We start from the raw sequence: 64739 nt of genomic DNA, 5'->3' as shown, positions 1-64739 counted from the left end.
CCCATTGGTTGGGGTGGTGATTGTACAATCTTAGTCTTTCCTGATTGGCTGGTTTAAATGGCCACGCAAAAGGGAAAGGGAAAGATGGGGATATCATTAACGGGATGAGGGGATTAGGGAGTGGCTGAAAAAAACCAGATGACCAGATGAAGAGGGAGAGGGAATGGTTGAAGAAAAGAACATGAGGTAAGCATTTCCTTCAGTAGATATCCAGAAGAGGGGTTGATGGGTCATATAGTAATTCTATTAATATTTTGAGGAATCTCCATATTATTTTCCATAGTGGCTGTATGAGTTGACATTCCCACCAGCAGTGAGTGAGGGATCCTTTTTCTCCACAACTTCTCCAACTCTTGTTATTACCTGTCTTGATCAGTATCTACCTGGCAGAGTAAAAAGGGAGGCAGGAAAGGAAGGTATGACCTAGAATGTTCTAGCAGGGAAGGCTTTTTTTTTTGTGTGTGTGTAATTATTTTTATTATTTATCAATTACAGTTTACATTCTATACTATTTTGTATTAGTTTCAGGCATACAGCATAGTAATTAGAAAATAACACACTTTACAAAGTTTTTCCTCTGATATTTTCAGTCCGCACCTTGCACCATACATAGTTGTCACGATATTCTTGATTACATTCTGTATGCTGTACTTTACATAGCAGAAAAGACTTTTTAACTTGAGGTGAGTAAACCAAATGGAGAAGGGCAGGCACTGGTGTCAGAGCCATCACAGGACTCATGTGGCACAGGGACTGAGGAGCAAGGTAGGACTTTGACTTTACTGTGAGCAGAAACCATTGCCTCATTATTTTAGATAGCACATTTCTACTAGTGGAATTGACCCCCACTTCTAAGTCAGAATATGTGTGATTCATTCCTCAGCTCTGAGCCCAGATCTTATCTTAATCCCGACCTCTAACCCAATTCTACCTCTGTCCCATAATTTGACACATAATATACATTACTGTTGTCTGTCCAAGCATTCACTCCTTCTAACATTCTGTCAGAACCTTGATTTGGTTGGATATCCTTGAATCCTTATGTGACTACAGCTAAGGTTTCCTGCATCAAGCATGCAACCATATTCTGCAGTGCAGGGATTGGTTTAGGAATGAACATGTGACGCAGTTCTGACCAGTGAGGAATGAGAGGAAGATCACTGGGCTACTTCTGTGAACCACTGTCTTCTTTCCAAAGTGAGACAAGAGAAGAACTCTCCTTTACTCTGTCAAATGGTGTCCCTTCTGGATGTAAATTCTGGAAGCCAGGCAGCCTTCCTGGAGCCATGGAGGGGAGTGGCCAGTAGACAAAGCCATAGCAACACCGATGGCCACACAGACAGATGGAGATAGTGAGGGTCTTGCGAGGTCACTGAGCTGGTGTATTAATGCTCCATGGAACCCCCTCGTCTTATGTCATCATCAGGTTCTTATCTTGGTTTCAAGATTTTTTTTGGCTCCCACAGTTAAACTCGTCATTACTAATACCTCAGTGTTGAGTCCAAATCTTGTGTCAGATTCCAAATTCAATCTTAAACCATAACTGTAAAGGGTATTCAAACTAGAGTAGAATCTTCATGTGGTATCCAAAGTCATCAGCAAACACAACCTTATCTACTGTGGTATCTGTTTCTCCAGGATATTTCCAACACCTTCTCTCAGACCTAGTCCTTTACACACTATAAAATACGTACCGAGCACTAGCTGCACCAATGCTGAGGATACAGTGCAGCTCAAGCCTGGACATGCAGAGTCCCTTCCTCCAAGGAACTGACAGTCCACTGTTAGAGAGAAATTAATCAAGTCATTGATACACAAATGTAAAATTACTCTTATAGTGAATGTGCAGAGGATTGTGAAAGCACTACCAGCGGGTTTTAACCCCAAAAGTAACAGCTGAGAGTGGAAAGAAAAGTAAGCATGAACTAGAAAACCAGGTAAGGGGCCTGGAGGGTATCATGCAGAGGTCCTGAGATGGAAGGGGCATACGGATAGAGCTCAGAGAACAGAGGTTGCCTGGAGTCAGATGAAAAACCTTGCAGATCATGGTGATTTGAACTTTACCTTGTGAACAATGGTGAACCACTTGGATTTTATTCATAGGACAGACATAAATAATTTGTATTTTCAAAATATCAATCTGGCTGCTTTATGTAGGAGGAATTTAAAGGGGATGTGGAGACACGAGGAGGCTATTGCTGTTGTCCAAGTGAGAGATGCTGGTGACTTGGACAAGGCCATTTGGGAGGTGGAGATGGTAACAGTGGACACCTCCTCTGGATTCTATTACAAAGAGGAAAGGAGCCACACTTCTCTGAAGCCCTGCTATTTACTCACAAAGAAGCAGAACTTCTCTTCTGCTAAGTTTTGCCTATCTATCAGTGTTTCTAGTTATTTAATCTGAGTTTGTTGCTAAACATTTGTCTTCACAAGCAGAGGGAATGTCTCTGATATTTGTTGGTGTTTTCTGTAACACTCAGCCCAGACCAGGGAATATAGGAGATACTTAAGTAATATTAGTTTGCAAACCACTAGCATCCGCAGTTCTGACAACTTTAGACTCAGCCTTTCCTTGATCCCTCAGCTGCACAGCTGTGGAAGTGATAAAATTTGTTTCCCCAAGTCAGATCAATCCAGGTATGAATCGTAGGTAACTTAATTTTTCTGAGTTTCATTTTGTCTCCTGTTCTCTAAAATGGGGGAGAGCAAATCTGCTTCTTGAGGCAAATGGGAGGATTAAATAAAATGGTGAAAGAAAAATGGCTGGGCACTCACAAGCCCTGAATTAATATTACCTGCTTTATCGCATCACCCAGGGAATACAGTAGCTTCAATTTCTTCTTGTACCTTCTGTGTGATGTGCCACATGTCAGACCTTGTCACTATTCCTCACATAATTTCTAGTGAGAATTGTCTTCTTCATTTATATAGATGAGAAAACAGAGGTTTAAAAGAGATGAGGTCACTTCAGTAGCCATTCAATTCACAAATTCTAAGGGGCTGAATTCGCATGCTGGAGTCTGCTCATGGTCTGACCATTGCCCAAGCCCACACTCTGAAAAGGACATTTTCTGGGGACACCGTTATCTCCTCTGAGTTTCATATGGCTGAAAAATAATTCAGGACCCCCTCAGCCTATTAATGATGCCATCCCTCATGCTGACAAGAGTCCTAAATCCCAGTCCCAGACCAGTTCCTAAATCCCACCCACACACCCCAACGCACATCTTTACAGTGCGTAAAGCGCCCTCTCACCTAGCTCCTGAAGCTGTGCCTGTTGACTCATCCTCTAGCTCACAATCACACCTGAGAACTGGCATCTGCCCATCCTGCCAGCTGTGCCTTGCCCCAGGGACCCTGGACGCTGATCCTGGGACCTCTGGTTTAGCTCCTTTGTGTTCTGAAGGCCAATTGTTTCTGATTTTCTGGATTTACTTCCCCTTTCTTCAAGAACATCACTTGTTGGGAAGGTGTCTTCTCATATGCTTTTCATAAAACTACCAATTATACTTCTTTTTCTAACCCCAATCCTAACATTTTGACCTTTATCCCACCCTTATTCTCATGTCCAATCCAATTCCTACCTAAAAATCTTGCTCTTATTTTTGTCTCCAACTTTACTTTCCACCTTGTCATCAACTCTACATATTACCTTGACCCTTTGCTTAAGAAACCTCTAAAATAAAGTCTACCAACTTCCAGTCAAGATGCAAAGTAGAGCCTGACCAGGTGGTGATGCAGTGGATAATGCATCAAAATGGAACGCAGAGCCAGGTTTAAAACCCGAGGTTGCCAGCTTGAGTGTGGGCTTACCAGCTTGAGCACAGGGTCACTGGCTTGAGCATAGAATCATAGACATGAACCCATGGTTGCTGGTTTGAGTCCAGAGGTTATTTGCTTGAAGCCCAAGGTCGTTGGCTTGAGCCCAAGGTTGCTGGCTTGAGCAAGGGGTTACTTGCTCTGCTGTAGCCCCCGGTCAAGGCACATATGAGAAAGCAATCAATGAACAACTAAGGAGCTGAACACAGACTCCCTCATTCACAAACTCAGTTGCTTGATGCTTCAGTGCAGGGGAAGCAGCTCAAAAACTACCACAGATACATAGGAAAGAACTAAATTGATTAATCAGGGTGAAGGCTGGAGAGGTAAAAGACAGGGCAGCTCTTTCTAGAGGAAAAAGTACTTGCAAACACTGCTATTTATTTGTTGAACTCTCCTTCCAGTCAGCTACCTTGGTGCAGGCATGCATCAAATCTGACTTTGGCCTCACCAGAGAGGCTTTCAACAGGCTCAAGTCCCAACACGCCTAGTGGCTGGTTTCACACACCATCTGAGCACCACTCAGTGAGTTCCACAAATGATAATCCTGAAGGGTGGACTTGGCTGGCAGCAGAGCCTTGTCACAGTTACTTCTGCTCCATGCGATCAGCTTCATGTACTGTAGTCATGGCGAATCCTTATATCTAGCCAACCTGAAGGTCAAACTTACCAACTGATGTGCCAGAAGCAATAGAGTCCCAACTACCACTGGAGGACACACACAACCCATGGGGGCACTCCTGGAGCACTCAGCTCAAGTGACCAGAATATTGTGCCACTGGACCCCCCCAGGACACTTTCTATATAAGGCTACTCTGTCAAGACTGGGAGATATAGCCTGACCAGGCAGTGGTGCAGTAGGTAGAGTGTCAGACTGGGGCACGGAGGACCCAGGTTTGAAACCCTGGGGTCACTGGCTTGAGCGCAGGCTCATCTGACTTGAGCAAAGCTCACCAGCTTGAGCACAAAGTCAGTGGATTGAGCAAAGGGTCACTCGGTCTGCTGTAGCCCCTGGTCAAGGCATGTATGAGAAAGCAATCAATGAACAATGAAGATGCCACAATGAAGTATTGATGCTTCTCATCTCTCTCCCTTCCTGTCTGTCTGTCCCTATCTGTACCTCTTTCTGTCTTTCTCTCTCTCTGTCACACACACACACACACTCCCACATAAAAACAAAGACTGTGAGACATAGAAGATCCATCTAATACTTGGAAGCAAACACCACAGGGGGTCAGGTGAAATGGGGAGACAGAGAAACACATGCCAAATGAAGGAACTGGACAAAACTACAGAAAAAGAAGTAGATAAAATGGAGACATGCATTCTACCAGATACAGAATTAAAACACTGGTTATTAGGATGATATATGAACTTAAAGAAAAATGTATGAACTCAATGAGAACTAAACAAAGAGAGAGAAAACATAAAATGAAGCCAGCCAGAAGTGAAGAATACAATAATTGAAGTGAAGGATACACTAGAGGGAATCCACAGCAGATCAGATGAAGCAGAGGATCAAATCAGGAATCAAAATATATGAACAGAAAACACTTAATTAAAATAACAAAAAGGAAAAAAATAATTTAAGAGAAATGAGGATAGTTTAAGGGACCTCTGAGACAATATCAAGCTGACTTATATTCACATAATAGAGGTACTAGAAAGAGAAGAGGAGAGAGAGAGTGAGAGATAAAGAGACAGAAAGACAAAGGGATTGAAACCTTATTTTAAGAAAAAGTAACTGAAAACTTTCTTAATCTGTTGAAGAAAATAGACACACAAGTCCAGGAAATGCAGAGAATCTCAAACAAGATGAACTCAAAAAGGCCCACACCAAGACACATCATAATTAAATTGCTAAATGTTAAAGACAAAAAGAGAATACTAAGTGTAGCAAGAAAAAGCTCTGGCTGGATAGCTTGGTTGGTTGGTTAGAGTGTCAAACCAATAGGCAAAGGTTGCAGGTTTGATCCCAGGTCAGGGCACATACGGGAACAGGTAGATGTTTCTGTCTGTTTCTCTCCCCCTTCTCTCTCTGAAATCAAATAAAAATTTAAAAAATACCAAGAGAAGAACAGGTATGTACAGGGAGCTTTTATAATAATGTTAGCTGATCTATCAACAGAAACTTTGCAGGTCAGAAAGAAATGGTATGAAATATTCAGAGATGAAGGGCCAAGAACCACAAGCAAGAATATTCTGCCCAGAAAAGCTATCATTTAGAATCAAAGGGGCACTGGCTGGCTGGCTCAATAGTAGAGCATTGGTCTGGCATGTGGATGTCCCTGGGTTTAATTCCTGGTCAGGGATCACAGAAAAAGCACCCACCTGCTTCTCCACCCCTCCCCCTCTCACTTCTCTCTCTCTCTCTCTCTCTCTCTCTCTCTCTTTTTCTCTCTTTCTTCCTCTCCTGCAGCCATGACTCAATTGGAGTGAGGTGGCCCTGGTTTCTGAGGATGGCTCCATGACTTCTATCTCAGGTGCTAAGAAAAGGTCAGTTGCTGAGCAATGGATCAACACCTCAGATGGACAGAGCATCGCCCCCTAGTGGGCATGCCCAGTGGATCCCAGTAGGGGCTCATGTGGGAGTCTCTCTGCCTCCCTTCCTCTTACTGAAAGAAAAAAAAAAGCAAGGGGGAGATAAAGAAGTTCTCACACAAGAAAAAGATAAAAACATTCATTACCACTAAACCATTATTAAAAAAGTTATAGAGATTTTAGGTAGAAAAGAAAAGATCAGAACTATAAATAAGAATATACAGGAAAAAAATGCTCGCTGTCAAAGGCAAACACTTAATAAAAGCAGTAGATCAACCAACTATAAAGTAAGTACAAAGGTTAAAAGACAAAAATAGGAAGATCATATGTAATTATAACAAAAAATTAAAGAATACACGCAGAAGAAGTAAAAATAATTTAAAATCATAAACCTGCATGGGATGAGTGATAATTGTAGTAATCTTAGAATGTATTTGAACTTAAGCAGCTATCATCCTAAAATAGACTTCTATAAACACAACTTGGTATATATGAAGCACAAGGTAACCCCAGATAGAAAATCTATGAGATTTATAAAAATAATAAAGAGAATGCAAACCAAACATAACACTACAGAAAGCCATCAGCACATAAGAGAAGAGAGCAAGAGACTAATACAGTAACAGGAAGAACTACAAAGACGATCAGAAAACAGTTAATAAAATGGCAATAACTACATACCTATCAATAATTACTTTAAATTTAAATAGGCTAAATGCTCTAATCAAAATACACAGGGTGGCTGAATGGAAAAAAACTGAACACCCATACATATGCTGCCTACAACAGAGCCACTTAAGCAGGAAAGACACACACACAGACCAAAAATAAAGGGATAGAAAAGGTATTTCATATAAATGGAAACAAAAAAAAACAAAACAAAAAACTGGGATAGCAATACAGTACATATCAGTCAAAGTACCTTTTAAAACAAAAGCTGTAACAAGACACAATGAAGGGTGCCTGACCGGTCAGTGATGCAGTGGATGGAGCATTGTACTGGGACGCAGAGGACCCTGGTTTGAAACCCCAAGGTTGGCTGGCTTGAGTGTGGGATCATAGACATAACCCCATGGTTGCTAGCTTAAGCCCAAAGGTAGCTGGCTTGAAGCCCAAGATCACTGGCTTGAACAAGGGGTCACTTGCTCTGCTGAAGCCCCCCCCCGGTCAAGGCACATATGAGCAAGCAATCAATGAACAACTAGATGCTTCTCACTTCTCTCCATTCTTGTCTGTCTGTCCGTTTCTCTTTCTGTCTCTGTCACACACACACACAAAAAGACACAAAGGAAGGCATTTGATAATGATAAAGGGATCAATCCAATAAGAGGATAAAACTCTTGTAAATATCTGTGAACCTAATCTAAGAGCACTCCAATATATAAAGCAAATATTGACAGATATAAAGGGAGAGATTGGCATTAGTATGATAATAATAGAGGTCTTTTACACCCCATTGAGATAAATAGATAGGTCTTCCAGACAGAAAATGAACAAGGAAACAGTGGCTTTAAGGACACATTAGACCAGATGGAATTAATTGATATTTTTTAGAATATTTCACCTAAAAGCAGATACACATTTTTTCAAGTGCTTATGAAATATTTTATAAGATAGACATGTTAGGCCACAAAACAATTCTCAATAAATTTATGAAGATAGAAATTATGTCAAGCATCTCCAACCACAATAATATAAAACTAGATATCAATTATAAGAAGAAAACTAAAAAAATCACACAAGCCACTGGAGGTTATATAACAGTGCTACTAAATAATGAATGAGTTAACAATGAAATCAAGGAAGAAATCAAAAGACACCTTGAGACAAATGAAAATGGAAATGCAATAACCCCAAATCTATGGGACACAGTGAAAACAGTTCTAGGAGGAAAATTCGTAGCAATACAAGCCTATCTCAAGAAACAAGAAATGTTCAAATAAACACTATAAACTTACACCTAAAGGTACTAGAAAAATAAGAATAAACACAATCTTAAGTGAGTAGAAGAAAAGAAATAATAATGATCAGAGTGGAAAAGAAATGAAATAGTCTAAAAAAATGGGAAAGGTAAATAAAACCAAGAGCTGCTTTGTTTTGAAAAGGTAAACAACATTGATAAACCTTTAGTCAAATTCATAAAAAGGGTTAAAATTAAAATTTTGGAATACAATCAAAAGTCAAAGCAAAGTGACAGCCAACGCTACAGAAATAAAAGGACTATAATAAAGCAGTTAAGTTTTTAATTTTTTGAGGAACTCTTATTTTTTTTTTTCCAGAGACAGTCAGAGAGAGGGACATATAGACAGGAAGGGAGAGCGATGAGAAGCATCAATTCTTAGTTGCGGCACCTCAGGGTTTTAAACCTGGGTCCTCTATGTTCCAGCCTGATGCTCTATCCACTGCGCCACCACCTGGTCAGGCTTTTGAGGAACGCTTTATATGGTTTTCTACAGTGGCTGCACCAATCTGCATTCCCAGCAACAGTACAGGAGAGTTTCCATTACTTGCAATCACCAAGATATGGAAACAACTTATGTGCCCATCAGTACAAGTGCAGATAAAAAAGCCAAAGTACATATATACAAGGCAATACTACTTGACCATGGAGAAAGAATAAAATCTTACCTTTTGCAAAGGCATGGATGGACATAGAGGGTATTATGCTCAGTGAAATAAGTCAGTCAGCTAAAGACAAATGCCATATGATTTCACTTAATTGTGAAATCTAAAGAACAAGATAAATGAAAAAAATGAAACTGAAACACTCTCACAGACACAGAGTGGGCTCGTGGTTGAAAGAGGGGAGTGGTGCTGGGGAACTAGATAAAAAAGGTAAAGGCATTAGGACGTATTAATTGATAGTCACAAAATAGTCATGGGGATGTGAAGTACAGCACAGGGAATATGATCAATAATATTGAGCTAACTACGTGTGATGCCAGGTGGGTACTGGAAATACTGGGGAGAACACTTGAAACCAACACAAGATAATATTGAAAGTAAAGTATAATTAAAAATAAAAATAAGAAGATCAGACCTGACCGGATGGTGGCGCGGTGGATAGAGCATTAGACTGGGAGGCGGAAGACCCAGTTTCGAAACCCTGAGGTAGCTGGCTTGAGCGCATGCTCATCTGGCTTGAACACAGACTTACCAGCTTGAGCACGGGGTCGCTGGCTTGAATCCAAGGTCACTGGCTTGAGCAAAGGGTCACTGGCTCAGGTGTGACCTCCAGATCAAAGCATATTTGAGAAAGCAATCAATGAACAACTAAGGTGCCACAATGAAGAATTGATGCTTCTCATCTCTCTCCATGTCTGTCTGTCCCTCTCTCTGACTTTTTCTCTATCTCTGTCAAAAAAAAAAAAATCAAGAAGACAAGAATGTCTACTTCCACAAGTTTTATTCATTATAGTATCGGAAGTCCTAGCTACAGCATTGGAAAGGAAAAAGTTAAACTATAATTATTTTAAAATGACATGATATGCTATATAAAGAACCCTAATGATTCCACCAAACCTCCCCCCAAACCCATCAGAACTAATAAATGAATTCAGTAAAATACAAAATTAATATTCATAAATTAGTTGTATTGTTTGAGTCTCAAATTTATTCTCCCCCCTTTTTCTCCCGTACCCTCTCCCTCCTCCTCCCCCTTTTCCTCCTTCCCCTCCCTCTTCTTTTCCTCTAAATCAGTAAAACGTTTACATCATGATTTGAAATACATATTCATTGTAAAAGAATTTCATCTATTCAATTAAAGCATCCATCACCTTATATAAGATGTTCCTATATAAAACTATTCCTAACGGAGGGGGCTATTGTGGGAGTCACGTCCTGTGTCCTAAATGATAGGTAAACCTTCACCTTGAGCAAGCCCTGGCAACTTTTTTTGTGCAACTGGTGTAATAACTTGCTTCATATGTCAGAATGAATTCTTTTTCAGATCTCCAGGGACAAACAGAAGCAGATAACCCCAACATTCCTCATGCTTACTTTTTACCCGCACTCCTTGGTAAACTGTTCGTGTTAGATGTTAACTGTCCTGCATCCCCCTGTAAAGGAAACCTGTGTCTCCGTGTTACTTGGTATCCAGGCCTAGAGGTATCACCACTGTACCTTTCAAAAATCCAGCAAGAGCTCTGTATCAAGTCACTGCTAATAAATCCACCTCCAGACTCGTACAATGGAGCAGAGGAGTGACAGGGCCAGGCGCCTCCGGCCTGACTTGGTGCCATGGCCATGTTTTGTTACCTGTTAAAACTGTGGGTAATACATTGATTTAGGATGGCATGCTGGAGAGAGAAGCTGATGGAGCTTCATGATGGTGGGTGCCCCCAAGTCTAAGACATTCCTTCAACTTGTCACTTACCCAGAGGCAGGATGAGGCTGGAGATCTGTACTCCTGTGTGTGAGGAATGAGGGGGCTGTTGGCTTGAACTCTGAAATCTGAGTCAGAAGGGATCTGGGGCCCCCAAATCTTGAGATTCAGTGAAGAAAGGGCTGCAGGCCTTAACTCCTGGCTCCGAGGGAATAGGTGGTTGGGAGTCCAGATTGAACGGATTGAGGGAGGAGTGTCTTAGTATCTAGGCTGATGGGTCTTAGATTTGAAGGGGTTGAGGGCTTCAACTACTGGATCTAAGAAAGAAGGGGCTTGGGGTCTGGAATTCTGGCTCTGAAAGAGGAGGTGATGGGCAGGTAGACCCCTGGGTCAGAGGTAAGAGTATCTGGGGGCACAGACTCCTAAAACAGAGGCAGGAGGTGCTGGCGGCTAGACTCCAGTATTTTGAGGGGTCCTGTTTTCCTCTGAGCAGGGTTTTGGTGGTTGTAGAATTTCTGCAATATGGGAAAAAGTGGGGAGTGAAGTGCAAAAGAGACTCAATAGGAGGGTGAGATGAGGAGAGGAAGGATCTGGGAAATGTTGGGGGAAAGGGAATTCTGGAGGAAAAACTGGAAACACAGATGGAAGGAGTGAGGCTTAGGCTGGAGAGGTTCCCCGAGTCAGCAGAGTCTGCGGTGTGATTGCCCAGGGAGCCCAGGAACCAGGAGTGTGGGGACCCTGCCGGGTTCTGAGTCACTGGGGAGCCCTCCCTCTTCCCTCTTTCCTTCCACAGTCCCCTTTCCCAAATTCTTTGAGAACAGGAGCCCACCTACCCACGTTCCCACCCCATCTTTCTCTTTTATTCCAGACTCCGGTGCTCAGTTGTGTCAGGCCCTCCGTGAATCCCAGTGTCCTAAGTGCCGACACTATTTTTCTTGAAAATCACCTTCCTTTCTCCAAGTTTGTCACTGTGAAATGCTCAAAACAGCTTTCAAATACATTATTGCCATAATGAAGTTGGCATGCCTCTTCTCCCTCTCTTCCTCCTTCCCTCCCCTTCTTCCCCCTTCCCTCCCCTCCCCTCCCCTCCATCCCCAGTTGGGGTAGAGACAGAGTAAAGGCTCAGAATTAGATACATTTTCCTTTCCTGTGCGCCTCTGTTAAGATCTCCTCCCCTCCACAATCTTAGCTCTTCAGAGGTCCTACCTCTATGTTTCAGGCTATAAAAGTGCACAGGTTGCCCTGCCAGAAAACTGTTGGTTAAAGCATTGTCCAGAAGGGCAGAGGTTGGCAGTTTGATCCCTGGTCAGGGCACATACAGGAACAGATCGATATTCTTGTCTTTCTCTCCCATTCTCTGTCTCTAAAATCAATAAAGTGAACACTAAAGCAAAGTGCACAGACACATAAAGGAAACAGAAGGAAGGAGACACCCCATGACTACGTCCACATGCCGTTTGGTATGCACTATTTCAGATTTTTATTCCATGGATATTTCATTTTATACGGTGAGGATCTCATGCATATACATTTTTGTGTCTTCCTTTTTTTCATTTAACATTATATGACATACATGTACTTTCATCATTTCACACAATGACTCTGCATAATTATTATCCTGAACAGCCTCATTAATATCCTTGCCTTAAATAGATTAATTGTTTATACAAATAATCCACTAATTGGGACAAGTTCAGTGTTTCCATTTGTTGGGCAAATAAGTTTGTAAAATTTTAGTTATTTGATTTTGCTCACTTTTATTGTTAAAAATGGCTGCTGCTCACATGATGCTGCTGCCATGTGATATGGCTAATTACCCCTCTGCTTGGGAAAGGGCTTGGTTATGCTAACGTTTGGTAGAGGAGGGGTTGTTGCACTGAAAAGTTTTAAGAGAAGGAGACCATTTTTGAAAAGAGGCCACGTTTTTTGTAAGGAAGAGGCAGCCAAGATGGCGGGGTGCTGAAGGAGAAGCCAGTTTGTGCAGAGAGAAGGAGATGGGAACCAGAGGGGACTGAGCTGGTGGGGCCTTTGATTCTAGGAAAACTGGGAGAAAATCAGTGGCTTTGGGAGCCCTGAATGAAAAGGGATGTGTTTTCACGCTGTGTGTATTTACTCCCCAGCTGGTTGCAAGGCCAGAATAAAGGTAATGGCCCACCATTTCTTGGTTCCGTTGTATCTCTATCATCTATCCTAATCAAATGCAAACCTGCACCTGCCTGGCGGCTGCGACAACCATGACTACTGGCTATACACCACTGCTTTGTTATGACAGATAACGTGATGAATTCAAACCTTGCCTACATTTTGTGTTTCATTTTATTTTATTTTCTGAAATTAGAAGTAGGGACACAGACAGACTCCCTCATGCACCTGACCAGGATCTTCCCGGCATGCCCACTAGGGGGCGATGCTGTGTCCATCTGGGGCGTTGCTCTGGTGCGGCCAGAGCCATTCTAGAGCCTGAGGTTGAGGCCATGGAACCATCCTCAGTGCCTGGGCCAACATTGCTCCAATGGAGCCTTGGCTGCGGGAGGGGGAGAGAGAGACAGAGAGGAAGGAGAGGGGGAAGGGTGGAGAAGCAGAGGGGCACTTCTCCTATGTCCCTTGACTGGGAATCAAACTTGGGACTTCCACACTCCAGGCCAACGCTCTACCACTGAGCCATCTGACCAGAGCCAAACCTTGCCCACATTTTGGATTTGCTAGAATTACTGGATCAAAGTGCTAAATAAGGCTCTCGATTCACCTTGCTCAACCACCTGCCATTAAATGTACTCCAATTTTTCAGTTCCAGCGGTGGAAGCTGAAGGTCTCACTGCGTGTTTACCAGTGCTGAAGTTTTTTTGCTAATTTTATTTTATTTCTTTGGAATTTTATTGAGGTTTTAATATGACTTTTTAAAATAGTAATGCCAAATATGGCTAGAGGTCATGGGCACCTTTATTTCTGTGAATTTCCTGTTCAGGGCATAAGGATGGAGAGATGAGAGTATGGAGAGATTAGGAGTTGTTTTTCATAATCTCATTTATCCATTGATAGTACTTGCATACACGGGTGTAAACAATTGGGTTGAAAGGTAAATATCCCCTGGACACCAGGCCTTGCAGGGAGCCTTCGCACATCAGCGGTCCCCCTGAGTCACCCTGCAGGGGAGAGAGCAGATTAGCTTTGGCTTCAGAGCAACCAGCACTGAGTTCTCACAGTCTCCACAGTTACCAAGTCTTTGTCCAGCCAGACAATAGCCTGCCACCCTGGCCAATGGGAAGAGACATATTGTCTCTGTAGACCAATGGGAGAGCAGCTATTAATGTTATCATGCAGAGGGCAAGCCAGGTTTTCTGAAGGCATTGGCTTGCTCTCCAGACAATGAGACTAATCACATGGAAGGTACAGAGAGGGTTTCCAGAAAGTCAGCGCCTCATTTATGTTTCATTGTGAACCACTCTTTGCCAAGCAACTGGGAAAGGGAGCGTTATCTCCTGAAAATCGATACATTCCCTTACCCAGGGATGGAGGACAGGGTAGTCTTGGAAATGAGGTAGGACCAGTGCAAAGTGAAAGGTACAGTGCAAAGTGAAAATGTAACCCACCAGGTTCAAATATATAAATTTCAAGACAGCAGCAGAGGTGAGTTAACCGAGCATGGGACTGTTTCAAGTGTGGGGTTCTGTGTCCCTGCACAGCCTTGCACTTTAATGAATTATTCCTCAGTGTGGGACAAAGGGGGACCTCCCATTCTTTAGGACACACAGCCCTGTCCCATCACCCCTCTCTCTATTTGCTCTTTGTGCACTCTGAAAACTGAGAATGCAGAAAGAGCAAATAGAGTGAGGGTACAAAGAAGCAAGCAGACAGAGAGAGAGAGAAATCCTAACACAGAGCGACACAGAAGAAAACAGGAAAATGAAGTGAGGTGTAGAGAGGGGTGAGGGAAGATGATTCTCAGAGGCAGTGCAGGGTGGGGGAGTTACAGGTGAGGAAGGGGGACAAAAAGGAGGGGCCCCTCCTTTTTCCAGAACCAGGTACAAAGCTATATAAGGAGGGTATTAGCCCCAAGCACTTCTCAGTGACTGCAATGAGTATTTTAATAATGCAATACAGTAAAACTTAAATTTAATATAAAATGTTTCACCACAAACCTAGTATCCCAATTTTAGATAAACACAGGGTCAGTAGAGTGCTGTGCTGAACCATATAAGAGCCTAAGGCAAATAGAATGTGCAGTTAATACTTGCTCTTTGTTGAAAGCTCTGATATTTTGTTCACATGGATTTTTTTGCATGTATTATTATTTTTATTATTATTATTTTAGTGAGATAGGGACAGACAGGGACAGACAGACAGGAAGGGATAGAGATGAGAAGCATCTATTCTTCATTGTGATAGCTTAGTTGTTCATTGATTGCTTTCTCATATGTGCCTTGATGGGGGAGGGGTTACAGCAGAGCAAGTCACCTCTTACTCAAGCCAGTGACCTTGGGCTTCAAGCCAGTAACCTTTGGGCTCAAGCCAGCAACCATGGGTTCATGTCTATGATCCCATGCTCAAGGCAGTGATCCTGTCCTCAAGCCAGTGACCTTGGGGTTTCAAACCTGGTCCTCAGTGTCCCAGGCCAATGCTTTATCTACTGTGCCATCACCTGCTCAGGCTGCATAGATTATTTTTAAAATAATTCATTGGAATATGATTTGTCGTGGTCGCTGACCTTTTGGTGCCCCCTTAATGTTTGTGCTGGTAGCCAGTGCCTCACTCTCCTTCTCATGGTCCCAGCCCCATTTTCCCACCTCAAGTTTCTGTTCTTGAACTTTGTGCCCACCCCCAAGGCCACACTAGCTGCCCTTGGCTCCCATTCTGAGCTAGGCAGAGGACTGAGTTGAGAGCCAGGAAAGGGAACTGGGAAGGTTGGGGTGGGGCTCAGCACCGGGGTCAGGCGTGCAGACTGTGGGGGAGGGGAAGACAAGGCTCCGTGCCAGGAGGCAGCAGGGCCCAGGGCCTGGCTGGAGAGAAGGGGACTCACTTTGGAGGCATAAGAGAGTCTGTCGGGGGGAGCAGCACAGATGATGTAATCTTTCAATAGGATTTTGTGAAACTTCCTGCAGTCCTTGTAGGAGACGAAGGAAACATTCGAGCACATGAGCTCTGGTGGATTGGTCACTGTTGGAGAGGTTAGGGGTCAGCCAGAGTCTTGGGGCCGGTGGACCCCTGAGGGTTGAGGTAAAAGAATGGGGCCTGGATATTGAAGCAGGACGGGCGGGGTGACTCAATACTGCGGTTATGAGAAGGAGCTAATCTGGGACTCCTGGGTTTGAGTGAGGGAAGATCTTGGTCTGAACTCCTGGCACTGAGGGAGGAAGGTTCTGAGGTCCAGATTCTTGGGTCAGAGGGTGAAAGGTGAAGGGACCAAGGCTCTTCCTATCTGTGGAAGGAGGGGGTTAGGGGTCTGTAGGAAAAGTTCCTGGGGGCAAGTACTCTTGTGTCTAAGGGTTGGGTCCTGGATGCCTAGGTCTCTGGAAATGCATCTTGGGGACAGGAACTCTTTGTCTGAGTGAGGAGCAGGAGAGGGTTCTGGACTCCTGGGCCAAAAGAATGCAGGCCTTAGATTTAAGGGTTATGGATCTTGGGATGGAGGATCTAAAGGCTAGGAGTCCTGGATAGAGGCTGGAGAACCCGGGGGCTGGGACTCCCGGGTCTGGAAAAGGATAGTTTTGAGGATCTGGGCTACCAGGTTACAGTTGTAGCCTCACCTACATTGATGGCGATTCTGCCCCAGCCAGAAATGGTACACCTGGCCCCAGTGGGTTTGCAGTGGGAGGGCAGGTTGACCTTCCTCACAGTCGATGACAGATTGGCTGGGCTGCTAAGCTTCACCAGCATGATATCATGAATTTGTTTTAGCATCCTGAACTCAGGGTAGGGGAATGACTCTGTAGCTCTGATTCTCTGGGTTTTCCCACCAACCAGAAGGTCACTGCCCATCTGCACGGTGTACTCACTGGAAAAAATAAAAGGCAACGTTTGGAGAGAGACACTGTGATTGAGAGAGGGGGATAGAAGGGGACAAATCTCCTGAGATAAAGGGACAAAGATCCAGAGAGAGATCAACAGATACCCAGAGTGTGGAAGAGAGAGAGATACAGAGAGAGACAGAGCCCCCAGAGAGTGACAGGGAGGCAGAGAGGGGCAGGGACAGAGACCCAAAAGGAAAGCGAACCTCTGTGGCTCCCTGCACCTACTGTCGATAGCAGTGGGCGACGGTGAGCACCCACTGCTCATGGACCAGCACGCCGGCACACTCGAACTCACTGCCCTGAAACAGGGCCACCTGCCAGGGTTGGGAGCCTCTTGGACATGGAACTCCATTAACAATCCTTTCCCCTGTATCCTGGGCTGCATGGAGACACAGAGAAAACATGGGTGGCAGGCGGGCGTCAGGGGAAGACTGAGGTCCCCGCGGATGGATTCCCGGAGACAGTGATGGAGAGAGAGGCAGACAGACAGGGAGGCACGGAGAAGGGCAGAGGCAGAAACTGAGCCCAGCGCACAGAGAGCTGCAGACAGAGACGGAGAGAGACGGAGGGAGCCTGCCCAGAAGCCCAGGGGAGCGTCTGGTCTGCAGGCAGCCCTGGCTGGGCACTGGTGGGAGACACAGTGAGGGCAGGGGGCATCCTAGGGGGCACAGGGATCCCGGGGTCAAAAGGAAGCAGGAGGAAAGGGGACACAGCAGAAGAGTCTTGTCTCCAAGGGAGAAAGCTACTGCAGGGGGAGGGTCCTGACTCAGGGACTCCTTGGAGCGCGGGGCCCTGGGGAGGGGAGGCGGGGACGCTGTGAGGCCCAGGGGCAAGGTCAGGCCCCCCAGTCTGGCCCTCACCTCCTTGTCCAGCAGATCCCAGGGCCAAGGACAGCAGTACAACCAGCAGGGGTGAGAGACTAGGACCTGCCATGTGTCCTCTCTGAGCCTCTGTGAGCTGTCACGTGGAGGAAAGGCGTGTTCTGCAGAGGGCCAGAAAGACCAAAAGTTCCAAAAGCAAGGGTCTCGGTCCCTAGCTTGTTCTTTCTCATACCCAAGCTCTCAGTTCCCTAACCCCCTCCTTCCTCAGACTCAGAAGTCCATACCTGAGACACCCTTCTACTCAAGACCGCAGAATCTAGCTTTCCATATCTACCCATTTATAATTTCATATCCCAAGCTCTCTTTTTGGTAAAAGAAAAACACCCAAAACTTGTACCTCAAGGCCTTTCTCAGACCAGAGTGCAGGACTCTTTCTGTTTCCTCTTCAAGCAAGAGTCAGAGGTCCGTTCAGACTCCCCACCTCAGCCCAGTGAGACTGGGGCTGCTCGCAGCGGGTCTGACCTGGGCTCAGACGAGATTAAGTCAGCTGTGGAGAGCCCTGTGCAGAGTGTCCCTCTTATAGCTCACCCACCGCACTCCAGCCCACACCCAGAGTCCTGAGCGCAGGAGAAGTTGGCTCTGGGTGCCCCTACCTGCATCTGTTCTTATCTGAAACCCTTGAGGCAGCTAAAGCCACAGGCCCGCATTTTCTCTCCACTTTCAATCCCTAGGTGATGTGAGCGGTACCCAGCCAATTAGATCCCAGCTAGAGGTGTAAGGCAGTGGTCCCCAACCCCTGGGCCGCAGACCGGTACCGGTCCGTGGGCCATTTGGTACTGGTCCGCAGAGAAAGAATAAATAACTTACATTATTTCTGTTTTATTTATATTTAAGTCTGAACGATGTTTTATTTTTAAAAAATGACCAGATTCCCTTTGTTACAACCATCTAAGACTCACTCTTGACACTTGTCTCGGTCACATGTTACATTAATCCATCCCACCCTAAAGGCCGGTTTGTGAAAATATTTTCTGACATTAAACCGGTCCGTGGCCCAAAAAAGGTTGGGGACCACTGGTGTAGGGAACATAACTGGCGCCCGGGGCACAGCACTTTATTGGCGCCCCCTGCCCCCTAACTATGCTTCTACTTTGCTTTTCTTCTTTGTCTTGGAGACATCTGGTGCCCCTCTGTGAGTGGTGCCCAGGGCATGACAGACCCCTTGCCCTCCTCTCTACGCCACTGGCCCAGCACAGTCTAGCTCCACCATGTCTGGTGACAGCTGCCAATGGAGAGACTCGATGCTGGAGCTGAGGGGCAGCAGTAGGTTCCTGTTGGGCAAATAAGTTCTAAAATTTGTGTTATTTGGTTTTGCTCACTTTGATTGTTAAAAATGGCCACTGCTCACATGATGATGCTCTCACATGATACAATTAATTACCTTCTTGCTTGGGAAGGGGCTTGGTTATGCTAATGTATGCTGGGGGAGGGCTTTCACGCAAAAGGTTTTAAAAGGAGGAGCTAGGAAGACATTTAGAGAGAGAGAGAGAGAGAGAGGGAGACCATGTTGTTATACAGAGGAGGAGACCATGTTGTTTCAAGGGAGAGAGGCCACATGGTTGGAGGAGAGGAGGCAGTCAAGATGGCCGGGTGCTGAAGGAGAAGCAGTTTGTGCAGAGAAGTGAAGGGAGATGGGGAACCAGAGGGGATAAGACTGGTTTGCGCCTTTGATTCTAGGAAAACTCAGATGTATCAGTAGCTTTGTGAGCACTGAATGAGTGGGTTTTAGACCCCAGTGTGTTTGTGTTTACTCGTTTGCCGAGTGTGAGCTAGGAATAAAGGTAATGGCCCATCAGTTCTTGGCTCCACAGTTTTATTACTGTCTGCCCGAATTAAATGTTAATGTGCAAAGGCCAGTGGCTGTGATGGTGGCTGTGGCTACTGGCTTTACAGTTCCATTGACTTGTCCGGCTCAGGAATGGTCTGTGTCCTGGGTTGTCCTCTGTGGCCATTTTTTGTCTTGCCCTCACTCCCTCTCAGGGGTGGCCTAGATCCTACACGTCAACTCTGATAAGCCCGTGGGAACTTTTCCAGGCTGAATCACAGATGTATCTTTGAATCTGAGTGCAATGTCCACCCTAATATAAAGTTATGAATGAATAAGAGAAGGCCTTTCTAAGTCCATCCACTAAATGTTTACTGTTATCACTTAGCCCACATCTCATATTACACCTAGATTCCTTTTTTGTTTCTTTTTTTCTTTACTATTATTATTATTAAACTTTTTTTATGTTCAATGAGAGGAGAGGAAGCAGAGACAGACTCTCGCATGCACCCCGAGTGGGATCCACCTGGCAAGCCCACCAGAGGGCGATGCTCTGCCCATCTGGGACATTGCTCCATTGCTCAGCAACTGAGCCCTTCCTAGCACCCAAGGCGAAGGCCATGGAGCCATCCTCAGGGCCTGAGGCCAACTCACTCTAATCAAGCCATGGCTTCAGGAGAGGAACACAGAGAGAGAGAGAGAGAGAGAGAGAGAGAGAAGTGAGAGGAGGAAAGGTGGAGAAGCAGATGGGCGCTTCTGTGTGCCCTGACCAACGATCAAACCTAGGAATCCACATGCTGGACCAACGCTCTACCTCTGAGACAACCGGCCAGGGCCTTATACCTAGATTTCTAGACAAACTATGTATTTGTAACAAAAATATCTGTACTAAACATTACCTAATGTAACTTTTTATTTACTCTGTGAACGACCGGTACATTTAGGTATTTCTTCGTCTTTAATACTGTTGTATAGTTTTCCTAACTATATGTTTATTGTTATCGATGTGAGAGATAAAGATGGCAATAAGTGAATGGAGTCAAGACACTTTTAGGAGAGAAAATCAACATACCACAGAGATGGGTTGAATGGAACTTGTGGTGAGGGAGATGGAGTTGTTAGGGCTGCAAGTTCTCTGGTTTGATGATCAGTGGTACCATTCAACAGGAAGGCATGGTCAGATCTGATCGAGAGCTTGTAAGAGGATGAGAAAGACCTAAGTTAAATTTCAAGCATAATTCTAACTTTATTCTTTACTTTGAAAGAACTCTCAACTCCAATGGTTACAGGCTTGAGTTTTAACCTGCAACCTAATTTTTATTTAATCTTCATCCTCAGTAGTGCTTTAGCCTTGACAAAGTTCAACTGATACTTCAATGTGGTACCTACTTTCTGACCAAGCTCCTGAATCCAAATATCACCTCAAGTTACATCTCAAACCTCAACTCACCTCACCCTTGACTCTTGATTTGAACCCTGAAACCCTAACCATAAGCCAAACCTTACCTTGACCCAAACACTAGATGTCACCCTAGCCTCAATTCCAACCATGATCTCAGGTGTAACTCAAAACTTTAGTCTGCATCCCTGTCATTCTCCAGGAAGTCCACATTGACGTCTTCCCCATGAAATAATCTCTAATCCACATCTGACCCTGGTCATAACTCTCCGACCCAAATCCCAGCCCTGGTCTCATTTCAAAATCAATTTCTACCTGAAATCCCAACCTCACACCCATACTCAACTGTTTCCCCACCCTTTCCTCAAATCTACACACCATCTTTACTCTTCCTTTCACAAAAACGTTAGTAAGTTTACCAAGTAAAAACATTCTAATGTTGATTTCATAATGACTAAATATAACCAAGCTGTTTGCAAACCTACATTTAAGGCCGATGGGAGGACTAATTAAAACAATGGAAGAGAAATGGATGTGTATGTAGCAGGCACTGAACTGATATTAGCTGCCTTACCACATCACCCAGAGAATAAACAGCTTTGATTTCTTGTTGTATGTTCTATGTGATGTGTCAGGAACGTGTTGGACCTTGTCACTATTCCTCTCATAAGTCTGAGCGATGATTGACTTCCCCTGTTTTTATAGGTGAGCAATAAAGGTTTATTTATTTTTACTGTACTTGTGATTTTTATTGGCCAGTAAAGTAGTACATGTGATGAAGCAATATTGTATTTATGTAGAATATTTCAAATTTTCATTTTATCTTTATCATACTCCTAACTCTACAGATTCAGACACAATATGCCACAATCATCAATAAATAAAATAATAAGCCCTGGCCAGTTTCCTCAGCTGTAGAGCGTCCATCTGGTGTATGGATGTCCTAGGTTCGATTCCCAGTCAGGGAACAAAGAAGAAGCAACCATTTGCTTCTCCACCTGTCTCCTCCCCCCTCCTCTCTCTCTCTCCCTTTCTAAAATGAATCAATAAAAAAATAAAAAATAAGTTAAACAATAAAATAAACAGCATGGATATAAATAAAAAATAAAACAAAACTTTATCCAGTTATGTTACTATTTGGATGCGTTGGCAGTGAGAATGCCACCAGATGTCAGACCGGTGGAGTCAGACTGGGCCTTGGTTCAGCAACCTTGGTACTTGAGATCTGGCTAAGAAAGAATTTAGAGGCAAGGAAAATGGCACCTGGGTGAAGGGGGTGGGGAAAGGCATGGGCCTGCTTCATAGAGAGAGCTGCCCTGGGTCTTTGTCCTCAGGGTATCTATTTGGAGGTCTCAGGAGGATCCCAGTAGAATATTCATCAGCTTTCCAGGTGTGTTCTTTAGGGCCGTGGTCTCTACTGATTGGTGGGCACCTGGGCAGGAGGTGTTGAGTAGAGTAAGATTTAAAAGACATAAGGTCATGTGAGCAACGTCATTCAGCTCAGGAATCAGAAGAGGAAGAATTTGGAAATTCTGAGAACTGCTCCCAGTCTCACCAGATTTCCTGATGACACTGTCACACACTCTGAGTCTCATTTGACTGAAAACAAATTCAAGACCCCATGAGCCTGTTAATGATGCCACCCCATACATGGTGAAGACTTCCAAATCTCAGCCCTGCTGTGTCCTTCAGTTCAGGCTGAAAACTATTCAAAATCTCACCCGGGCACCCAGACTCATTCCACCCTTGCCATCTGACCTACCCTGAACCTTTGCTTGTTAGCTCATGATCACACCTGAGAACTGGCACCTGCCCTTCCTGCCAGCTGTGCCTTACCCCGGGGGACCCTGGACACTGATCCTGGAGCCTTCTGATTTCACACATTGGGATCTGAACGCTTATTTTTTTTTGACTTCCTGGATTCACTTCCCCTTTCTTCAAGAACATCTCCTCCCTTCTTAAAAACTGCTTCCTTAGTATTTTTGGTGAAACTGCCAATTGTTTTTGGTACTTCTACATGACCTCCCACCCATTGAACTAGATGCACGATTCAGGTTAAGTTAATAGAGTACTGTATCTATTATAGAAATAATGATTGGTCCATGGGAAAGGGCTCTGTTCAAGCTAGACCAGTCAGAGTTTCTTGATATTAAAATCAAGTTGCCAGGAGAAAGGAAGAGGTGGGTTTTTTTTTCTCTTTTTTTTTCTGGGTTTGCTTAACTGGGTCTGTCTGTAGCTGCTGTATATACTCCAGGTCTACAGGGTCTAGAATGATAAACACAAAAGAACAGAAACAAGCAGAGATGAGAAACAGCTAAGAAGAACATGGGAGAGAGAAACAGAGGCAGAGAGGAGGCAGAATGAGAGATTAGGAAATTGTCCCAGACAAACAGAAGAGAACTGATTGGCTTTAGTCATCATTTCGAGAACTTGAGAATGTGGTACCCGTGTAACTTCCTCAACATCATAAGCTATGCCTGCAGACTTCTTAGCTACCTAAGCTTAGCTATCTTAGCTACCCTCTTTTGCATAAGCCAGTTTGAACTAGGGCTCTGACACTTGTATCCAAATGTGCCCTAAGGCAGAATTGAGCTTTCTGTTTATGTGGGTCCTTCCACCTTTTGTCCACTCTTAGTTGCTCTGTTCCTCTGCCAGACCCCATAGTCCACTCTATTCCTGAATTTCTGGTTCACATTGGACAATCACTTCCGTTTTATGACATCAGCCACTCAATTTCTTGTTCTCATCCTCTTCTTCCTCCTCCTCCTCCTCCTCCTCCTCCTCCTCCTCCTCCTCCTCCTTCTCTTCTTCTTCTTCTTCTTGAGAGGAGGGGAGATAGTGAGACAAACTCCCGCATGCACCCCGACCAGGATCCATCTGGCAACACGGTCTGGGGCTGATACTGAAATCAACGTAGCTATCCTCAATGCCTGGACTGAGGCTCGAATCAATAGAGGCATTGGTCATGGGACAGGAAGAGAGAGAGAAGGGGGAGGTGGAGGGAAGAGAAGCAGATGGTTGCTTCTCATGTGTGCCTTGATCGGGATCTAACCCAGGGTGTCTGCATGCCAGGCTGACAGTCTATCCAGTGAGCCGGGGCCAGTTTTTGTGTTCTGATTGTCGGTTTCTGCCTATTGATTGTTTTACACACCTGGTATATTGTAATGTTTAATGTGACTTTGAAAAATGCTCAAGCCAAATATGATTTTAGATTATTGATGTTTTATTTCTTTGAATTTCCGGTTCAGGGCATAGTAATGAAGAGATGGGAGTATGGAGAGATTAAGAGTTTTCTCTCATGGTATCATATATCCATTTACGGTATTTGCATATTTGGGTGAAGACAACTGGGTTCAGGCGTCGGAATAAAGACAAAGGTTTCCGGGACACCAGGCCTCGCAGGGAGCCACTGCACATCAGTGGTCCCCCTGAGTCACCCTGGAAGGGAGAGAGCAGATTAGTTTTGGCTTCAGACTAACCAGCACTGCGAAGTCCTATACACCCCCACAGGTTATCAAGTCTTTGTCCTGCCAGACCACAGTCTTCTACCCTGGCCAATGGGAGGGGTTCATTGTCTCTCTGGACCAATAGCAGAGCAGAAATTAATGCTATCATGGAGAGGGCAAACCAGGTCTTTTCTGAAGACATTGGTTTGAACCCTAGCCAATGAGACCAATCACAGGGAGAGGGCGGGGTTTCCCGGAGGTTAGAGCTCCATTTATTTCCAATGGTGAAGGACTCTTTGCCAAACCAATGAGAGAAGAGAAATTACCTTTAGTGAACCCATACATTCCTTACCTGGGGATGGGAGACAGGGTAAGTCTCAGAAACCAGAGGCAGAACCAAAATCTAAGTCACAGGGTTCAGTGCACAATAAAAATGCTGACCCTCATATTCAAATACATGAATTTCAAGACAGCAATCGGAGTGCGTGAAACCAAATGTGGGACTGTCCCGAGTGTGGGGCTCTGTGTCCCTGCGCAGCATGCACGTTCATTTATAAATCAGCCCTCACGGTGGGACAAGGGGAAATGTCCCATTAGGACACTCAGCCTTGTCCCATCGTCCCTCTCCCTAATGCACACCATCCTGCTGTTCCTGAAAGCTAAGAGTGCAGACATGAGTAACGAGATTGGGGTTTCAAAAAAAAAAAAAAAAATCAAATCAAATCAAATGGAAACAGAGAGAGGCAGAGATGAGCATGAAGGGAATAAAGGGAAGGAAGGAAGGTACAGAGAAGCAGAAATATTGGATGGAAGAAACAAGAGTGACAGACACAGAATGAGAGAGAGAGAGAGAGAGGAGATCCCAGCACAGTGATCACAGATGAAAATAAGGAAATGAAATGATGTTTAAAGAAAGATGAAGGAAGATGATTCTCAGAGGCAGAGCAAGGGTTACAGATGGGGAAAGATGAACAAAGAGGAGGGACTCCCTCTCTGCTTAGGACTAGGACCAGTGCGAAGATATATAAGCAAGACATTATCTTGCGGGACCACTCAATGTTTGCCATGAGTATTTTAATGCAATCCCTTAAAAATTAAAATCTATGACAAACAGGTTATCCCAGTTTTGGATAAACACAGGTTCAGTTCCAAGCTTTTCTGAACCATATTAGAGCCCAAGGCAATAAAAAATCCAGTCAAAATGGATGCCTTTTTGTTGAAAATTCTAATATTTTATCACAGATTTTTTTTTTAAAAATTGCTTTAGAAGCCCTGGCCTGTTGGCCCAGCAGTAGAGCATTATTAGACTGGCGTGTGGAAGCCCCGGGTTTGATTCCCAGCCAGGGCACACAGGAGAAGCATCCATCTGCTTCTCCACCCCTCTCCCTCTCCTTCCTCTCTGTCTCTCTCTTCCCCTCCCGCAGTCAAGGCTCCACTACAGCAAAGTTGGCACAGGCGGGCGCTGAGGATGGCTCTGTGGCCTCCACTTCAGGCACTAGAGTGTCTCCAGTTGCAACAGAACAATGCAGAGCATCGCCCCCTGGTGGGCATACTGGGTGGATCCCTGTTGAGCATATATGCGGGAGTCTTTCTGCCTCCCCTTCTCATTTCAGAAATAAATAAATTAATTAATTAAAGTCTGTGACAAACAGGTTATCCCAATTTTGGATAAGCACAGGATCAATTCCAATCTTTTTTGAACCATATTAGAGCCCAAGACAATAGAAAATCCAGTCAAAATGGATTAATTTTTGTTAAATATTCTGATAGTATTTTTTAAAATCATAGATTAAAAAAATTGCATTAGAATATAATTTATGTTTGGTGTCCCTTTAAAGTTTGGGCCTATAGCCAGTGCTCACTGCCTTTCCCCGTGTCCCAGATCCTCGTTTTTCTACTCCGGTCCCTCCACTTCAACTTTGTGCTCCCCCCTCCGCCCACCACTATGGGCTCTCACTCTGACCTGGCAGAGGATTGAGCAGGGAGCCTGGAGAGCACGACTGGGAAGATGCGGGAAAAGCTCAGAAGCAGCGTCAGGCTTCCAGCCTGCGGTTGGGATGAGGGGACGATGGGGAGTTGGGTTGAGAGGAAGCAGGATCCAGGGGAGGCGAGGGAGCAGCTCTCACCTGATTGGCATTGGAGGTGCTGTCCTGGGTGCCGCCACAGACCATGCGATATTTCTCCACGTGCACGAAATACTTCAGACATTCCTCAGTGGAGATGGTGGTGACATTAGTGCACATAAGCTGGGATGGATACGTCTCTGGTGGGAAAGGGAGGGGCCAGTCAGAGGCCTGGGTCTGCAAACCCACGTATGTTAATGGGGGGGGGCTGAACTCGAAAGAGGGAGATCTGGTTGACTTAATACTATGGTCATGGAAAAGATCTAGCTCTTCGACCCTGAGTCTGAGATCGGAAGGGGCTTGCATCTGAACTCCTACATCTGAAGAAGAAGAGGGCTAGGGGTTCACTGTTCTGGGTCTGAGGGACGAGGATGTTGGGTGTCAGGGTCCTTGGTCTGAGGAACAAAGGTGGCTGGTGACCTGGACACTGAGGTGGCTGAAGGCCTGGATACCTGGGTCTGCAGGATGAGGACCTGGGGCCAGAACTCCCCTGTCTGAACCTGGACACCCCAGTCTCCAAAGCTGCATCTCAGGACAGAAACCTTTGACTGGAGTGAGGAGGTTGCTAAAGTTCTGGTCTCCTGGGCCTATGGGATGGAATCCTGGGAGATATGGTTTCTGGGCCTAGGAGAGGAGACTCCAGAAGAAAGGGTGGAGGGAGCTAGGGCTCCGGGCTCTGGGTTTGTGGAGAAATCGCAAGAGGCCTGGACTCCTGGGTCCTGATGGAGGAAGGAACTGGGCCCAGGGCTGCTGGGTAACAAAGGCAGCCTCACCTTCAGGGCTGGTGATGGTGCCCCAGCCGGAAACAGTACATGTGGTCCCCGGGCGAACGCACTGAGAGGGAATGTTGACTTTCCTTACAGTTGATGACAGCTTGGCCGGGCGGCTTAGCTTCACAAGCATGATATCATTAGACTGGAACTCCCAGGAGAAATAAGGGTAGACGAATGACTCTGTAGCCCTGATCTTCTGGGCATTAGGACCATTCAGCAGATCACTGCCCATGTGCACAGTGTACTCACTACAAGAGGAAAGCAACATTAGAGAGAAACACTGTGACACATAAAGGGTGACAGAGAGGGAGAAAGCGATAGGAAGACAGAGACACAGAGAGAACTAGAGAGGGACCTAAAGAGAACGAGAGACAGGGGCTCAGAAAGAGGCGGAGACACAGATGAAGAGAGAAGCCTGCACAGAGACCCAGAATGAGAAGTGGAATCGCTGTGGTCCCCCTGCACCTACTGTCTGTGGCAGTGGGCGACAGTGAGCACCCACTGCTGGTGGATCAGCACGCCCGAACAGTCCATCTCGTTGCCATTGAACAGGGCCACCTGCCAGGGATTGGAGCCTCTTGTACATGGAACTCCATTAACAATCCTTTCCCCTGTATCCTGGGCTGCATGGAGACATGGAGAAAACATGGGTGGCAGACAGGCATCAGGGGAGGACTGAGTCCCCGCGGATGGATTCCCGGAGACAGTGTTGGAGAGAGAGGCAGACAGACAGGGAGGCACGGAGAAGGGCAGAGGCAGAAACTGAGCTCAGCGCACAGAGAGCTGCAGACAGCCCCGGCCGGATGCTGGTGGGAGACACAGTGAGGGCAGGGGGCATCCTAGGGGGCACCCGGACCCCCCGGGTCAGAAGGAAGCAGGAGGAAAGGGGACACAGCAGAAGAGTCTTGTCTCCAAGGGAGAAAGATGCTGCAGGAGGAGGGTCCTGACTCAGGACTCCTTGGAGAGCGGGGCCCTGGGGAGGGGAGGCGGGGACGCTGTGAGGCCCAGGGGCAAGGTCAGGCCCCCCAGTCTGGTCCTCACCTCCTTGTCCAGCAGATCCCAGGGCTGGGCACAGCAGTAGGATTGGCAGGGACAGGAGAAGTGGACCTGCCATGTGGCCTGCTGGAGCCTATTTGGGCTGCTACATGGAGGAAGAGACACTTCTGTGGGGTCTGGAACGGCAAAGAGTTCAGGAAGCAAAGTCCTTGTCCTTAAACCTCTTTCTCCTTAGTCTCGGGATTTCTAGTCTGTACCCATCATCTCCCTCAGACCAGGAGCCCAGTGCCAAAGCTCATCTTTGGCCCCAGACACCCTTTCATTTGGAATCTAGGAATCAGGATTTTGATCCTTCCACATCAATGAGATTCAGTATCTCAAATTATTTTTAGGCAAAAGATAAAAAACTGCAGACCTGTAGCCCCTCATCTGTCAAAAACAGAAGTTTGGGACCCCCCTTCCCTGCAGGAGCCACAGTCATCTTCCCATCTGGACTCACCTGCTTCACTCCAAATGTGCCCCCTTCTCTCCTGCAGTAAGTCGGATCTGATCTGGGCCCCAGTCTACTCTGGGGGTTAGCCGTGCCCAGCTCTGTGCAGAGTGCCGTCTTATAGCTCACCTGCCCTCTCCAAAGCTGCAGGGTCCTGGAGTGCAGATACAATCACCTCTAGGACCTTCCTATCTTCATGTTCTTATCTAGCACCCCTCAGGCAGCTAAAATAAGAGGCCCGCATGCTACCCTCACCCTCACTACTGAGGATGGTTAAAGACAGGTCTAGAATTGGCCCCAGCACATTCCAGATCGACCATTGCTGGTGGCAGCTACTAAGGGAGTGACCAGGTGCTGGCGCTGAGGGGCAAAGACCCAAAGAGCTGAGAAATGGAATGTGTCCTGAGGCCTCCCCTGTGGTCGACTTTCTTGCTTTCACCATCTCTCAGGGGTGGCCTAACCCTACACCCTACCCCTGAGCAGCATGTGGCAAACTTTCCAGGCTGAATCCAGACATGTCTTTAAGCTGGAACCAAAAATCCAACCTTAACATAGTGGTATGAGTAAAAACTAGAAAACTTTCAGCCTTGGCTGGATAGCTTGGTTGGTTAGAGAATTGTCCTGAAGTGCAGAAGTTGCCGGTTTGATCCACGGTCAGGGCACATACAGGAACAGATTGATGTTGCTCTCTCTCTCTCTCTCTCTCTCTCTCTCTCCCTCTCTCTCCCTCTCTCCCTTCTTCTGTCTCTAAATGAATAAAATAAACATTTTAAAAAAGGAAAAGAAAGCTTTCCTAACTTTATGCACTAAATGTTTACTGATACCTTTTAGTCTATGTCTCATACTACACATAGATTTCTATACACTCTATGTATGTGTAACAAAAATGTGTGTGGTAATTACTATCTAATGCAAAATTTTATTTACTCAGCACAATATCCTGAACATTTGTTTCCCTTGCTACATTTGTATTATTTCTTTTATTTATATTATTGCATAATATTTCACACTACAGTATTATTCTCATTTATATGATCTTTTTCACATTTGTAATGCATTTGAATAGTTTTTATTATAATAAAAACTTCTTTGTATGATCACTTTTGCTCATTGTATTAATTCAAGAAGTATCCACTGAGCTTTTACTCTGTGCCAGAAGCTATGCTGGCTTCTGAGGACACAGCAACAACAAAAGAACAAATTCTTTCAAAGAAGCTCTTGTTCCAGTGGGTGGAGACCTCGAGTAGAAAAATAAAAACTTAAGTAGTTTGTTATGTGGCAGTACGTGCTGTGGAGAAAAATTAGATGAGAAGAAAGGATAGGGAATTACTGCTCTCTTCTCCCTCTCTGGAACTGCTGGAGTTACCATGTTAGGTAAGACCATGAGAAAGGCTCTGTGTATAGAGAGGACATTTGAATAAAACCTGGTAGGATGTGGTAGATGGATTCATGTAGCTACATGTGAGCTATGAGTCCTAGGCAGAGAAAATACTCAGCTGAGAAGGCAAGAGGAGACCTTGTTTTAGCAGGGAAGGTTTTTTGACTGGAGTTGAATGAACCAAAGGGAGAAAGGTGGGCAAGGTGTCAGAGGCATCGCAGGACTCAGTTGATACCAGGACTGAGGACCAATGTAAGACTCTGACTTTACTTTGCGCAAGAGGGAAACCATTGTCAAGCTATTACTAGACTGCATTTTTTTAATAATTTTTTTTAAATGAGAGAGACAGAGACAGAGGGACATAGAGAGGAACAGATAGGAAGAGACAGGAAGAGAGAGAGAGATGGTAAGTATCAATTCTTTGTTGTGGCATCTCAGTTATTCATTGATTGCTTTCTTATATGTGCCTTGACTGGGGTGGGGTGGGGCTACAGTCGATCCAGTGACCTCTTGCTCAAGCCAGTGACCTTTGGACTCAAGCCAGTGACCATGGAGTCATGTCTAGATCCCATGTTCATGCCGGCAACCCCATGCTCAAGCTGGTGACCTTGAGGTTTCAAACGTGGGTCCTCTGCATCCCAGACCAATGCTGTATCCACTGTGTCACTGCCTGGTCAGGCAACAGCATATTTCTAACAGTGGAACTGACCCTTACTTCTAACCCAGTCCCTGAAATATGATTTATTCTTCATCTGAATGCAAATCTTATCTCAGTCCTGAACCCTAACCCAATCCTATGTCTGTCCCAATTTGACCCAAAATAGACATTACTGTTGCCTTCCCAAGCACTAACTCTGACTTTGTCAAAACCATGATTTGTTTGAATAACCTTGAATCCTCATGTGATACAGCTAAGCTTTCCTGCACCAAGCATAGAGTCATATTGTGCTGTTTAGTAATTGGTTTAAGAATGAACATGTGATGCAGTTCTGACCAATGAGGAATGAGGGGAAGAACACTGGACCACTTCTGGGAATTGCTTTCTGCTTTCCAAAGCAAGACACAAGAAGAGCTTTTCCTTACTCTGTTAAATGGTGCCCCTTCTGGATGTAAATTCTGAAAGCAGGGCAGCCCTCCTGGAGCCATGGAGGGGAATGACCAGTAGACCAAGCCATAGCAACATCAATGACCACATAAGAAAGGTAGAGATAGTGAGGGTCTTTGATGAGGCCGCTGAGCTGGTGAATCAATGCCCCACAGAGCCTATTCTTCTCATGTCATCTTCAGGTTCCTGTCCTGGTTTGGAGGGTTTTTTAATCTGTTTGCGTTTTTGGTTCCTATAGCCAAACTCTTCCTTATTAAGACCTACATGTTGAGTCAAAATCTCATGTAAGATTCCAAATCCAATCCAAAACCATGAACCTAAATCTAATTCTAACTAGAATCTCCATGTGGAATCAAAATTAACCAACAAACCCAACCCTACCTCCAGTGGTAGCTCATTCTCCAGACCTCCTCCCACATTCTCTCTCAGGTCCAATCCTTCAAACATTTGCAAGACATGTATTGAGCATGAGCTATATACCAGGCTGGGCTGGGTGCTGAGGTTACAGTGGTGTTCAAACCGGGACACACAGAGCCCCTTCCTTCAAAATGCTGACAGCCAAGTGTAAAAAGAAAAATAATCAAATCATTGCACCTTTTGCAACTTTAACGCATGCTCTGAAGCAAAGGTGCAGAGGATTTTGGAAACACTTTCAGGGTGTTTTGAACCAGGAAGTAATGAAGATCTGAGAATGGGAAGAATGGTAAGCATAAACTAGAAAAAAAAAGTGTAAGGGGCCTGCAAGGTATCATGTGGAAGAAACAGCAGGTGCTGTGATTACACAGAGAGAGAGAGAGCTACCAAGGATCTCTATCACACGCAGTTTAATATGCTTTTATAGTAACTGATTTCCTCTAATATCACTCTGGGCTGCTCTGCCTGTGGGGCCTCTTGGATCCTCTCTACTTATGCGGAGCCCACCTGCTGGTCCTGCTCTGGTCTCTCTCATGACAAAGACATCCAAACAAATGACATTCTTTTGTGTTTTCATACAGATCAATTGACTCTCTCAAGTCAACACCCTAACCTGAACATTTATATTTGTTGTATTTGTTGTGACTTAGAGAGTAGCTAAACTTTTGCTTGAGTATAAACCAAATTTTAAGAGCATATTTAGAGTTCTCACTATTTTTTCTCTCTCTATATATATATCATTTGTCTCTTTTCAAAACTTTGTTTATGTTTATTTATTTATTATTATTATTATTGTTATTATTATTTTTTTTATTTTTCCAAAGTTAGAAGCATAGAGGCAGACAGACTCCTACATGCGCCCAACAGGGATCCACTGGCCTGCCCACGAGGGTGCGATGCTCTACCCATATGGGGCATTGCTCTGCTGCAACCCGAGCCATTCTAGCACCTGAGGCGGAGGCCATGGAGCCATCCTCAGTGCCCGGGCCAACTTTGCTCCAATAGAACCTTGGCTGCGGGCGGGGAAGAGAGAGACAGAGAGAAAGGGGTGGGGGAAGGGTGGAGAAGCAGATGGATGCTTCTCCTGTGTGACCTGGCCCGGAATCAAACCAGCAACTTCCACACGCTGGGCGATACTCTACTGCTGAGGCAACCGGCCTGGGCCTTTATTTACATTTAAAAAATTAAAGTTTACATGAAATGTTATTTGGTATTAGTTATAGGTGTCTTTTTGTTTTGAATCACAACCATGGTTATTTCAGGAATGAGAATGGCTGAGTTGAGGTGGTGGAAGAAGTCATGATATTTCTAAATTAAAAACAAAAGAGTTTATCACTCATGGCACAGCAGGCAGCATAAATATCCTAATTGTAAATTTTTCTTGCAACCCCCATCCCCATTTTCAATCAGAATGGTGCAGAAAGGGCCAGGTGAATGTTAACATGCAGTGAGTTTGCAGCACATGTGAGAAAGTCTGAATGTTGGGGACCAAAAAGCAAACAGAGTTTTTGCAGTTTAGATTTTGGGGGGGACAGAGGTGTGGGGAACTGGCTGTAAACTGACAGTCTGCCCAACCCCTCATCTCACTTGCCTGATTAAGTTGCAAAAAGCTAAGCCCTTCCCCACACCTCCATGTTAGTTGATACTCATCCTACCCCCCATGTCTCCCAGAAAGACTGAAGGCAAGTTTCTTCTATCCTGTTTTGTGTGAACTTAAGATGTTATATATGATGGGGGTTTTCTGCACTTGATAAAAATTCTTGGGTTGCCTTGGAAACATGATCAGAGATCTCATTGATTTGCTAATGACCCACTTTGTCCTACAAATAAAGCAAGATGTGGTTTTTGGTGCACCCTGTTTCTGCTGCCAGCTTTGCAGAGCCCTTCTGAACCCATTCTTTAGTTCTTTAAGCGTATTTTCTTAATTCCAAGCCGTTCCCACTCAGGACTTGGAATTACTAGCCGCGCTGGTTCGCAGCACCTGAATATAGAAACATTCAGTTTATAAAGGAGATTGATAGCAAACCTGCTTTACTCTTTAAAGACATCATCTTTATCTCCCTGTACAACAAATAAGCCTGTCTCCTGTTCTAGAGGGTAACACTGGCCTTTTCTTCCAATGTACTTTAGAAACACATACACGTCAATAAACACAGTCTTGAACAAAAGCTCTACATACCTCTGTCCATAAGGCATGCACACACATGAGGAACCCATAGAGAGTTGTTTTCTAATTATATCCAACATCCATTTCTTTTGTGTGTGTGTGTATGTATGACAGAGACAGAGAGAGACAGACAGACAGACAGACAGGGACAGACAGACAGGAAGGGAGAGAGATGAGAAGCATCAGTTCTTCATTGTGGCACTTTAGTTGTTCATTGATTGTTTTCTTATATGTGCCTTGACTGGGGGGCTACAGCAGACTGAGTGACCCCTTGCTCAAGCCAGTGACCTTTGGTTCAAGCTAGTGAGCTTTGCTCAAACCAGATGAGCCTGTGCTCAGGCTAACGACCTAGGGGTTTTGAACCAGGGCCCTCTGTGTCCCAGTCTGATGCTCTATCCACTGCACCACCACCTGATCAGGCCCAACACCCATTTCTAGAGTGTATTATTAGCTCCTTGCACAATTTCCCCATGACTACATCACTTATTCAAACACTGATTAATCTGACAAAGGGTTGGAAATAAATTCACTTAATTTACTTTAAGCAACATTAGATTAAGAATACTGTTATTGACAAGATACCATATATCAGGACAGGCTAAACTGCTTTACTCACCACCTTTATGCCCATGTGGTTCCTTCATTCAGCCACTGAAGAAATTTTAGTACCCATTAAGGTCTACCTTAGGAACACACGTGGCTTCTCCTTGTGTTGACTTTCTGAGGGGGATGGGTGAATAAACAACTGAATGTTGTGAAAGAACACAGAGTAAACAACTGAATGTTGTGAAAGAACACATAATACACATATTTCTGATAAGATAAGGCAATGTCGTATTCTTTATCCACACAAAGCAGAGCCTGGAGACACTGGAATCTCTGCTCATGAGAAGAAAGAGGCTGCCAGTTGAAAAACACACAGAATTTAGGGCAGCAGTGTTCACCACCCACCCAGAGAAATTATAAAAAAGAGCAGTACAGATGTTAAAGGTGGAAGAGAGGGTATAAAAAGACACAGGTACTCACCAGAACAAGGATACTCCAGGCAGCTCTGGACTCAGCAGAGGGTCTGGAGGAGACATTATTCTTGTGAATGTGTTGGACCCTCTGCTTGTGTCTGTACAGGATGTAAACGATGGAGACGATGGCACAGACTGTGAGCAGAGGCGGATTTAACAGTGGGAACATGGTGGGCGCACCCCAACTTTACACTTTTTTCTAATGACACCACGTTTGGCTTCATATGTGCAATTTTAACATTAACAGTACATAATATATTTTATTTATTTAAAAATATGGTTAAGCCTGACCAGGCAGTGGCGCAGTGGATAGAGCGTCGGACTGGGATGCGGAAGACCCAGGTTCGAGACCCCGAGGTCGCCAGCTTGAGCGCAGGCTCATCTGGTTTGAGCAAAGCTCACCAGCTTGGACCCAAGGTCGCTGGCCTGAGCAAGGGGTTACTCGGTCTGCTGAAGGCCCACAGTCAAGGCACATATGAGAAAGCAATCAATAAACAACTAAGGTGTTGCAACGAAAAACTGATGATTGATGCTTCTCATCTCTCTCTGTCTGTCCCTATCTATCCCTCTCTCTGACTCTCTCTCTGTCTCTGTAAAAAAAAAAAAAAAAAAAAAATATATATATGGTTAATATGTATTTTTATTCCCCCCCCCTCTTTTTGAAGAGGCCCAATATTTTCTTCTGCACCCGAGGCCTCAACCGACCTTAATCCGCCTCTGACTGTGAGCACAGAAAATGAAACTTCAGCGAATATTAACAATGCTGCATACAGTGAACCTGTGATTGTCTCATGACCAGAAGCAGAACAGTATCCAAAATCCCATTTCTTTGTGTTGTTTTCACTACTCCATTTTCCAGAAACATACAACACATATATAAGAAAAATAAAACTCACTATCGCGTCCGTGATTTGGCAGAAGGAAATGGAAAAGCCGGTGTACTTCGGAGGTTTTACCTTAAGATCCTGCCAACAGGAGAACATGGGTCTGATCATGATGGTCTGGGAGAGTTCTTTGTGCTGGAAACAATTTGTGTGTGTGTGCCTGGGGGGGTGGGAGCACAGAAGATGAAGGTGGGTTTCTTTAATGAGAACTAGGCCATAAATTTAATCTGTCATTTCATTTATATAGTTAATGCCTTTTGTGTTGATCATGAAATATTTTGTTAATCTAACACCACATAATTATATTTGATTTTCAAATACTTTATAATTTATTTTTAAGATTTAAATCAGTAACCCATTCAGAATTGACTTATTCTATGGTGTAGGTAGTGACTGAGGTTGTGACCTTTTCCAAATGTGAGCAACAAATTTCAGTTTTCTGAAAATGTTGTATTAAGCGCTGTTTCCATTTGCTGTCACTGTGACTGGCTCCTCCAGATTAGTGCTGACTTTTCCGTGAAATATACCGGTAATTTTCTGCATCTCATCCTGCATCTGAAGGTCTGTGGCCATCATACGAGAACACGCAGCCACAATTACTCTTGATGTCCTCACGCCACAAAGGAGACTCAGCGACTTGAGTCCCGGTCCCATTTACAGATGGGAAGAGGGCGGCGCTGTGTTCTCGGAGCTGGCACGAGTGCGGCCCTATGGCTGCACCTGGGGGGTCGGGGCTCTCCGAGCTGAGACGTCCAGAGGGAGAGGCGGTTTTCTCTGCCGCGCACCTTTGAAACTGTCTGTCTTCACATTCGTCCCCGCCCCAAAGGCCCAAATGCTCAGAGCCGTGTCCTCGCCTGACCCGCAGCTATTATTCGCTCAGAGCCGCTACTGAGTCTGCGCAGTGGAGGGGGCTGAGCGGTTGCTAGGCGACCGCTTGGGAACCGAGCGGGTGGAAACCTGTGCGGGTTGGAGCGAGGTCGTGAGGACACTCGGTTAAGAGGGGAGACTTGCGAGGGGCTCAGTGTGGAGTGTCAGTGATCAGAGTCTGCGGGTGTCAGTGACGCGGGTCTTGGGGTCAGGGAAGGGGTTCAAGCAGTGGCCTGGGTCGTCGGGCGGTTTGCGTATCGCAAGCCGGGAGTCTGCTGGGATCGGTTATCGTGAATCTGTGACGCTGTTAATCGGTGAGTCTCTTGGTCAGCGATGGAGGGAGGGTGGGGTCAGCCTGGCGTGGTGAGTCTGCGGACTCAAAATCAGAGGCCTGGGCGGGGGTGGGGTGGGGTGTCAGTGCTGAGGGCTTGTGAGGTCACTGACGGGCGGTCCGTGTGGTCATGGATAGGACTGTGGGGATAGTAACGGGGAGCCTCGTGGTCAGTGAAGGGCGAGTCTGTGGGGTGTGCATAGTGTGGAGGTTGTGGGGATCAAGGATGGGGCATTTGGGGTTAGGGATTGAGTCGTTGTGGGGAGTCTAGGAGCTTGGAGAGGTCACTGATGGCTGTGGGGGTCGATATTTAATATGACTTGTTATTGGGGCAGGTCATTGAGTCAAGTTCATCAGCTGCCGAGTTGGCCGGTAGGATGTGGTCGTGACTGGGAGGCCTAAGTGTGTCTGACTAGTGAGCGGGTGGGACTTGCTGCTTTGGGAGGCCTGCGAGTTAGTGATGGGGGAAAATTCCTTGGGGTCCTTGATTTGCGTCTCCAGCCTGTATGACAGGCAGGGACTTCATACTGCATCGCTTCTCCCCCACCCCCAACACCTTACCAGCTGTTCCCATGAAGTCACTCCTCAAACCTATTTCTCTGTCCAAGTCGTCCCTTCCCTTGACTGTTGCTACAAATATGAACTGTTTTTATTTTTAACTATTTTCATTTAAAAAATTAAATTTATTGGGTGACACTGGTTACCAAAATTATACAGGCTTCCGGTGCCCAATTCTACAACATATCATCAGTACACTGTATTGTGTGTTCACCCCCAACTTCAAGTGAAATCCACCATCTACCATGCCCCCCTCCCCCGCTGTCACCACACTGTTGTCAGTGTCTGAGCTTTCCCCCTTTTTGTTTGTTTTTGCTCAGTCCCTCCACCCCCTCACCCACAGCTGTCAGCCTGCCTTCTATGAGTCTGTCTCTATTTTGCTTGTTAGTTCATTTTGTTCATTAGATCCCACATATGAGTGAAATCACATGGTACTTGTCTTTCTTGGGCTTATTTAACTTAGCATGGATGGACGGGAGAGCATCATGCTAATAATTAAGTGCTCGTAAATGATCAGAGACTAAGGAAATCCAAACTGATTGTGCAAATATATTTGCTTGTTTGTGCATAGACTGTCATTGGAAGGAGTCACAAAATTCTAGGAAAATTACTTCCTGGGAGAGAATCTGGTTGCCTCAAGGATGATAGGTGAAGATTGAGATCCTCCCATGCCCTTTGTACCTTGTGAATGTTGAACTGTGTGAACTGTTACTTGTTTTAACATTTCTAGTTGGTATGCTCATTAGAGATTTTGTTATTGCATTAAAAATGTAAATTACTTTGGGAAGATAAAACAGATATAAAATGTTTAATTATCCTTTTGCATTACTTGTTTTTATTTTTTATGCAGGCAGATGATAACTTTGGTAGCATCCTAATCTTGTTATCACCCTGTAATCACAGAAATAATCAGAATTATTTTGATTGTGTTCATCCTTCACCATCAAAACTTTTCATATTTAAATATTGTACAATGCAATTAATTGCCTATTTTTACTTCACATAAGAGGCATTTAGGATAAATTTTTTATTTTAATTTTCTGATTCATTTGGAATTTTTGTTGCTATGCTTGTTGTTATTTTCTAATTCTATTTAGAGGAATTTATTGACCTTTCTATTTCATTTAATATGTGGTATTTTTAAAAAGGTACATATTGCCTTGGCCGGATAGCTTGGTTCATTGGAGCGTTGTCCCAAAAGCACAGAGGTTGCCAGCTCGATCCCTGGTCAGGGCACATATAGGAACAGATCTATGTTTCTGTCTTTCTCTCTCTATCTCTCCTTCTCTCTCCAAAATCTATCAATAAAAAAGGTACATGTGAATATTTGAAAGAATGTATGTTTTCATGATGTATTGCTAAAGTCAATATTCTAATTTTAATATTAAAGCCATATTAAAAATACTATTTTGTCCATTCTTTTATTCTATTTTGAACTTCAATAATGCTTTGAATTCTTTCCAATATCACTGAGCATATTTAATGTTGTGTTACTACATGCAAAGGAGGGGCAGTACATCGTATTAAATCAGTGTTGAAATTAAATGATGTGGTTTGAATAAAAAATATATACTATTTGCCTATTTTATCTGTCACAAATTTACAGTGGTATATTAATATCTTCTATTTCAGTGGTGTTTGTGTCAAATGTCCTCTTTCTGAAAAAGACTTTATTTATTGATTTTACAGCAATAGGAGAGAGAGGCAGGGAGAGAGAAGCATAGTTGCTTCACTTTAGTTGTTCATTGCTTGCTTGTTGCTTGTCATATGTGCCTTGACCCAGAAAGTCCAGTAGTTTGATCCAGTAATCTCTGTGTTCCAAATCATCGCTTTATCCACTGTGCCACCAAAGGTCAGACAACAAATGTCCTTGTTTTTGTAAGAGCATTTGTTTGATGTGACTTGGTCCCTGCTATTTGCTCCCCAGAGTAGTCACAGGGTAATTCTGACTCGTGTTCTTCTATAAATCCCTACTTTATACCACTTAGCACATCTCACCTTCAGTTTGCTTACATGCTGCTGTGGCTTTTGATTTTCCTGATTCATTTTTCTACATTGGCCTGATCCTGATAGATTTTGCCTCTGTTTCTTATCGTTATCTTCTCTGGGTTGTTTTGAAGGATGCAGGGGTCTCTGAAAACCAGCCAGTGACACCCAGAGCCAGGACCACCTCGTCTATACCTGTGAGGAGAGCAAGGTCCACGTGGAGACGTGCTGGCATCACCCTGTCTGGGAGGCTGAAGATTTGTGCATCTCCTGCTATAACAGGAAAAACCGTGAGCACAGAATGGAGAAAAAAGTTCCCGGCTTAGATAAAGAGAGCAGCAACCCGCAGGCTGCAGCTACCCAGAACTCGGGAGACACCCGCAACATGAGCTTCCAGCGCTGTATCCAGGCTCTGGTCCATGCCTGTCGGTGCGAAGATGTCAGTTGCTCCCTGGCACCCTGTCAGAAGATGAAACGGGTTGTGCGGCATACCAAGGGTTGCAAATGGAGAACCAGTGGAAGCTGCCTCATCTGCAAGCAGCTCATCTCTCTCTGTTGCTACCACGCCAAGCACTGCCAAGAAAACAGGTGCACTGTGCCGTTCTGCCTGAACATCAAGCAAAGGATCCGGCGGCAGCAGCTGCAGTACCGGCTACAGCAGGCCCAGATCCTCCGCAGGAGGGTGGCCAGCATGCTGCAGGCTGGTGTGTTGGGGCAGCAACAGGGCCTGCTCTTCCCAGCTCCTGCCACTCTAACCCCCCCACCGACACCCAACCCAAATAGCATACCGACTCAAGCTGAGGGCTCTGAGTCCCAGGGTAAAGAACCTGGCCAGGTGACCCCTCTAACTTCCCCTCATGCTGCTCGGCCCACCTGTCCAGGGCCCCAGACGGCAGCAGAGGAAATGGAAATGGATATTGGGAACGCAGCTGAGACACCTCAGAAGACCCCAACAACTCCCATGGGTTTGAACCCAGGTCCCAGTGAGCATTTGGAGCCAGGGAAGGGACCCACAGGGATGCAGCAACAGCCACCAGGGGCCCAAGGAGGAATGCCTCAGCCCCAACAGCCACAGTTCGGGATGCCAAGGCCAGCCATGGTACCAGTGGCCCAGCATGGTCAACCCTTGAACATGGCTCCCCAACCAAGAAGGGGCCAGGTTCGCTTGAGCCCTTTCAAGCCAGGCTCTGCATCTCATGAAGCCTTAAAAAGGCTTCTGCAGGTTCTCAGGTCTCCCAGCTCTCCCCTCCAGCATCAGCAGGTGCTTAGTATCTTGCACACCAACCCCGAGCTGTTGCTTGCCTTCTTTGATCAGCAGACTATTAAGAATGCCATCATCAATCCACAGTCCCTCCTTGGGCGGCCTGGCACACAGCCCCCAGCCATGCAGAGCGTGAATCCTACTCAGGCTGGTGTCCAGAAGGGCGGCCTGCCCCAGCAGCAACCCGAGCAGCAGCTCCAGCAACCTATGAGCCCCCAGGATCAGCAGATGAACACTGATCACGACACCTTGAGACAAGAGCAGATGATGCAGCAACAAGGAGCAGATGACGCAGCAAACATCGACCCTGGGATGGCCAACCACAACCAGTTCCAGGAACCCCAAGGGGTTGACCAACCCCCACAGCAGCAGCAGCAGCAGCAGCAGCCACAGCAGCAAGAGATGCAGGATGAAATGCAAGAGGTGCAAGAAGGGAGCGTGGGTCAGATGGACCAGCTCCCCCAGGTCTTGGAAGCAGAAGCAGGAGCAAGTCAACAGGCCCAGCCAGAGTGACTCCTTTACCAGCAGATGGGGCCCCTTGCTCAGCCACACCCCATGAGCCCCCAACAGGACATGCCCCTAAATCAGGCTCAGTCCCCCAACCTACAAGGCCAACAGATCCCTCCTCCTCTCTCTAGTCAAGAGCGCTCTCCACAGCCTGTCCCTTGAACATGGCTGCAGTCTCAGCACCTCCCCATTCCAGCATTTCCCCAAGAATGCAGCCTCAGCCTTCTCCGCACCGCGTTTCCCCACAGACCAGTTCCTCACATCCAGGACTGGTTGTTGCCCAGGCCAACCCCATGGCACGAGGGCATTTTGCCAGTGTGGACAAGAAGGCTCTGCTCTCTCAGCTCCCCAGCAATCCGGGTATGGCACCCTTCACGGTGCAAGCACCACTGGCCTGGGACTCAGCCCCCACACCTCAGACGTGAGTTCAAACCTATCACAGAGTACAGTAGACATGTACTCGCGACCCCTAGTAGTATTTTGGGAGCAAAAGAATTATTTTCTCTTTTTGTTCGTACTAAAAATAGTATGTTTGATTTTTTCTTTTTTGAGCCTAAAAGACAATTTTTTTTGGAGTATGTAAGAACTGTGCAGTCACCTTTGGGATTTAGAGCAAACAGGCGAGATGAACCTGAGGAATGATAGACTACAAAGAATGTTTCTTTGCTATGGCTGGTTACCACCAGCCTTTCCCCTGCTGTGTGTGGTTCAATGTGCACTGGCAGAGGCTGAGGTCTCTGAAGCCGCCCACATGCTCCTTCCTGCTTTGCACCTCCAATAGGTTTTATTTTTTTTTGTACTATTTTTTTTAGATAATTTTATTCATTCTAGTCAGTTTTGTCTTTTAATGTGCCCTTTACATTGTTACGTTTTACTGTGCCATTAGTTTCTCCGTTCTGTTTTACTTTTAATTGTTTCCTTGTAGTTTAGTTTTCATTGTAATTTGTTGCAGAGATTATACCTTTCTAGCTTCTATTTTATGCAGTGTTTTAGAAGATACACCTTGTTTCTACGTCTACTGGAAGTTCCCTTTTAAGTTTTTCAGAAATATTCTTGAATTTCTGTTATTCTAACTTTCAAGATGGCTAACAAAAAACTGTAAGTATCTTGGTTTATTAATGTGGTTCTTTGGACTTTATATTCTAGCTTCTTCAGCATGAAAATAAAAAGAGTTAAGGATGATGAAATAAAATGATGTATATTGTTTGTATAGCTTATTAACTTATACAACATTAGCTTCCAGTATTACCACAGTTGTTATTACTGTAGTGCACTGTGATAGGGATGTATTTCATACCTTTGTGTTCTGTGTGTCTGTCCCTCTATTAACTAGTACAATGGTTGGATGTCATAGAAGTAGGGATTCCTTTTCTTTAGGATACATTTTCTTTTATTAGTATTTCCTCATTACATTATTTTAAATTAAATTTGTGGGTGATATTGGTTAATAAAGTTATACAGGTAGATTCCCAGTGTGTGATTCTATGATACATCATTGTATGTCGCATTGGGTGTTTACAACCACAGTCGAATCTTTTTTTGTCACCATGTGTTTGACCCCTTTTACCTTCTACTGTCCCACCCACTCCCCTTCCCTATGGTAACCACCATACTGTTGTCTGTGTCTATGAGTGTTTTTTGTTTGTTTTATTTGTTTGTTTTATTTGTAGCTTGCAGTTTTATATATATATATATAATTAATCAATTTTTTTTTTTTTTTAGGCGAGAGGAGGGGAGATAGTGAGGCAGACTCCCGCATGTGCCCCAACCAGGATCCATTGGGAAACCCCATCAGGGGATGATGCTCAGCACTGAGCTACTTTTAGCCTGAGGCTAATGCACTTCAAAGGAGCTATTCTAGGAACTTGGGGCCATGCCTGGACCAGTTGAGCTACTGGTTGTGGGAGGGAAAGAAGGAGAAAAGGGTGAGAGGGAGCAGAGAGAAGCAAATGGTTACTTCTCCTGTGTGCCCTGACCAGGATTGAAACTGGGATGTCCATACACCAGACATTGCTGTATCCACTGAGCCACTGGCCGGTGCAATTTTATGTCCCATATATGAGTGAAATCATATAGTTCTTGTCTTTTTTCATCTGATTAACTTCACTTAGTGTGACAGCCTCAAGATCCACCTATGTTGTTGTCACAAATGGTAGTATTTCATCTCTATTTATGGTTGAGTAGTATTCTATTGTATGTATGTATATATATACCATATCTTCTTTATCCAATCATTTATCGAAGGACACCTTATTTGTTTCCATGTCTTGGCCACTGTAAATAATGCTTCAGTGAACATAGGGGTGCATTTATTTTTGCAAATAAATGTTGCCAGATTTTTTTAGTAGATACCCAGGAGAGGGGTTGATGGGTCATATGGTAGCTCTATTCTTAATTTTTTGAGGAACCTTCATTCTGTTTTTCATAGTGGCATTCCACCAGTGGTGAATGAGGGTTCTTTTTTTTCCCCAACCTCTCAAATCTTCTTATTACTTGCCTTGTTGATAACAGCCATTCTAACAGGTGTGAGGTGATATAACTCATTGTAGTTTTGACCTGCATTTCCCTAATAGGTAGTGAAGTTGAGCATCTTTTCATATATCTCTTGACCATTTGTATGTCTTCTCGGGTATTCTGCCCATTTTATAATTAGATTGTTTGTTTGGTGTTGAGTTGTATGGGTTTTTAAATACATTTTGGATATTAACTCTCTGTCAGAGCTGTTGTTTGCAAATATTTTCTTCCATTAGGCTGGTTTTGTTGGTAGTTTCTTTTACTGTACAGAAGCTTTGTAGTTTGATATAGTCCCATTCATTTATTTTTGCATGTACTTACCTTGTATTTGGGGTCAAATTCATAAAGTTCTCTATAAGACCAAGATTCATAAAATAAAAAAGTCATAAGAATCAAAGATAGATATTTTATAATGATAGAAGGAATACTACATCAAGAACACAGCACTTCTCAATACACATGCAGCCAGTCAGGGAGTGCAGAATTATATAAAGCAACTACTAACAGAACTAAACTGACAAAACACAATCATAGTAGAGGACTTATATACCTCATGGACAGCTATAGATAGATCATCCAAACAAAAAATAAATAAAGAAATATCAGTCTTAAATGATACATTAGGCCAAATGAACACAATTGACATTTACAGAGCTTTTTTTTTTTTTTTTGTATTTTTCTGAAGTTGGAAATGGGGAGGCAGTCAGACAGACTCCCGCATGCGCCCGACTGGGATCCACCCAGCATGCCCACCAGGGGGCGATGCTCTGCCCATCTGGGGCGTCGCTTTGCTGCAACCAGAGCCATTCTAGCACCTGAGGCAGAGGCCACAGAGCCATCCTCAGCACCCAGGCCAACTTTGCTCCAATGGAGCCTTGGCTGCAGGAGAAGAAGAGAGAGACAGAGAGGAAGGAGAGGGGGAGGGGTGGAGAAGCAGATGGGCACTTCTCCTGTGTGCCCTGGCTGGGAATCGAACCCAGGACTTCTGCACGCCAGGCCAACGCTCTACCACTGAGCCAACTGGCCAGGGCCTACAGAGCTTTTCAACTCAAAACACCAGTTATACGTTCTTTGCTAGTGCTCATCAAACATTATCAAGGATATGCTAAATGTTGGGACACAAAACTAGCTTCAACAAATTTAAGAAGATCAAGCTATTCTCTGGCCATATGCTTTGAAACTAGAAATCAACTGAATAAAAAAAGCACCCCCCAAACAAATATGAGATTAAACAACATCCTACTAAAAATGTCAAAATCCAAGGAGAAATAATATGCAAGATCAAAATATAGAAAGGCAAATGAGAATGACAATATGACATAGTGAAAGTTTTGGATTGCAACTAAAGCAGTAATAAGAGGGAAGTTCATATCATTGTGGGCTTATCTCAAGAAACAAGATAAACCTCAACTAAGAAAATAAAGAACAAAAGCAGCCTGGAGTCAGCAAAGAAAATAATAAAAATTAGAGCAGAATTAAATAGAGAACAAAGAGACTGTATCAAAAAACTAATGCAGCAAAAAGCTGGTTTTTTGAGGTTAATAAAAGTGACAAACCTCTGTCTAGACTAAAGAGGAAAGAGAAAAGTGTCCAATGAAGTCAGAAATGAAAGAGGAGACATTTCCACTGAATTTGTCTTTCTTATTAAGCTGTGACCCATAAACTTGAGGGAGGAAACATCTACTTGGCACCTCTTTGTGCCAGAAGCAATACTCTCACATCTTATTTAATCTTCACAACAGTGTTTTTTTTTAAAAGAGGAGCTGGGTACTGTGAACTTTATCAATAGTTTATGACAAAGAGGGCTCTCTAAGCTCCTTTGCTTCATGAAGGGGGTCTAGGATAAAAACTGTGGAGGTCAGGAGATACTGAGATTTTTGAGGATCCCTTTGGGTTCCCAAGAACACCCCAGTAGCAGAGGGTCTTTTCTCCTCTCACTGGGGCTGGTGGTCCAGTGGGGTTCTTATTCTATGGGGACCATGTGGGCCATAAAATAAATCAGATTGCTGTAGCCAAATATATTGGCAGAATCAGATTTTCCTTTTCCGTCTCCCTTTCTTGAACCCTTTCCTCTCCCCAACTTCACTTCCTCAGAGGTTCCCACCTGTACTGTTCAGGTTATAAAAGTGCACAGGCACAGAGAGGGAAACGGAATAAAGGAGACACCCACGACTACGTCCACATGCCATTTGGTACATGCTCTCTCAGGTTTTATTTTATGACTATTTCATTTTACATCATGATGATCACATGCACCGACATTTTTGTGTCTTCCTTTTTTTTAAATTAAACACCAGATGGCATAAACATTTTTTTGCATGACACTAACGCTGTTTCATAATTATTCTCATGGACAGGTCACCATCCTTCTCCTTCCTCAGACTCAGGAGCCCAGTCCCCCAAAACCATCCTCCTTCAGACTAGGAATCCACATTACAGACATCCTAAAAATGGGGACCCAGAAACCTAGCTACTATTTATTTCTATAATTCTGTATTCCAAATTCTTTTAGGTAAAAGACCCAAAATTCTACACCTCTGGCCCCTATTCTCTCAGAAGTTGTTCAGCACCCTCTGCCCTCCTCCCCTTAGGAGCAAGAGTTGGCTTTCCATCAAACATACCTAACCCATCCCAAGTAAGGCTTCTTTTCAGCTTTGGTGGGAATGATCTGATCGGGGCTCAGACTTGTTTGAGAGTCCACCATGTCCAGCCTTGGTGCATGAGCAGGTGGGTTTCTGCAGCCTTCCCCGGCCTCCCTTAGGAGTGAGAGTCAATTTAGTAAGAACCTGAATCCAGGCTTTGTTGCTTTCTGGAGAATCAGATTACCTCTCTGAGCTGATCTCCAATTCTCTGCAGTGAAGCAAGGTGAGGGCTACCTGAACCTCCTGGGTCTCCAAAGGAGGGTGTCAGTGGATGTCCAGACTTCTGAGTTCAGAATAAGAAGAGAGCTGAGACCTTGACTGTGGGTCCTGGGCAGGAGCCAACTGGGCTCTTGGGTTGGAGGAAAGAGGGTCTGGAAGACTTGACTTTTCTATCTATATTTTTTGGGAGGAGGCATCTTAACCTTCTTTGTGCAGGGCATCCGTGGCTGCAGAGTTCTATAATATGGAGAAGAGTGGAATAGTGGGTGGACAAAAAGATTCTCAAGTGCAAGATAGATGAGAAGAAATATGAACCAGAATGGGACCACCTGGTAAATCTGACAAGCTTAGTAACTAAAAGTAGTTACATGGGATGTTCTGGTCATTAAAACATTCTTGTTTTAGTGGGTTAATGCAGAAAGTCACGTCCTAAGGCCTATATGATCAATTAACCTTTACCTTGAGCAAGCCCTGTTCATTGTTTTTGTGCATCTGAAATAATAACATACTTTAAATGTCAGCATAATCTCTTCTCCAGACCCACAGAGATAGATATCCTGATAACTGGGAAGAGATACCCTCAACATTCCTTGTGATTATCTTTTACCTGCATACCTGTAAACTATTCATGTGATCCACTGTCTTGCAACACTGTGTAAAAGAAACAGGAATCTCTCCATTTTACTTTCCATCCCACCCTAGAAATATCACTGGCTTTTCTTTTTAGAAATTCAACAATAGGACTTTCCTAGGTCATTGCAAAGAATTTCACCTCCAGACTTGTATAAGGAAGCTGAGAGGTAGGGCCTGGCGTCTCCAGCCTGACTTCGTGCAACTGCCATGTTTTGTTGCTTTTTAAAATTTTAGATTGAATGTTGATTAGGAGCAGCATGTGGGAGAGAGGGGAAGTTAATGGAGCTTCATTAGGGTAGGTGAGCCCGAACCCCAAATATTCCTTTAACCTGTCACTGATCCAGAGGCAAAACAAGTGGATGGCACAGAACCCTGGGGCTGGGAGGTTGCTGTCCTGGATCTGAGAGAGGGATGCCTTCATTTAATGTAGGGATGGAAGTCTTACAAAAATGAGTGGGGAAGGGTGTCTTTTTTTGTTGTTGTTTATATATTTCTGAAGTGAGAAGCGGGGAGGCAGACAGACAGACTCCCACCTGCGCCCGACCAGGATCCACCCAGCATGTCCAGCAGGGCCTGATGCTCTGCCCAGCTGGGGTGTTGCTCCATTGCAATTGGAGCCATTCTAGTGCCTGAGGCAGAAGTCGTGGAGCCATCCTCAGCACCTGGGGCCAACTTTGTTCCAATGGAGGCTTGGCTGCTGGAGGGGAAGAGAGAGACAGAGAGGAAGGAGAAGGGGAAGGGTGGAGAAGCAGAGGGGTGCTTCTCCTGTGTACCCTGTTCAGAAATCGAACCTGGGACTTCCACATGCCGGGCTGACACTCTACTGCTGAGCCAACTGGTCAGGGAAAGGAAGGGTGTCTTAAGAACCACCCTTCTGGGGAGATGCACCCGCCCAAGCCTATGCACTGCAGGGTGCTGGGGTGATGTCTTGCCCCAGACAGTGCTCTACACTCCTCTGGGCCCTGCTTCCCTCAAGCTGCTCCTCCTGGTGGTCTATCCAGGGTCTGGAGGCTCTCTGCCAGCTGATGGCACTCTCAAGGAGCAGAATCAAGATACTACCCTGAGGAGTATCTTCAAAAAAGATATATTAAAATTTTTCTATTGATGAGAGAGAGAGAGAGAGAGAGAGAGAGCCAGGGTGAGTCATAAATATCTTAAAGAAATCTCAGGCTGTTGCACTGGCCTGCAGAGACCCATCCCAAGTGGAACACCTGGCTTTCAGCCTGCAGTTAATATCAGAAAGCTTCCCGGGTTTCCAAGATGCTTTGGTTTTGTGAACCAAACTCCCATCAGTAACTTGGATACAATAGGCCTTGCTGTTTATTTGATTCTTCTTTTTTTAGGGACTGCAAGTTAAATAGGAATCCCCACTGACAGTTTTTCTCTGTGGCCTAAAGTGTGTGCGTGTGTGTCTGTCTGTCTGTGATATGATCTGATTTACATTTTATTTACTATTGTTTTCAGGTGAACATTTCTATAGCATTTGAGCTGCTGATTGTATTGTGTGCCCATCACTCAAAGATCATTTTCCATCCCTGTATATTTGTCCCTCTTTCCTTCCCTCTCCCTCCTCCTCCCCTTCCACAACCCTCACACCCTGGTAAGCACTTCACTTTTATCTCTTTTTTATTGAATTTATCAGGATGATGATGGCTAATAAAATTATATGTTTCAGGTGTACAATTCTCTAATACATCACTTGTGTTTATATTTAAAGGGGTGACATCGATCAATAAGAGTACATAGGTGTCGGGTAAACATTTCTATAGCATTTGAACTGTTGATTGTGTTGTGCGCCCATCACTTGTGTTTTGTATTGTGTGAAGTTTTTAGGTGACACTGCCTCACAAACTGAGGATCCCCAGCCTCTCATTTGGGTGCATGCTTTCCTGGAACTCTGTTTGTGTTGCCCAACTCATCCAGACCAAGAAAATATTGTTGCCTATGCTTCACTGATTTCTCAAAGAGAGAAAGAACTGGAAGACAACCTCAGTTTTGCAAGTGATGTCACAGAAGGTCGCCAAAGGCAGCCTGAGTCAGAATGGCCATTCTGGACTATGACTGACCATTTTCTGAAAAGCCTGGAACTGGAAAAACCACATTTGCCCAAATGAGCAGTCAAGAAACGGCTACGTTGTTAGGCCTTATAATGGCCAAAATGGTGGGGGATGGATGAGCCTCTGACCAAGGGTGGCGTCCCTGTGTTTTTGGGCTATGCTGAGTTGATTGCAAGCACCTGTGTGGATCAGTGCGAGATTGTGCTAAAACTGACCTCGGAGAGGCACACTGACCATGGGGAGGTACTGGCTACAAGTAGCCTTCCTGCCATCCTGTGACAAATGACTAATACTGACCTGCTCGGCTATCTACAGGTTTATCATGGCTTGCCGGAAAAAGTGACCGCTTTTAAATTTGTTATTTATTGATTTTTCTAGAGGGAGAAAGGAAGAGAGAGAGAAAGAGAGAGAGAGGATCATAGATGTTGTTCCACTTCTTTATGCATTCATTGGTTGATTCTTGTATGTGCCCTGCCCAAGGATTGAACCTGCAACCTTGGCATGTCAGGACAGTGGTCTACCAACTGAGCTACCCTGCCAGGGCAAGACTGATTGATCTTTTATGACTGATTCACACCTTTATACCAGTGGTTGCATAAAAGTGGAAGGTGACATCTCAAATATTGCTAAGGGATTTTAGCCTTATCACATTTGTTTGATTGGAAATATGTGTTGCAAGAATAAAGCTAACTGCCCTGGCCAGTTAGCTTGAAGCTAAGAGTGTCCTCCCGAAAGGACAAAGTTGTGGGTTCAGTCCCTGGTCAGGGCACATACAAAGCAGCTTGACGTTCCTGTCTCTGTCCCTGCCTCTCTCTATCTCTCAGAATTAATAAAGTAAGAAAGGAAGAAGGAAAGAAAGATAACTGAGACAAGGTCAGTGAGGTGAATGGCAGCCCCTTGATCTTGGATGATGCATCCATATTTGTAAAACAGGGGTTCTGAAGTGGAGAAGAGGGGTGACAATCTGACTCTGAAATCTACCAATGACACCCCTCCATTGTGAGTGAACTCTCCATTTGAATATCTGACTGGAGTCTGTTCCATGGATTTTTCGTCTTTGGCAGCATGTGAAATGGCAAGTGTTTGATGATTAAGTACAAATTTGGGAACTCTTGAGGCTTTTAGATAATAGAGTTAAATGTGTTTAAGCTTAAAAGTGAAAGTTCATAAATATTCTGTGATTTAAAAAGCTATCTACTTAAAACACTGTATCTGTCTGCTGTGCTTTGTCCCCGTGGATAACATGTGCATGAAGTCATAGATTGTACATACCGTACCAGAAAATAATAAACACGTTGTGGAAGCCTGGTGGAGATGTGAGTGTTTGCAGCAGTTCCATTTGTCCTTTCGGGTGTTGAGTCAGCCGAGTTCCTTCTGATTTCCTCTTCCCATGGGCCTTCAAGAGCTCTGCGGGTACCTGGGCAGTTAGTTCTGTCTGTGATTAATTCCCTCCATCTGTTTTCATCCCTGTTGCCTTTCCAGAACATTGGCAAGACTCAGTTCCAGTTAATTAATTTGAGAGATGCAGAAGAATAAAGTGTTCTTCCCTCCTCATTTCAGGTCCTGGGCTGTGTCACTTAGCCTTGACCCTTTGGAGTTTTGCAGGGAATCCGAGAACACAGAGGTCATTCATTCTTCTCTTTGCAAATCATCCTAGAGTCAGACTTCTCAAAACCCATTATGTTTAAAAGCTGATGCCGGCCTCTTATCTGCCTTCATTCCCCCTCATAAGTGGGGAAGGGTTGCTTTGTGGTTTTCTCTGACTGTGGAGCCCCTGCATTAAAGGCACATCAAATTCTTCAGTTAAAAAGCATCTGCCTTGTAGAGCTCAGCAACCCGTGTTGTTCATTGGCTTCACTGGAATCACAAAAGTAGCACTGGGGAGTGCAGTTAATTTGACCCAAATCTGTGTCTGTTTCTTTCTTTTTCTTTCAAGTTCTGGGTGCCCACAACCCTGGGTGCCCAGAACAGGGTACAGGACTGGACTCTGGGGTTTGATAAATGAGGGGTTTGGAGCCCAGAATCCGGGGTGTGAGGGAGGAGGGTCTTGGTATCCAGACTCCTGGATCTGAGGTTGAGAGGGCTGGTAATCCAGACTCCAGGGGTTAGTTGCCAAGACTCCTAGTTCTGAAGGAGGACATGATGGACAGGTAGACCCCAGGGTCTGAGGTAAGATTGCCTTGGAGCACAGACTCTTGGGATGGAGAAAAGACTGGGGGCCTGGCCTTTGGGGTGTGAAGAGGCAGAGCCTTGGTTCCTGCACTTTTTTTGTTGTTGTTTCTATTTTTCCGAAGTGAGAAGTGGGGGGAGGCAGAGAGACAGACTCCCGCATGTGCCCAACTGAGATCCACCCGGCATGCCCACTACGGGGTAATGTTCTGCCCATCTGGGGCATTGCTCCATTGCAACCAGAACCATTCTAATGCTTGAAGCAGAGGCCATGGAGCCATCCTCAGTGCCTGGGCCAACTTTACTTGCTGACACAGGGCCTTGGCTGCAGGAGGGGAAGAGAGAGACAAAGAGAAAGGAGAGGGGGAAGGATGGAGAAGCAGATGGGCTGCGCTTCTGTGTGCCCTGGCTGGGAACTGAACCCGTGACTTCCACATGCCTGGCTGACACTCTACTGCTGAGCCAACTGGCCAGGGCTGGTTCTACACTTTTTGGGAGGAGGGTTCATGGTTTCCTCTGTGGTGAACGTTGTGCACTGTAGAATTTCAGTAATGTGGGGAAGTGTGAAGAGTTGAGGGGGCAAAGGAGACTCAAGAGGGGATCAAATGAGGAGAAAAAGAACTGTTGGCCAGAGAGAATTCTGGGAGAGAAACTATAAAGACAAGAAGGAGGTGTGGGTCTTGGGCTGGAGAAAAGCCCTGTGTCAGCAAGGTCTGAGGTGTGTTTGCCTGGGCATACTCAGGGTTCTGGGAGTCTGGGGACCTTGCATGGCTCTGAGTTACCAGGAACTCCTCCTTCCTGCCTCCTTCCTTCCAGTAGCCCCTCCCAAGGGGCTGAACTCACTTTCCTTTCCCACCGGGATGCTGAATACTCACTTGTAGCAGGCCCTTGTGGGATCTGGTGTTTGTCTATGTGCCAGCACTAAGCTTCCTGAAAAACGCTTACCTGGCTCCTAGTTTGTCACCTGAGATACCCTCAGAACAACTTTTACTTCCTTTTTTTTGAAGTAGGTATTTCTCTCATCTTTTTTTCTCACTCTCCCTTCTCCCTCCTTCTTTCCCTTCTCTGTCCCTCCCTTTCTTCTTCCCTCCCTCTCTCTTTCCTTCCTTCCCTCCCTCTCTCTCTCCCTTTTTGTCTCCCTCCCTCCCTTCTATTAACAAGTGGAGAAAACCCAGGCCTGGGGAATGTAGGGAAACAGGCACTGAATGGGTGTGGTACAAAGAGAGGGTGAGGGCTCAAAATCTGGTGCATTTTTCTGTCTTCTCTTTCTGTCTTAAGGTCTCCTCTCCCCAATCTTAGATTTTTCAGAGGTCCCCACCTCTATATTCCAGGTTATAAAATTGCACAGGCACCGAGAAAAATATAGAAAAAAGAGGACATCCATGACTACGTTCACACGCAGTTTGGTACATGCTCCTCCAGATTTTATTCTATGACTGTTTCATGTTATGTGGTGAGGATTACATGCGTATTCACTTTTTAAAGTTTCTTTTAAAATTTAATATCAGACAGCATAAATATTATTGCACGACACTAACAATTCTGCATAATTATTTCCTGAACAGCTTCATCAACATCTTCTCCTAAACTGGTTTATTATTTACCTAAACAATCTAATAATGTGGGACATGTTCAGTGTTTCTACTGTTTGCTATGACAATGTGCGACAAATTTAAACCTTGCTTACATTTGGATTTGTTAACATTACTAGGTCAAAAGTGATGAATAAGACTCTTGCTTTATCTTGCCCAAATGCCTTCCATAAAAATGGCAGAAATTTATAGTTCCTTTGGTGGGGGCTGTGGGCCTCACTGTATCTTTGCCAGCACTGAAGTTTTGTGTTTTGGTTGTAGGATTTTGCTAGTTTGATTGCTTTACACACATGCCATATTGTTGATGTTTAGTATGACTTTGAAAAACGGCAAAGTCAAATATAATTTTAGATCACAGGTGTCTTATTTCTATGATTTTCCTGTTCAGGGAGTAGTAATAGAGAAATGAGGGTATAAAAAGTTTAGGAATTTTCTTTTTCATAGTTTCATATACTCTATGAAGAAAACCATCAACATGATGATAAGACAACCTACTGATGGGAGAAGAGATTTGCTAATGAGACATTCAACAAAAGGTTAATATTCAAAATACATATGGAACTCATACAGCCTAACACCAAAAAACAAAAACTCCAGTTAAAAAATGGGCAGAGGACCCTGGCCAGTTGGCTCAGTGTTAGAGCATCGGCTCAGTGTGTGGAAGTCCTGGGTTCAATTCCTGGTCAAGGCACACTGGAGAAACACCCATTTGCTTCTCCACCTTCCCCCTTCTCCTTCCTCTCTATGTCTCTCTTCCCCTCCCGCAACCAAGGCTCCATTGGAGCAAAGTTGGCCCAGGCACTGAGGACAACTCCCGGGCCTTCACCTCAGGTGCTAGAATGGCTCCAGTTGCAATGGAGCAATGCCCCAGATGGGCAGAGCATCGTCCCCTGGCGGGCATGCTGGGTGGATCCCCGTTGGGTGCATGCAGGAGTCTGTCTGACTGCCTCCCTGCTTCTAACTTTGGGGAAAAAAAGAAAAAGACAGAGGACCTGAGCAGACATTTCTCTAAGGAGGACATACAAAGGGCCAACAGATATATGAAAAGTTGCTCAACATCTGAAAATCCATTGTTTTTGACTTCCTGGATTCTCTATCCCATTTTTCCCCCTCAGGAACACTCCCCTCTACTTGTGGGAAGCTGTCCCCTCATATCGCTCTGCTGAAACTGTCAATCACAATTCTCCACCCCTCCCACCATTTGCGTGTCTGTAGTTGTTCTATTCCCATCACGTGAAGAAGTCTATCTACAGAGGTTCTAATGAGATCCAAATAAGAAGGAAAGGGATAAGCAGTGATGAGAAACAGTGGATACATGTGGGAGAGAGAAACAGAGACAAATAGAGGCAGACAGAGTGACCGACAGAGAACGTGTCCCAGGGAGACAGGAAGAGAACTGAATGGCTTAAGTCACCATTTCTAAAACTTGAGACACTAACATCATGAGTTGTGCCCACAGCCTCCTTAGCCACCTTACTGAAGCAGTCCCTTCTTATGCTTAAACCAAGGTACACCGTGTTTCTGACACTTGTGTCCATATGCTCCCAAGGAAGCAGAAATAAGGTTCCTGTCTATGTGGGTCCTTCAACTCTTGCCCACGTCTGGAGCTCTGATCCTTGGCCAGACCCCGCAGCCAAAAATTCTATTTCTGAATTTTTGGTTCACTGTGGACAAGTCCGTTCTGCTCCTTAACATCAGCCACCCAACTTCTTTACACCAGAAATCCATTTCTACATGTTCAAGATGTCTAAGGGCGATGAGAAAAATCCTGACAAATGAGAGAGGAGGATGGTGACTTGAGGCTGCTATCCAGAGAGAAGACAGTGGGGACGAGCTAGTATATCTTCTTTCCTGGCTTCTGGTGAAGAGATCATTGAAACTAATTACCAAACATAGGAGAAGATTGGACTTCATGGCAGGAGCACAGAGGGAATGACTGTGTTCCTGGCCAATAGGAAGGAATGCACCGGAGTTGTCTTCAGGGTCCAATCATTGACAAAGGGGTGGGACTTCCAGGAAGGGGACAAGCCGGGTGAGCCCTGAGGATGACAGTTGCAGCCAATGGGAGAGTGATATTTCTTTGGCAAATCCCAACGTTTGTCATCTTGGGTATGGGACATTTTGAAGGAACATGTCTGTGGCACCGTCCCTTGACCAATGGGAAGAAAGCATTGCTCCTGAACAACCAATCATAGGAGTACCAGCTGCACTAGGGAACCCAGTCAGGTGCCAAAAAGCACTAGCTGACCAGCTGGTCCATGACAGAAAGGGAGCGGAAGATTGCCTGCCCTGTAGCCTCACACTCTTTTTCACAAACTTCTTCTCTCTTCCCCCATCCCTGAACCTCATCCTGCAGATGGGATTCTCAGGGAAAATGAAAGAAAACATTTAACATTCCTCATTCCTGTGCTGTGTGACCCACAGGGGGAAGTTTGGCCTTCTCTGAATCTTCTTCCTCGTATATAGCAATTGGATGACCTTGGTGGGTGCAAACTCCTTGGAGACACCTGCTGCCACGCCTCCAGCCTCTCAGGGTATGAGAGATGAGGGAAGAAGAATTTCAGAAGTCACTTACTTGGCATGAGTCAGCCCTATTGTTGTCACCCACACAGACCATATATCCTTTGTGAGTTCCCCGGGGTACACTTCATCACACAGCTTTTGGGGAAAGATTTCTACCTCTTCATAATTGAGGGCATCAGGAAAATTCCCTGAGGGGGGCAGGGTTTTTTAAGTTCCCAGAGAGAGCAAGTCTTTCCCTCCATCCCTGTCTGGATCTGACATTTCTCCTGTGAACCACAGCTGCCCAGGGGAGTTTCTGACCCATTTCACAGGGCTCACCACTTCTCACCACGTTAAACAAAGCCACGGCCCTTGCGGTTTTCTTTCCCCACCCAGGGTAGAACCACTGGACTCTACTTTTTATTTCTTGCCATGAGTCATTTTAAAATTAAGAATCAGGGGGTAAGAATCAGGAGGTGTTCCTTTGTAACACTTCTGTCCCCTCTCTGTTCAATCTTCCTACACACAGAAACCACCAGGTTTCTTCTCAAAATCAGTTAAATCCTACTTTTTCTAAATGTCACCTCCTCCCAGAAGCTCTCTCTGACCATTTTAACTAAAAAAGCAAACCCTACTTCACCATCTACAATATTTCATTATAGCACTTAACTCTACAGCATGTTTCATTTAAATGCATTTGTTCATTGTCTATTCCTCCACCTGGCACGCAACTCCCTGAGGATCGGGACCCATGCAGCACAACACCTGGAGGATGCCAGACCCTCTCAAGTCTGTGCTGAATTAATGACTGGAAGTAGAATTTATTTTTCTTTTTGAAGATAATACATTTACATTTTTATTTTTCAATTACTGTTGCCATTCACTAATATAATTTAACATTAGTTTCAGGTATATTCCATATTGGTTAGATAATTACATATAGTACAATGTTTCCACCCACCAATAAGTCCAGTACCCACAGAATTCATCTTTCCGATTAGCCTTTGAGCAATAGACTTGCAGGAAAAAATCATCAATCTGGTGCCTCAATATGCCAGGAGTTGTATTATATGTTCATATTTTATTTCAGCTTCACAGCAGTTTGGGAAGGAAGGTTGCATTCATTCATTTTATCATTCACTCATCTACAAATTCATTCAACAAATATTTATTTTGCACCAACATGAGCAATAGAAACACACAATAGAGAAAAGAGATATAACCTGAGCCCTTAAAGGTGCTTAAAAAGCTATTGCTTAGTTACTCCCATTTTGCAGATGAGGAAAGTGAGGCTGAGAGATGGGAAGGGACTTGTTCAGAGACAAGGGGCAGGAGCATGGTTTGCATGGATCTGCCTGATGCACAAGCAGGTGGGTTTCCACAGCCTCCCACAGTGCCCTCAGAAATGAGAGTCAGACAGCAGGGATCTGACCCTGGCTTTGATTCCTGGTGAATCACATTGCCTCTGTGAGATGAGCCCCAACTTCTTCACTCTGAAGTTGGGTGAGAAGTTACCTGGACTTCAGATTCCCAAAAGGAGGACTTCAAAGGATGTCAGACTTTTGAGTCCAGAATGAAGAGGGAGCTGGCACCTTGACTGCAGGGTCTGAGGGAGTCAGGTCTGGGACACTTGGCTTCTATGTTTTGTGTGAGGAGGGGACTTAAACTCCTTTGTGCAGGGACTTAGTGGCTACAGAATTTCTAAAATATGAGAAGGGTGAGGAGGTGGGACTAGGAGAGGCTGGAGAAAGTGATGAGATAAAAAGAAATGTGAACAAGAACTGGACTGTTGAGTCTGGCAAGCTCAGTAACTGAAAGTACCAGTAACTTCAAAGGATGTTCTGATCATAAAAATTTTTCTAACTGAGTGGATTATTGCCTAAAGTCACATCCTAAGACCTATATGATAATTTAGCTTTACCTTGAGCAAGCCTTGTTTATCATTTTTGTGCCTCTGGAATAATAACATACTTTAAATGTCAACAGACCTCTTTCCAGATCTGCAGAGATAGACACCCTGATGCTGGGAGGAGACGCCCTCAACATTCCTTGTGGTTCTCTTTTACCTGCATACCTGTAAACTGTTTATGTGAGATGTTAACTATCCTGCATCACCCTGTGCAAGAAAGATGTATCTCCCCATTACTGTCCATCCAATCCTAGAGATATCACTGCTTTACTTTTAAAAAATTCAACAAGATACTACTCCAAGTCATGGCAAAGAATTTCACCTCCAGACTTGTATAAAGAAGTTGAGAGGCAAAGCCTCAGCATCTCCAGTCTGACTTTGTGCAACAGCCATGTTTTGTTATTGGTTAAATTGTGATGATGAATATTGATTTGGGGTGATGTGCGGGAGGGAGAAGTTGATGGGGCTGTGTGGGCGTCAATGGGGTAAAACTCCCAGACATTTCCTTAGCTCAGTGGTTCTCAAACTTTTTGAAGTCACGGCACATTTAAAATCCTACAAATAATTGTAGGCGCACTATATACAAATTTCTGAAAAATATGTTATAATAACTAAATCAAATTAAAGAAAAAAAATAAAGTCCAAGCGTGCTTTTATGGTAATTAAATGAAATAAATAAGACAAAATTAAATTTATTCTGACATTAAAAAACATTTTTATGTTACATTTTTTAGTTATCTTTTTAGAATTAGTAAAAAAAGAGGTATTAAAAACTAAAAAAGCAACAAAAAAGTTATCTTTTTATATATATATAAATACATTTTTTTAAAATAAATTTTTATTAATGGTAATGGGATGACATTAATAAATCAGGGTACATATATTCAAAGAAAACATGTCTAGGTTATTTTGTCATTAAATTATGTTGCGTACCCCTCGCCCAAAGTCAGATTGTCCTCCGCCACCCTCTATCTAGTTCTCTGTGCCCCTCCCCCTCCCCCTAACTCTCTCCCTCCCTCCCTCCCTCCCTCCCATGTCCTCCCTCCCCCCACCCCTGGTAACCACCACACTCTTGTCCATGTCTCTTAGTCTCATTTTTATGTTCCACCAATGTATGGAATCATGTAGTTCTTGTTTTTTTCTGATTTACTTATATAAATACATTCTTAGTAAGATTTAGTAAATTTGGCAGGTCCTGGTGCAAATGTGTTAAGTTTTTTCATTCTTGTGTTTATGAGAAACATGAGCCTGATGTGTCCATTGATTTCTTCAATGTTTGGGCATATATTTGAAAGGCAAACTCTCATTTCCCTGTCAATACATTGAAGACTTCCTCTTTTTACTCTTAATTGTGTTGAGGGTAGAGAATCCTAACTCACATAAATAGGATGTTGAAAATTGTAGTAAAATGTTCAAAGCTTTTTAGATATTGCCACATATTCTTCTTTTATAGAAATCCAAAAGGCTTTAAGAGACAATTCCTTATGTTTTATCATTAATCCACGATCAATAGATATAGCTGCCAGTTCTTCTTCTTCTGTTAATGTTAAGCCAAGTCACTTGGCTTTCATGAATGGGTTTCTAATCCAATCGTATTGTTGGGTGTTAAGTGATGGAAAATGTTATAAATTAAATTCTGCCTGTCAGCCTTCAAGTCCTATTTTATTTACACTTAACTTTTGCTCACTTCCAGAATCAGATTCTTCAATATCACAATTCTTTTTGAGAAATCTATTTTATTTGGGTGTATTTATCTAAAAATAATATAATGATGTGTTAATAATAAATATAATAATGATGTGTTAACAAAAAGAGCAGTATTTCCATGATGAAATGGTATAACAGAGTAACTATATTTATTTTTATATCTGGGCATATGCCATGAACTAGCATAGCTAGTAATTCCAGGTCCCAAGTGGGAATGGTGCAGAATTAAGAAAATATGTGGAATTAAAAAAAATATGGATTTGGGAGTGCCCTGTAATTGTTACTGGCAAGAACAAAGTGCACCCCAAAACCGCATCTTGCTTTATTTATAGGGCAAAGTGAGGCCATTAGCAAATCAATGGTCTCTGATCACATTTCCAAGGCAACCCAAGAATTTTACCAAGTGCAGAAACCCCCACCATACATATCATCTTTACTTTACACCAAACAAAGGATAGAAGAAACTTGCCTCCAGTCTTTCTGGAGAACATGAGGGTAGTGTAAACAATCCAGCACCACAGTTTAATGGCCTTTTGCAACCTAATCTGGTAAGTGAGGTAGGGGTTGGGCAGACTGTCAGCTTACAGCCAATTCCTCACACCTCCGTCCCCTCCAAAATCTAAACTCCAAAAACCCTGTTGGTTTTTTGGTTCCCAACAGGTACATATTTCTCTGGAATACCATAGGGCGCAATTGTAAATCTTCTAAGGCGCGCACCAGTGCACCCTGGAGCACTCTGTGAGAACCACTGCCTTTGCTTGACACTTATCCAGGGACAGGATGAGGCTAAAGGCCTGGACTCGAGGTTCTGAGGGAGGAGGGTTTTAAGTTCAAGCCAAGGGTCTGAGTAATGAAGGGCTGGGTGCACAAACTCTTCTGTCTGAAGAAGAAAAGAATCAGGGGTTGTACCTCCGTGTCTGAGGTAGCAGAGGCTGGAGGCCTGTCATTGTGTGTCTCAGGGAGGAGGTGGCTGGGAACCTTGGCTCGTGTACTTTGTGAAAGGAGGTGTCTCAGTTTCCTCTGTGCAGAAATTTAGTGTCTTCAAAGTTTTTGCAATGTAAGAGTGTTTTGTGTGTGGTTAGAGAGACTCAAGAGGGGAATGAGATAAGAAGGATGTATCTGGAGGATGTTGGCCAGAAGGGAATTCTGGGAGAGACTGGAGTCAGGTGAGAGGACTGGAGAAGAGCCCTGAGTCAGCAGGGACTGAGGTGTGATTGTCCGGGGAGAGCAGGGTGCTCAGGATACTAGGAGTCTGGGGACCTTGCCAGGATTTAAACAGAGGGGACCCTCCCTTATTCCTCTTTCCTTTGGGAGTCTCCTTCCCCATGTTCCGTGAGAACAGGAACCCGCTGACCTGGGTTCCCACCCCATCTTCCTCTCCCATTGCAGATGCCGGGTGCTCACTTGTGCAGGGCCCTCATTGGATTCTGGTGTCCTGTCTATATGCCAGATGTGTCCTTCCTGGAAACCTCCTTTCTCTCTCTTGGTTTGTCACCTGTGACATGCTCAGAGCCTTTTCACATCCCATTTACTTTCGATGAAGTAGACATTTATTGCCTCTCTCTGTCTCTCTTTCTCTTCCCCATTTTACAGATGGGGAAACCAAGGCTGGGTGCATGTAGAAAAACACAGAACTGGACCAGTGGGTGCGGGAGGCGGGGCGACAGTTCAAAATTAGTTACATTTTTCTTTCCCATCGCTCTCTCTAAGGTCTCCTCTCCCCAACCTTGGCTTTTCAGAGGTTCTCACTTGTATTGTTCAGGTTATAAAAGTGCACAGAAAGGGAAATGGAAGGAAGGAGGCACCCATGACTACGTCCACATGAAGTTTGGTTCATGCTCTTTATTCTGTGACTATTTCATTTCACATGGTGGGAATTACATGTACATTTTTGTATGTTTCTTTTTTCATTTAACATCAGAAAGCATAAACATTATTGTGTGACACTAATAATTCTACATAATTATTTTCCTGAATAGCTTTGTTAGTGTCTTAGTCCTATATCAGTTTATTTTTACATAAACAATCCACTAATTTAGAACATGTTTAGTGTTTTTACAATTTTGTTATCAGAAATAATGTGATGGGTTCAAATGTTGCTAATATTTCATATTCACTAGAATTACCAGTTCAAACTGATGAATAAGATTCTCAATTAACTTTGCTTAACTTTCTTTTTTTTTTTTTTTTTTTTTTGTATTTTTATGAAGCTGGAAACGGGGAGAGACAGCTAGACAGACTCCCTCATGCGCCCGACCAGGATCCACCCGGCAGGCCCACCAGGGGCGACGCTCTGCCCACCAGGAGGCGACGCTCTGCCCCTCCGGGGCGTCACTCCGCCGCGACCAGAGCCACTCTAGCGCCTGGGGCAGAGGCCAAGGAGCCATCCCCAGCGCCCGGGCCATCTTTGCTCCAATGGAGCCTCGGCTGCGGGAGGGGAAGAGAAAGACAGAGAGGAAGGGGGGGTGGAGAAGCAAATGGGCACCTCTCCTATGTGCCCTGCCCGGGAATCGAACCCGGGTCCCCCACACACCAGGCCGACGCTCTACCGCTGAGCCAACCGGCCAGGGCCTTTGCTTAACTTTCTTACATAAAACCTATAGCAATTTACTGTTCCAGTGGTGAAGCCTGCAGGTCTCACTGCATCTTTACCAGCACTGAGGTTTCTGTGTTTTATCTTTTTCTTGCAGATTTTTCATAATTTTGTTTTCTTAGAATATTTTTTCTAATGTCTCCCACCAGCAGATGTCTTTATTTATTTATTTAGAGACAGAGAGAGAGAGAGAGTCAGAGAGAGGGATAGACAGGGACAGACAGACAGGAATGGAGAGATGAGAAGCATCAATCATTAATTTTTCGTTGCACGTTGCAACACCTTAGTTGTTCATTGATTGCTTTCTCACATGTGCCTTGACCGTGGGCCTTCAGCAGACCGAGTAACCTCTTGCTCGAGCCAGCGACCTTGGGCCCAAGCTGGTGAGCTTTTGCTCAAACCAGATGAGCCTGTGCTCAAGCTCGCAACCTCGGGGTATCAAACCTGGGTTCTCGGCATCCCAGTTCGATGCTCTATTCACTGCGCCACCGCCTGGTCAGGCAGATGTCTTTATTTTTTATTATTAATTTAGAAATTAAATTTAATTGGTGACATTGGTCAATAAGATATATAGATTTCAGGTAACCCAAATAGAACTTTAATATAGAGGTCTGAATGAATAAAAGTAGGCTTTCTTAACTTCATCCACTAAATGTGTACTGTTATCATTAGTCTGTGTCTCATAGTTTACATAGATTTCTATACATACTATATATATATGTAACAAAATGTTTGTACCAAATATCATTTAAGGTAAACTTTTATTTACTCACTAAACCAACCTGAACATTTTCCCTCTTATACATTTATATTGTTTCTTTTTATTAATAATGTTGCATAATACTTTACATTATAGTGTTATTCTAATTTATGTGATTTGTTTCACATTGAAGTACATTTGGATAGATTTCATTATAGTAAAACGTTCTTTGTATAATTATCTTTGCTCATTGTATTCATTCAAGAAGTATCCACTGAGCATTTACCCTGCTTGAACTGTTATGGCTTCAGATAATACAGCATCAGAAAAACAGCAAAAATTTTTCACTCGCATTCCAGTGGGTAGAGACCTTGAGTAGAAATCAGCATTTAAGGTACATTTGTTAGGTGGCAGTAAGTGCTATGAAAAAAAATAAGACCACCCTGTCTGGGTAGCTCAGTTGGTTAGATTTTGTCCCCATACATCAAGGCTGCAGGTTCGATACCAGGTCAGGGCACATACAAGTTTCAACTAATGAATACATAAATAAGTGAAACAACAAGTATTAATTTGTTCTCCGTGTTTAAAATCAATCAATTAATAAAAAAAAATTTTTAAGTTTAAAAGGAAAAATAAGACTGAAAGGAGAGATACTAACCTATTTGTTTCCTATACTCTTAGGAACTCTGGGGTACTGTGTTAGTAAGACCACTCAAAAACTCCATGTGAAGAGAACATTTGAATGAAATCCTGATGAGGTGGTGGATGAGAGCATGTAGCTGAGTTCCAGCAGAGCGAGCAGGCAGGTGAGAAAGGAAAAGACGACATTAAATGTTCTAGCAGGAAAAACTCTTTGCAGGTGAATGAGCCAAAGTAAGCAGTATGGGCAATGAGGTCAGAGATGTCACAGGACTCAGAAGACACAAGTATTGAGGCTCAAGAAAGAATTCTGGCTTTACTTGGAGCAAGACAGGAACCATTGTTATATTATTACTAGGCAGCCAATTTTCATAGTGAAACAGACCCTCACTTATAATGTGGTCCCCAAAATATGATTCATTCTGAGCCCAAATCTTATCTCAAACCTAACCCGTAACTCAATGCTACCGCTGTCACACAATTTGACCCAAAATAAACATTGTTGGCGACCCGAGCATTCACTCCTTCTGCCATTTGTGAGAACCTTGATTTAGTTGGACAACTTTGTATCCCCAATTGACTGAAGCTAAGCTTTACTGCACCAAACATGGAAGGCAGAGTCTGCTTTTCGTGGATTGGTTTAGAAATAAACATGTGATACAGTTCTGGCCAATGAGAAGTGAGGAGAAGACCACTAGGCCACTTCCGAGAACTGCTTTCTTCTTTCCAAAGTGAGACACAAGAAGCTCTCCCTTTACTCTGTTAGATGGTGTCCCTTCTGGATGTAAATTCAAGAAGTGTGGCAGCCCTCCTGGAGCCATGGAGTGAAGTGGCCTCTAGACCAGGGGTCCCCAAACTTTTTACACAGGGGGCCAGTTCACTGTCCCTCAGACTGTTGGAGGGCCAGACTACAAAAAAAACTATGAACAAATCCCTATGCACACTGCACATATCTTATTTTAAAGTAAAAAAACAAAACAGGAAGAAATACAATATTTAAAATAACAAACAAGTAAATTTAAATCAACAAACTGACCAGTATTTCAATGGGAACTATGCTCCTTCACTGACCACCTATGAAAGAGGTGCCCCTTCCAGAAGTGCAGCGGGGGCCAGATAAATGGCCTCAGGGGGCCGCATGTGGCCCGCGGGCCGTAGTTTGGGGACCTCTGCTCTAGACAAAGCCCTAGCACTGCAGGTGACTAAACAGAAAGGTGAAGGTAATGAAGGTCTTTGATGCAGCTGCTGAGCTGGTGAATTAAGGCCCCCTGGACCCCCTTGATCTCATGTCATCTTCAGGTTTCATTCTGGTTTGGAGATTTTTGTCAGTTCCACAGCCAAACCCTTCCTTACTAAAATCTAAGTGTTGAGTCTAAATCTCATGTCAGATCCCAAATCTGATCCTAAACCATGAACCTCAATCTAATTCTAACTAGACTCTCTATGTAAAATCGGAATTAACCAACAAACACAAGCCAATCTCCAGTGATAGCTCATTCTCCAGACCTTCTTCCTTATTATTCTTCAGGCCCAACCCTTTATATGCTTATGAATTCTTACCAGGCAGGGCTGGATGCTGAGACTACAGTGGTTCTCAAATCTGGACACACAAAGTCCCTTCCTTCAAAATACTGATTGTCAAGTATAAAAGAGAAAAGGTCATATCATTAATATGCAAATGTAAATGTAAACTTCAATGTTTGCTTTGAAATAAAGGTGCAGAGAATTTCTGAAAGACTCTTCAGGGTTTTGAACCAGGAAATAAATAGCTGAGAGTGGAAAAACATAAGCATGAACCAGGAACAAAAATGTAAGGAGCCT

The 64739-nt window shown here is 44.3% G+C and overlaps 3 protein-coding genes and 1 pseudogene across 5 annotated transcripts; 2 read left to right on the top strand and 2 right to left on the bottom strand.

The window, feature by feature from the left end:
* Window positions 1–11106: 11106 nt before the first annotated feature.
* Window positions 11107–17625, bottom strand: LOC136330179 (kallikrein-7-like). Its single transcript, XM_066266674.1, has 5 exons — window positions 17553–17625; window positions 16918–17071; window positions 16447–16676; window positions 15702–15856; window positions 11107–11199 (listed from the first exon to the last, which is right to left on the bottom strand). Exons 1-5 carry the CDS (start codon window positions 17623–17625, stop codon window positions 11107–11109), a joined length of 705 nt encoding a protein of 234 aa, XP_066122771.1.
* A 6348-nt stretch (window positions 17626–23973) lies between these two features.
* LOC136332126 (kallikrein-7-like) lies at window positions 23974–35689 on the bottom strand. 3 transcript variants are annotated; one of them, XM_066271425.1, is made up of 7 exons: window positions 35605–35689; window positions 33642–33715; window positions 28121–28251; window positions 27549–27697; window positions 27080–27327; window positions 26310–26446; window positions 23974–24175 (listed from the first exon to the last, which is right to left on the bottom strand). In XM_066271425.1, exons 2-7 carry the CDS (start codon window positions 33649–33651, stop codon window positions 24020–24022), a joined length of 831 nt encoding a protein of 276 aa, XP_066127522.1. In that variant the 5' UTR covers window positions 33652–33715; window positions 35605–35689; the 3' UTR covers window positions 23974–24019. The 3 variants fall into 3 exon arrangements, with proteins under 3 accessions (XP_066127522.1, XP_066127523.1, XP_066127524.1); XM_066271426.1 differs by lacking the exons at window positions 33642–33715; window positions 35605–35689 and adding an exon at window positions 34246–34290 and having other exon boundaries at window positions 27549–27702; XM_066271427.1 differs by lacking the exons at window positions 28121–28251; window positions 33642–33715; window positions 35605–35689 and adding an exon at window positions 34246–34313 and having other exon boundaries at window positions 27549–27702.
* A 675-nt stretch (window positions 35690–36364) lies between these two features.
* Window positions 36365–45306, top strand: LOC136332118 (histone acetyltransferase p300-like). The gene is made up of 2 exons (XM_066271415.1): window positions 36365–36713; window positions 39409–45306. The coding sequence occupies exon 2, from the start codon at window positions 39576–39578 to the stop codon at window positions 41046–41048; it is 1473 nt and encodes a 490-aa protein (XP_066127512.1). The 5' UTR covers window positions 36365–36713; window positions 39409–39575; the 3' UTR covers window positions 41049–45306.
* Window positions 45307–48840: 3534 nt separating this feature from the next.
* Window positions 48841–50416, top strand: LOC136330178 (ataxin-10 pseudogene; annotated as a pseudogene).
* Window positions 50417–64739: the final 14323 nt, after the last annotated feature.

The sequence above is a fragment of the Saccopteryx bilineata genome, chromosome 3, assembly GCF_036850765.1.
Source record: "Saccopteryx bilineata isolate mSacBil1 chromosome 3, mSacBil1_pri_phased_curated, whole genome shotgun sequence".
Lineage (NCBI taxonomy): Eukaryota > Metazoa > Chordata > Mammalia > Chiroptera > Emballonuridae > Saccopteryx > Saccopteryx bilineata.
Note: the sequence above shows the minus strand (reverse complement) of the source record. Positions and strands in the feature narration are given on the sequence as shown.

Bases quoted from the DNA above. Each gene is read 5' to 3' on its own strand.
- LOC136330179 (XM_066266674.1), bottom strand. From the start codon at position 17,625: ATGGCAGGTCCTAGTCTCTCACCCCTGCTGGTTGTACTGCTGTCCTTG. The intron at 17,072-17,552 runs GTGAGGGCCAGA...GTCTCCATGCAG, and splicing joins GGGATCTGCTGGACAAGGAG to CCCAGGATACAGGGGAAAGG. The intron at 16,677-16,917 runs GTAGGTGCAGGG...TATTTTTTCCAG, and splicing joins GTCGCCCACTGCTATCGACA to TGAGTACACCGTGCAGATGG.
- LOC136332126 (XM_066271425.1), bottom strand. The intron at 27,698-28,120 runs GTGAGGACCAGA...CATGCAGCCCAG, and splicing joins GGGATCTGCTGGACAAGGAG to GATACAGGGGAAAGGATTGT. The intron at 26,447-27,079 runs GTGAGGCTGCCT...CTTTCCCACCAG, and splicing joins CACCATCACCAGCCCTGAAG to AGACGTATCCATCCCAGCTT.
- LOC136332118 (XM_066271415.1), top strand. From the start codon at position 39,576: ATGGAGAAAAAAGTTCCCGGCTTAGATAAAGAGAGCAGCAACCCGCAG.